Source organism: Nicotiana tabacum, chromosome 10, assembly GCF_000715075.1.
Source record: "Nicotiana tabacum cultivar K326 chromosome 10, ASM71507v2, whole genome shotgun sequence".
Lineage (NCBI taxonomy): Eukaryota > Viridiplantae > Streptophyta > Magnoliopsida > Solanales > Solanaceae > Nicotiana > Nicotiana tabacum.
Genome location: NC_134089.1, coordinates 96,497,196 through 96,569,284, shown reverse-complemented (window position 1 = coordinate 96,569,284; position 72,089 = coordinate 96,497,196). Strand labels below are relative to the sequence as shown.

At 38.5% G+C, this 72,089-nt stretch overlaps 3 protein-coding genes and 1 long non-coding RNA gene across 6 annotated transcripts in view; 1 reads left to right on the top strand and 3 right to left on the bottom strand.

The window, feature by feature from the left end:
- Window positions 1-36,710: 36,710 nt before the first annotated feature.
- LOC142164712 (uncharacterized) lies at window positions 36,711-37,719 on the bottom strand. The gene is made up of 2 exons (XR_012695651.1): window positions 37,683-37,719; window positions 36,711-37,549 (listed from the first exon to the last, which is right to left on the bottom strand). It is a non-coding gene; the product is annotated as an uncharacterized LOC142164712 (long non-coding RNA).
- On the top strand, window positions 36,955-38,936 carry LOC107789806 (cytochrome P450 716B1-like). The gene is made up of 4 exons (XM_016611677.2): window positions 36,955-37,574; window positions 37,657-38,098; window positions 38,175-38,362; window positions 38,482-38,936. The coding sequence occupies exons 1-4, from the start codon at window positions 37,083-37,085 to the stop codon at window positions 38,785-38,787; spliced, it is 1,428 nt and encodes a 475-aa protein (XP_016467163.2). The 5' UTR covers window positions 36,955-37,082; the 3' UTR covers window positions 38,788-38,936.
- A 9,266-nt stretch (window positions 38,937-48,202) lies between these two features.
- On the bottom strand, window positions 48,203-56,462 carry LOC107796190 (uncharacterized). The gene is made up of 7 exons (XM_075223143.1): window positions 55,924-56,462; window positions 53,002-53,142; window positions 52,564-52,929; window positions 51,039-51,284; window positions 50,023-50,115; window positions 49,523-49,723; window positions 48,203-48,744 (listed from the first exon to the last, which is right to left on the bottom strand). Exons 1-7 carry the CDS (start codon window positions 56,236-56,238, stop codon window positions 48,529-48,531), a joined length of 1,578 nt encoding a protein of 525 aa, XP_075079244.1. The 5' UTR covers window positions 56,239-56,462; the 3' UTR covers window positions 48,203-48,528.
- A 14,104-nt stretch (window positions 56,463-70,566) lies between these two features.
- The window catches only part of LOC107796200 (uncharacterized), a 5,506-nt gene continuing 3,983 nt past the window's right edge, over window positions 70,567-72,089 (bottom strand). Inside the window, exons 6-7 of one of the 3 annotated variants that reach the window (XM_016618948.2) lie at window positions 71,775-71,975; window positions 70,567-71,193 (exon numbers count right to left, since the gene is read on the bottom strand). In XM_016618948.2, the coding sequence (XP_016474434.1) occupies window positions 70,978-71,193; window positions 71,775-71,975 (417 nt within the window). In that variant the 3' untranslated portion in view covers window positions 70,567-70,977. The remainder of the gene's footprint in view (window positions 71,194-71,774; window positions 71,976-72,089) is intronic. The other 2 variants (XM_016618959.2, XM_016618955.2) reach the window with 2 other exon arrangements.

Here is a 72,089-nt window from a genome sequence, read left to right as displayed (position 1 = left end):
CGAAGTTGCGCGAACGCATACTCCGATTTGATTTTTAGAATTGTAATTATGTCACGCGAACGTGTACACAACCATAATTGTGGATTAATTGAGACCACAATTTCATAGAATCATTTTGAAATGTTTATACCTACTCAAGCTAACAAAGACAAACTTGCATACATAAAGATCCAAGCCTCACACTACTGTTTATGAAGATATGGGGATTATATCATACAAAAATTCTATTCAGAATTTCTTAGCATGAGAGAGCTATTCCAGACATGGTAATTTGGGAGAAACAAACAAACATCATAAAATGCATACTAACGCTGAATACCTCAAGCAGAATCAGGGAGAAATTCTAAATCTAACATTGTAAACCAAATGTCTAAACAGAACATTGCCTTTAAAAGAAAATATCACTAAATAAATCCATATATATATATATATATATATATATATATATATATATATATATATATATATATATATATATACATATGATCACTAAGATTATGGTCAGCACAAAAATCTTTTCTGAAACACAAACTTTTTTTTTACGTTGAATTGCATAACACAGTGGTATTCATCTGGTTGAAAAGAACATATGAAGATATGGGGATTATATCATACAAAAATTGCATTCAGAATTTCTTAGCATGAGGGAGCTATTCCAGACATGGTAATTTGGGAGAAACAAACAAACATCATAAAATGCATACTAACGCTGAATACCTCAAGCAGAATCAGGGAGAACAACATAAAAATCTTTTTAAACACAAACTTTTTTTACGTTGAATTGCATAACACAGTGGCATTCATCTCGAAAATCAAAAGTGTGACACGCCTTGGATGATCATATGAATAACATGTGGCTAACAATAAGTAGCATCAAAAGACCAGGCAGAAACTCATTTGAATTCTTGCCAATTCCATTTCATTCAAACTTTGGAAACCAATTGTATAACAGTGCTAACATTTCACGTGAAGACCAGATTATACATAAACCAGCTCATGCATTTCCATAAACTTCAACATAGTCAAGAACATGAATTGAACAAACTAAGGAATAACAAATAAATTTCAGAAAAAGACGGATTCGAATATGTTCCTTTCAACCAGACATATAAAGTACCGCTTCGAACTACAATTGAAGTGTATTGCTAAGTCACAATTCACATAATAAACCAATTTTAGTCACAAACATGTAACCAACATATTTGAACTCAAATAGTTTAGAATACTCTAAGAAGCCTATATTCGATTCAATCACTAACGAATCTTCAATGAAGTGCTGCTTTCAAATTTATTCGACCATTAAAATCAGACAAACGGACTCGCAACAAATATTTTCTTCTAAGTCAAACAATATCTTAGCTAAAAAATCATTTAAACCCCCAGATCTTACCATATTTCAATCAGAACCAGGAGAGCAACATCGCAAACAACAAAGAAAAGGAGGAAAAAGGGACCTGAATCGTTTTCAAACGTATTTGAATCTCCGAGGATCACAACTTAGTGAGATTGAACTCGATTGAAAAATAAGCACAGCAACAGAACCTCAATTTAAGCTACACTTCTGAAATTAGGACCCCAAAACAGAGAACCGATCGACCAATACAGATTCAATTTCTTTGAGAATATTATGTCAAAAAATTGATTCAACCGGCTTGAGCAATGTACAAATTGAAGAGGAAAATCGCAACCCAAACCAAAACAGAGAACCGGAACTGGGCAGTCGGCCCCAAGTTCAGCGAATCGAACCAACAACTGAATCAAATCGACCCTCGACTAAACCTCAGATGCAATCCATAGTTGAAAACTGGGTTAAGAAACTAATGATATTTTTAATGTATTTTCTGTTTAGAAATCGGAAGAAACAAACTCACAGAACTATAATTCTTCTTTGGGATTCTTTGAGAGAAGGGTTGGGGTTCGATGATGAAGAAGAAAAGAACGGGTGGTTCTTTAGGTGTTAAGCGCAACTTTTGTCTCTTAGGGATCATAGAGTCTTAGACATTTTTTGTACCCTTTTTGGCTGATTTTCTTCTTGTTCTTAGGTCTTGTATTTTAAATGAGGAAGAAGAAGGGTGATCATGATTTGGGGAGTTCAAGAAACTAGAGGGGTGACACTCTTTAGGTCCGTTCGCCGCTAGTTCTTGGATTGGGGGGGGGGGAGGGTCACGAAGGAGAAGAACTTCAGGGGGGGTCTCTGTTTTGTGGCGCCTGATCTCTCAAAATCAGAGAATGAAAGCCATTAAAAAATATGAGGGGTCGGCGGATTTTTGTTTCTAGCTTCTAGGTCTTTTGGTTGTATTTTTGTGTGTATCAGCTCCTTAGGCGTTAGGTCTATATGTAGAGTCTAAGTTCTAGGGTTGGGTATTGGGTATTGGGTGTTGGGATTAGGTTATCTGGGCCTTAAAATTGGGTCCAAGACATCCATCACCTTAATTGACTCCCTTTAATATAAGATAGAAATACTACACAATGCCAAAGTTAATCCTAATTAATTAAACTAAACATGAAGCTATTTTTGTGTTTTCGAAATTATATAAAGATAAAAATAATGTACTATTTTTGTATTTTATTAAAATTTATGAAAAATACATAAACTAAAATATTTTTGTAATTTTCATTTTTGTGGTAATAAAATAAAGTAAAAAAGTCAAGATGAGTTGAAATAGCTATATTAGGCCTAAACTAAATATTTACGTGCTAAAATACAAAAAATCTTGGGGAGGGTCAAAAATCACATGTCTACAGGAATGAAAGAAAATAAATAAGGCTCAAAGGGGGTGACAAGGGATGAAGTGTTTAGATAGTAGAACAAAATGCCTTCGTCATTTCAATATTCAAAACATGCCAAATACAAACAAATACAATCAAACAAAGAAAATCATACATAGTATCTCTTGACAACATCAGAGTTTATAGCCATTTCTACACATTTTCCTTCTACATCTGTCAAATACAATGCACCATTGGACAACACTCTGGTTACAACGAACGGCCCCTACCAGTTTGGGGCAAACTTGCATTTTGCTTCAACCTGATGTGGAAGAACGCGTTTCAATACTAATTGACCCACTCCAAACTTTCGTGGACACACCTTCTTGTTATATGCTCTTGCCATTCTTTGTTGATACAATTGGCCATGACACACTGCTGCCAGTCTTTTCTCGTCGATCAAACTCAATTGTTCCAAGCGAGTTTTGACCCACTCATCATCATCGATCTCAGCCTCCACGACAATTCGAAGTGATGGAATTTCCACTTCTGCGGGTATCACTACTTCGGTGCCATACACCAACAAATAGGGAGTCGCCCCCGCTAAAGTACAGACAGTAGTGCGATAACCCAGCAATGCAAACGACAGCTTTTCATGCCACTGCCTAGAACCCTCTACCATTTTTCGAAGTATTTTCTTTATGTTCTTGTTAGCTACCTCGACTGCTCCATTCGCCTTGGGACGATATGGGGTGGAATTGCAATGCACAATCTTAAACTGTTGACACACGTCTTTCATCAGGTAACTATTGAGATTAACACTGTTATCTGTGATGATTACCTTCGGTATCCCGAACCGGCAAATGATATTTGAGTGCACAAAATTAACCACCGCCTTCTTGATTACAGACTTGAATGTTTTAGCCTCAACCCACTTGGTGAAATAATCAATGGCCACTAGAATGAACCTGTGCCCATTGGATGCTGCTGGCTCAATTGGTCCAATGACATCCATGCCCCAAGCAACAAAGGGCCACGGTGCAGACATCGTGTGTAATTCAGACGGTGGAGATGAATCAAATCTCCATGCACTTGGCACTGATGATATTTACTCACGAAACTGATATAATCTCGCTCCATAGTGAGCCAATAATAACCTGCCCGGAAAATCTTCTTTGCCAGCACATACCCACTCATGTGCGGTCCACAGACTCCAGAATGTACTTCGGTCATAATAGTTCTGGCCTGCCTAGCATCTATGCATCTCAGCAATCCAAGATCTGGAGTCCTTTTGTACAAAACCCCTCCGCTGAAGAAAAAGCCGCTTGCCAATCGCTTAATTGTTCTCTTTTGATAGCCTGTAGCTTGTACTGGATACACCCCCATCCTAATATATTCCTTGATATCATGAAACCAAGGCTCACCGTCAAGTTCTTCTTCCACAACATTACAATAAGCATGCTGGTCATGGATCTGAATATGCAACGGATAAACATAAGCCTTTTCCGGATCATGTAACATTGACGCCAGAGTAGCCAAGGCATCAGCGACCTCATTATGAATCCTCGGAATATGCCTGAACTCTATTGATTGGAATCGCTGACAAAGATTATGTAAACATTGTCAATACGGTATGAGTTTTAAATCCCGTGTTTCCCATTCTCCCTGAATCTGGTGCACCAGAAGGTTCGAGTCACCCAAGACCAAGACCTCCTGGACACCCATATCCACAGCCATCCTCAAACCCAAAGTGCATGCCTCGTACTCAGCCATGTTGTTAGTACAGTAGAACCGAAGCTGAGCCGTAATAGGGTAATGATGCCCTATTTTAGAAATAAGTACCGCTCCTATCCCAACGCCTTTCATGTTAGTAGCCCCATTAAAGAAAAGTTTCCATCCTAGCCTTTCAACCTGTTCCAACTCATCAATGTGCATTACCTCTTCATCAGGGAAATAAGTCTTCAAAGGTTCGTATTCCTCATCCACAGGATTCTCAGCCAAATGGTCGGCCAATGCTTGTGCTTTCATCGCAGTCCGAGTCACGTAGACAATGTCAAATTCTGTGAGCAAAATCTGCCACTTTGCGAGCCTTCCCGTGGGCATAGGCTTCTGGAAGATATACTTCAACGGATCCAAGCGAGAGATGAGGTAAGTAGTATAAGATGACAGATAATGTATCAATTTCTGGGCTACCCAAGTTAGGGCGCAACACGTCCTCTCAAGATGAGTGTACTTAACCTCATAAGATATGAACTTCTTGCTGAGATAATAAATGGCTTGCTCCTTCCTGCCAGTGATGTCATGTTGTCCCAACACACACCCAAATGAATTGTCCAAGACCATCAAATACAGAATCAAAGGTCTCCCTAGTTCTAGCGAGACCAACACAAGTGGGTTTGACAAGTACCCTTTTATCCTATCAAATGCTTCCTAAGATTCATCTGTCCACTTAACCGCTGCATCTTTCTTTAACAGCTTGAAGATGGGCTCACAAGTTGTCGTGAGCTAAGCATTAAACCTACTGATGTAATTCAATCTCCCCAACAGACTCATCACCTCAGTCTTGTTCTTTGGGGGTGGCAATTCTTGGATAGCTTTGATCTTTGACAGGTTTAATTCAATACCTCGGCGGCTGACTATGAATCCCAACAACTTTCCCGACGGAACACAGAATGCGCATTTTGTAGGATTGAGTTTGAGATTGTACCTGCGAAGCCTTTGGAATAATTTTCTCAGATCTCTGACATGATCAGACTACTTTCTAGACTTGACAATTACATCATCCACATAAACCTCGATCTCCCTATGTATCATGTCATGGAATATGGTCGGCATTGCCCTCATGTAGGTTGCCCCGGCGTTTTTCAAACCAAATGGCATGACCCGATAGCAGCACGTTCCCCATGGCGTGATGACTGCCGTCTTTTCTGCATCTTCTTCATCCATTAAGATCTAGTGGTAGCCCGCATAGCAATCCACAAAAGAACCAATCTCATGTTTGGCATAATTATCGATTAATATATGGATGTTCGGAAATAGGAAGTTATCCTTGGGACTTGACCTGTTAAGGTCTCGATAATCAACACACACCCTAGTCTTGCCATCCTTCTTCGGCACATGCACAACATTGGCTAACCAGGTAGGATACCGGGTGACCTGAATGACTTTGACCTCAAACTGTTTGGTGACCTCTTCCTTAATCTTCACACTCATATCAGTTTTAAATTTCCTCAGCTTCTGCTTGACAGGGGGATATGCCAGATCAGTGGGCAATCTGTGAACCACCAAGCCAGTGCTTAGACTTGGCATGTCGTCATAAGACCATGCAAAAATATCTTTATACTCGAACAATGCTTTAATTATCTCCTCTATGAGTTGTGGTCCAAGATGGACACTTATTTTAGTTTTCCGGACATTATCTTGATCTCCTAAATTGATTGCTTCTGTATCACTCAAGTTAATCTTGGGTTTTTCTTCAAAATGGCTTAATTCTCTACTAATCTCTTCAAAGGCTTCATCCTCGTCATATTCCGATTCAACATCACACTCTATTTCTTGAATTACTATTTCGGAATTAGATTGGCTTTTAAGACTGGGCTGGAGATTCCGCATGCATATCATATCATTGAAGCCAGCATAAAAAGAACTGTACAAGGAAGAAAAGAAAAACAAAAATAAAACTATCAGGAAGGGAGAAAAAGGGAAATTGCATTTCATTGAAATTAGAGATAACAAGGCTTATACATCCAAACAGACGGAACATAGAATCTGAACTACAACCCTGGGATAATCCAGATAAACTGAAAGAAAATCAAAGAAAACTACCAAAACTCCTTCCTGGTGGGGAGAGGAGTAGCTTCCCAATTGTTAATCTTTGCACTGGGCCCAACAAATTGCAAATCCGCCTTGATAGAACCCTCTCCAGCTTCCACCGTGTTCACTTCGTCGAATATTCTCTCGAACCTTTCCATCAAATCTCCATCCATATCAACCACCGAACTGGGAACAGTCGTCACTGGGCGCTTTCTGGTACCAGGCCTGACAAATGATCTGGAAAGACGCGAGACTGGCTTTGAAAGGGCCCATGCTCTCTGTTTCATTTTTCTAGCTCTTCTCACGTCTGCGACTGTGGGCTTGAACCCCAGACCAAATGTATCCAAGTTTTTAGGAAGAGAAACCGGATGTACGATACCTTGCATAGATGCACCCAAACCCTTGCCCAGTAAAAACCATTTTTCAACATTTCAACGGCTACCATGACTGATGCAATAGCTACCCTTGGAGTCGGCCCGCATTTCCCTTCAGGAATTTTCTCTACCGATACCGTGTCAAAAACTTGATAAACCCATGGCCCCTTATTGTCTTCAAACTCTATGAACGGAACAATGGCATCACTGGGAACACATAAATTATCTTCGCCATGCACAACAATTTCCTGTCTATCCCATTCAAACTTAACCATTTGATGCATAGTGGACGGGACCGCTTTGGCAACATGAATCCAGGGTCGACCTAACAACAGATTGTAAGAAACAGCCATATCGAGCACCTGGATTCCATAGTAAATTCAACTGGCCCTATTGTAAGCTCGAGCACTATGTCCCCGACTAAATCTTTCCCTCCTCCGTCGAATCCCCGATCGCAGATACTGTTCTTGTGAATTATTTCATCATCCACCTTCAACTTGTTCAGAGTGGAAAGAGAGCAAATATTTGCACTGGAACCATTGTCAACCAGTACCCGAGTAACTACGGAATCTTCACATTTCACCGTCAGATAGAGGGCTCTATTGTGCTCAGTACCCTCCACGGGCAACTCATCATCAGAAAAAGTGACTCTGTTTACCTCAAATATCTTGTTAGTTATCTTTTCCAAGTGGTTTACTGAGATTTTGTCAGGAACGTGGGCTTCATTCAAGATCTTCATCAAAGGCCGACGGTGCTCATCTAAATGGATCAATAATGACAATAGCGAGATCTGAGCCGGTGTCTTCCTTAACTGCTCCATAATGGAATAGTCCTGCACTTTCATCTTTCTCAGAAATTCCTCTGCTTCTTCCTCGGTCACAGCTTTCTTCACCAATACTGGGTTATCTTTGGAGGTCTTAGCTTTTCTCAACTCTTCGGGGGCAAAGCATCTCCCCGATCGAGTCAAACCATGGGTCTCACACACTTCTTCTTTAACCTCTTTCCCCTTATAAGTCACTGTCACTCGTTCATAATTCCATGGGACTGCCTTGCTGTTGACTATCGGTAATTGAGTTACCGGTTTGATAATGACAGGATCTGTGCGGGCGCCCTTCACAATTAACACAGGCTTGTTCGTCACTCCTATCACAACCACTTTTGCTCTTTCATGTTTTCCTGCAACGTCACTTGAAGACCCCTTTTTGACCTCCAGAGATGGTTCATTATTTGCCCCATTCAACTTGATCACAGACTTCTCACTTGTTGACTTTTCAAACGGCTTGGCTTCACTAGCCCGAATCATCATGATGGTTTGCGAAGGCTTCTTAGGCTCCCCTCCCTTATGCATTATCTCAATCATATTTGTCTCATGATGGGCCGGCAACGGGTTCTGGTTGATATTGGGTGCCTCCGAGTCTTGGTCCTCAATCGTATTAGTATCAATGAGCTCTTGAATAACTGTTTTCAATTTCCAGCATTTTTTTGTGTCATGATCCGGGACCCCTGAACAATACTCACAACTCATCAAGCGGTCAAGATTTTTGGGAGGGGGATTTGGCAGTTTAGCCTCGATCGGATTCAACATACCCAACTGTCTCAATTTGTGGAATATGCTAGTATATGATTCCCCCAATGGAGTGAAAGTCTTCTTTTTCTGCAACCTCTCATTCTTAAAGGCTTGATTTGGCCGAAAACCTATTCCAGGGGGATTTCTATAGGCTCTTGGGGTGGATGGGCATTTTGTGGGGCTGGGTATGGATTTTGTGGAGCTAGCGCATGCCATTGTGCGTGATTAGGAGGTTGGGTATAGGTTTGTACGTGATGGACGGAAAAATGGGGATCTAGCGGTGGGTAGTAGTGTTGTGGTGGGCTATATGGAGTGTGGGGGTAAGTTTGGTGATAGGGTCGAGGCAGGTTGTAGTAACACGGAAGGTTCCTGGATCCGACCCAAGCTCCCGACTCAATTGTAGCAACGTCCTCTTTCTTCTTCTTCCCGAGTACAACCCCAGTACCGTTTTGAATGGCTTGGGTGGTCGCTTTGATTGCTGAATAACTCATGATCTTGTTGGACTTGATTCCCTCCTCAACCATGCCTCCCATTTTTACAACCTCATTAAAGGACTTGCCCACTGCTGACACCAAATGACCAAAATAAGTGGGCTCCAAAGCCTGCAAGAAATAATCAACCATCTCACTTTCTTTCATTGAAGGGTCAACCCTTGCTGCTTGTTCCCTCCAACGGAATCCATACTCTCTGAAACTCTCACCGGGCTTTTTCTCAATCTTTGTTAATGACAGACGGTCTGGGATAATTTCAAGATTGTATTGAAAATGGAAGGCGAAGGCTTGGGACAAATCGTCCCATGTGTACCACCTACTGTGATCTTGTCTGGTATACCATTCTAATGCCGATCCACTCAAACTTTGGCTGAAATATTCCATCAACAATTCATCTCTTTCGCCTGCTCCTCTCATCCCGACGTATAGATCAAACTTGGGCATTTTGAACCCTGCTGGTAACTGAACATCTGGGAACAAACATAAATCTTTATAGGCCACACTTACTTGACCTCCCAACCCCCTCATATCTCTGAACGATTGTTCTAAGCTTTTGACCTTTCTGATCATTTCTTCAAGCTCGGGATTTTTGGGTGGCTTCTCGTTCTCCGCCGGGAGATCAAGATGAGGGGCATAAGAATGTAGTTCCGGAACTTTGAAGGTGGGTTCAGGGGGATAATATTGGTTGTCGTGAGTTTGGAACAGAGGTTCACTGGAAAATCGGTGTAATGTAGCAGGTGGAGGTGCCACAAAAACATGTGTGATTGGTGGAGGAGGGTGCGGGACTTGTCTGGGTGGAGGAGCTTGTGATGTATGGGAAGTGGTGCCGTGGCATTGTTGGTAGAGGAGAAAGACTGGAGATGAGTTCACAGTGGGAGGTTCCTGAGGTTGAGCCAATGGTGGGATATAAGCAGGGTTGGCGGGATAAACCGGTGGTGGATGACCCTTTGCCCAGGCCTGGTACGTTTCAGCCATTTGCTGCTTTAACTTATACATCTCTTCCTTCATCACATTAACATCCAATTCTTCCACCTCTTTTGACGGGTCAACAATACTTGCCTCCAATTCTTGGTTGGCCATGTTCAGCTTGTCTTTTGATCGGGTATTGTATGAGTGAGTTGCCAGAATGCCAATCAACTAACCACCTACCTGAACTCAGTACAGCAACAATAACCTTGTTAGCGATTAGGATTTTAACAGATTGGTAACTGCACATTTTGGGGAATGAATGAACCTAAGCAGTTAACCGTTTCTATTATGCATTTGATCGGCTGCTTGCGTCATCCCGGCTTTTCCGTTTGCAACTTCCTTCTCTTTCTTCTCTTTTTTCATTCTAGACTTTGCCTTTCTTTGTTTTTATCCTTTCATTTCCTCTTGTTTTTCCATTGCTTCTTTCTCTTATTTTCTCTCTTTTCTTTTCTTTTTCTTTCTTTTTTTTTCTTCTTTTTTTTTCTTCTTTTTTTTTCTTTTGGTTATGGTCGAATCCTATGGAGATTGCCTACGTATCATGACCCCGCATGAATTAGACCGAGCGTAGTTCTGGGAAATGAGTACGAAAGTAAATAATAAAATAATTTTTGGGATTTTCAATTTCATAAAAAGCAAACGCTTTGATTACAAAGACTCGACACTAACAGACGCTGATAAAAAGATGAAATACAGACTCCAAAAATAAACTATCATACTAGACAGAAGAAAATGCAGACTCGACAACAAATGACAGACTCCAGCAGAAAGAAAATACAGACTCAACACAACTGATAGACTCTAACGAAAAAGAAAAAACAGACTCAAATGAAAAATCATGAATACATCAATGCTCCTGGTGCCCACGGGACATCATTCGGTCTCGCCGCGGGCCTATATGCAAGATCCCTTTGAAGTCGGTCCAAGTCACTCATTATCTACTTAACGAATGCCATCACTGCCGCGAAGAAGGTAGTCTTGGCACTTCATAACGATGTAATCGGCGATGTTTCTAATTCTCTCTCTTTTGACACCTTTTTCTTGTAGCAACCGCCCGATTTGCTGGGCCCTGGCTTCCAAAGTTTGCTCGGCCACAAGATTCTGCTCCTGAAGTTGTTGCAAATCTATTTCTAATTGTTCCAATGATGTATAACAATGTTCTCTTTCAACCTTGAAGTCCTTCGCCTATTTGATCATTTTGTTTTCCGTGGCGATAACCCTTTTCTTTAATCCCGCGACCTCATCGTCGTACTTTTCTTTCAACTGTTTAACCAGGCGTGCTCGTTCATCTGCATTTTTAGCCAACTGTTTTTGAGCCTTAGCTAGTTCACTTTCTGCTTTGTTTAAATCAAAACTATAGTCACTCACTTTTTGCCTCAAGTTAGCTATGAGTTTCTCATCTTTGGCACTTCGGGCTGGGTTTTCTGCCGCTATTTTCATTTTCTGAATCTGGGCTCGAAGGGACTCATTTTCTATGGCTAACCTTTTCTTTTCTCCTTCGTCCGCCGCGGCTTGCAAGCTATTTTCAAACTGAAGGTCCCTAACTTGTTTTTCCAATTTGCTTATGGTAGCCCTGTACTCGTTTTCTTTGGCCAACCATTGCACTTGTGCTCCGTCGGTGAACTGTTGGACATGGGGTCTCTTTGCGGGCCTTTCAGGCTCATGTTGAACTCGGGATCTTTTACCATACCAAGAAATATAACTGGGCTCCACCTCGCCTCTGGAAAGATCTCGTACTTGAGTATTAGGCCCTAAGAATCTACATTGATGCCAAATCCGACGCACTTTTTCTTCTGGGAAAGCAGCTTTTGGATCTAACTCAATGACCTGCCAACTCAAATCTTCATCGTGTAGAATGGTCTGGTATCGGTCTAACTAACGTAGGATTCTGTGCGGAGCGTAAGGCTGGATACTCCGAAGGCCCATCAACAGCAAAAACACGCCTCAGCCGACATATAGATTACTTCACTAATCGAGAGCCACCCGATCGTCCATTCGATCTTGTTTGCAGTCAAAGATCTCAAATGAGCGTGCCATGCTTCTTTACCCTCCGGGAACTCATAACCCTCTACTTGCTTTTCGTGTTTTTCGATGCATTCAAGGCCAGTCATACCATAATTCTAGTATTCGGGACGGTGGCAAAGGTGTTCCTCCATCCATAGTTGTAACAACACATTGCACCCTTCAAAGAACTTCCCTCCTTCTCGACAATGGGTCAGAGCTCGGTAAATTTTTGCCAAAATCAGCGGCACTATAGTCCCATTTGCCTTTTCATCATAAAGTCGTCTATCCCTACAAGTGCCAACTCTATGTTCCCGTCTTTTCTAGGGCAAACCAAAATACCCAGGAACATTGCCTTGAAAGCTAATCCTCTCTAAGCTTCCCACTTGTCTTGGTTTCCCGTATGAGTAAGACCGGTATCTGGCATTTCGAAGTCACGGGGATTCCCGTAACGTCGATACAAAAAGTAGAAGGTACAAAATCATTTGGCCAAATTTTCGTTTCGGATGTCACAACTGATGCTTAACAAGTCCAAAAATTTATGAGGGGTTACTGTTCCCGGCGCCACCGGGTATTGAGTTCTAAGATTCCCTTCGAAACCGGCATAGCCTGCTATCTCTTCCAGTGTAGGAGTTAACTCGAAATCAGCATAGTGAAATACATTATGCGTTGGGTCCCAGAATGGTATCAAGGCCTCAATCACGTCTTTTCTTGGCTTAACCTTCAAGAGCCTAATAAGACCACCCAATACTTTTGTCACAACCTTCCTGCTATCTTCCCCCAAATAATGCCACCACATATGTAGCTCCAAAGGGATCTCTTCACGGACTGAGAAAGGTTCATTTTGAATTGTGCTCATCCTGCACATTTATTAAGGTGATTTTAATTAAAAGGAAACTATGACTCGTTTTGACTTAAAAAAAATGACCAACTTTTTTCCAAAATTTTCACACAAATATCCGGCTTTGCTAATACGGCCTTTCAACACTTCGAAAATGAAGATTTTAAGACTGTGTCGGCTAACCAGCCAAAACCTTTAAAAGTGACTAAAAGTAGCTGTTCTTGCAAAAACATCCTTCAGGCGCCCTTTTAGGGACATTCGGCTATATCACCCTAATTATTTTCAAATTAAAGTAAATTTTTTGTTCTTTTGGGTTATTTTTGCAAAAAGGAAGTTGGACCCAATGAGGGTTGTCTACATATCTCACACCATGTGAGAATCAACTGGCGTAGTTCGGGCAAATAAAAGAAACAATTTTTGAAAACAAAACTCTTTTTTTCATTTTTCACTTTGTTTTTCTCAAAAATTCGGCAGAGTTTCAGCGCTATTGGGACATTGGTTTTTCTCAAAACAGGTGATTAACTCTCTTAACCCTCTACACTGCTATTTCTCTTTTCTCGACTTTTCCCAATATTCATAAGCCGGTCAACATGCAAGTCCGAAGCAAATAAATGCACAAGTAGCAAGTAAGATGCATCGGGATGGTCTTTTTCATTTTTGGTATACCTGTCCTAGACAGACCCAACCCCTGTGTTGAGTCTCGAAAGTTAAATTCACATGATGCAAGCAAACGTTCCTACTAGGGATCCGGCATGAGGTCTTGTTATACTAGGTTCAAAACCTGGGTTTATTGTTCTAGACCTGGCTTACCCGAGCAGACAGCTCGAGCCGGGGGGGGCAGCGTACCGGGAATACAGAAGCTTCACTGGCTTTGCAACTTGTCCGAACCTCGTTTTAAATTTGGGATATGAATGGTATCAAGGCCTCAATCACGTCTTTTCTTGGCTTAACCTTCAAGAGCCTAATAAGACCACCCAATACTTTTGTCACAACCTTCCTGCTATCTTCCCCCAAATAATGCCACCACATATGTAGCTCCAAAGGGATCTCTTCACGGACTGAGAAAGGTTCATTTTGAATTGTGCTCATCCTGCACATTTATTAAGGTGATTTTAATTAAAAGGAAACTATGACTCGTTTTGACTTAAAAAAAATGACCAACTTTTTTCCAAAATTTTCACACAAATATCCGGCTTTGCTAATACGGCCTTTCAACACTTCGAAAATGAAGATTTTAAGACTGTGTCGGCTAACCAGCCAAAACCTTTAAAAGTGACTAAAAGTAGCTGTTCTTGCAAAAACATCCTTCAGGCGCCCTTTTAGGGACATTCGGCTATATCACCCTAATTATTTTCAAATTAAAGTAAATTTTTTGTTCTTTTGGGTTATTTTTGCAAAAAGGAAGTTGGACCCAATGGGGGTTGTCTACATATCTCACACCATGTGAGAATCAACTGGCGTAGTTCGGGCAAATAAAAGAAACAATTTTTGAAAACAAAACTCTTTTTTTCATTTTTCACTTTGTTTTTCTCAAAAATTCGGCAGAGTTTCAGCGCTATTGGGACATTGGTTTTTCTCAAAACAGGTGATTAACTCTCTTAACCCTCTACACTGCTATTTCTCTTTTCTCGACTTTTCCCAATATTCATAAGCCGGTCAACATGCAAGTCCGAAGCAAATAAATGCACAAGTAGCAAGTAAGATGCATCGGGATGGTCTTTTTCATTTTTGGTATACCTGTCCTAGACAGACCCAACCCCTGTGTTGAGTCTCGAAAGTTAAATTCACATGATGCAAGCAAACGTTCCTACTAGGGATCCGGCATGAGGTCTTGTTATACTAGGTTCAAAACCTGGGTTTATTGTTCTAGACCTGGCTTACCCGAGCAGACAGCTCGAGCCGGGGGGGGCAGCGTACCGGGAATACAGAAGCTTCACTGGCTTTGCAACTTGTCCGAACCTCGTTTTAAATTTGGGATATGACTCTAACAGAAAAGAAGTCACACGAAGTGCACACTTCTTCATGATTTAGAGGACTCAGAGAGAGGAGGGATTTCGCAATAGTTTATATATAGTTCACGGAATATCAAAGCGGTAAAAGCAATCAATTAGCACATTAAACCCAAATCATGTAACAAAATCAGATAATGGATAAAGCCAACTATAACAATTATTCTAAGCTCGAATTCTTGAACCCTGATATATAGGGAGTTTTTCCAATTAAAGGACAATCGAAATGGGATTTACTGTTAAAATACTCAGAGTCACCACTTGGGAGATTTATGGTGTCCCAAGTCACCGGTTGAATCCCGAATCGAGAAAAAAGCTTGACTCTGTATTATAGTCCGCGAACCATAAATCCGGGCAAGGAATTCTGTTAACCCGGGAGAAGGTGTTAGGCATTCCCGAGTTCCGTGGTTCTAGCATGGTCGCTCACCTATTATTTTTAGCTTAATCATCTGATTTTAAATAATTATGAACCTATGCGCAAATTTTAACTTTTAACCGCTTTTATTCAATTTTTAAAGAAGATTAAACGTCGTTTAAAACACGTCTTTGGATCGCGCCACATGAAATGCACCCACAATCCTAAACTTATTTTATTCAACGTTTTAAGATATGATTTGGGTCACATGAAATGCACACCTGAGTTTAAGAAGGTAAATTATTAGAATAACGCGCCTAAAGCAACTACGCGTTTTTAACTTTGCGAGGGCCATGGAAAATTCGCTAAATGGCACACCGTGATTTCTAAAGAGGAAACACACTAAATAAATGAGGGCCATGCATTTAAAGTTTATTTGGCACGGCGCACCTCAACCCCAATTTAAAAGGATGTTCAAACTAGATGTTTGAGGGCCAAAAGCTCTTTCCGTTATCTAATATTGGCTCACCTCCAGTAACTAAAATAATGAAATAAGGCTTAAAGAAATTATAATTATTCCTAAACTGATGCTCAAATTCAGCTTATTAATCACAACGTCAGCATTAGGCGAAACTTAATCCGTCCTTATTTCCTCAAAGCTTGGGCCTGGCTTGAGGCCCAATGCCCAATTACAAAGAAATTTCAACACCCAATGGAAAGCTAGGCATATGCGGTCCTAGGGAGAACCACATTGATGCCAGATTGACGCAACAGGGATTCATTCATACAACTTCTGACTTTTAAACAAATATCAAATTATATTCAAAGGTCAAGACATATTTTAAACACTTCAATTATGTTACTAAAATATGTGTATAAGTTGCCCACCATTTAATAAGACTACACGGCCTTAAGCTTTCTAAAGAAAATGAGTGCAAGTATTAAAACCAAACTCACAGGTTTTCAAATATGATTTTAAACTTAAGTCCTGCTTACAACCCTTTTAAAACATTTAAGAACTTATGTGTGAATATGGACAACACTAAACTAATGTACCCCTGAAATCAGTAAACCAAGTCCCGGGTTTGTGCATAAATGAATTTGAAGATGTGAGGCATAAAAGTCGGACCCAATCTAGATTTAAGAGCCCAAATACTGTCCAGGCCCAAATCAGGGAGTCAGACTCGAGTTCGAGTCCATACCAGCAGCAAACCTGCTACACTTTAACATGATCAATCTCCCCATTCTCACTTCACATGCATGCTCAATTTAACTATAACAACTTTACAATTAACAACATATTCTTGTAATTTGAACTCACAAATACATCATGGATCTAAAATCAATTGACACTTCTATCAATAACAAAACCTAGAGAACTGAACAAATGGAAATCAATAACTCTAACAGTAGCCCTGTTACAATTCCAACATAAGACTCAAAGTCCTCAAGCATAACTTCACGTTAAACATGCTGAGATAAGAAATTGACACTACAAGCTGAGAAAGAAACTAAAGAAGAAGAACATCTGATAACAGGAAAACATAATCTCCATCTCCCTTCAACAAAACACTTCATAAACTATTCTTTACATGCTTAAATCAGGGACATGTACCTGAAGATGGAAGGAAACAGGGATTAAGGATTAGCGGCAATAGCAAAGATCAACAGCAGGAAGCAACCAGTGAACCAATTTTAAACCAAAACGATGCTTAGCCAATCCATAAAACAGTTTTAATCGAATAGTAACTCAGCTGGTTTCAGTCCAAACTTAAAACAGCTAAATTCAATCCATCTTAACACCAGATGAATCGGAAATGGCTTCAACAAATTAAAAAATCAGAGAAGGAGTTCAATAGAACAGTAGTTTTCTGAAATTCTTAGCCGTGTTTTTAATTTTCTGGATCTTTTCTCCTAGGTCTCTTGGGTTTTCCTTGAAAGGCAAGAAATGATGTCTTTATAGGCAAGAGAGTAGAACAGCCTCAGCTTGCACTTTGCCCCTTTTCTAATTTTTATTTTAGCTAAAATGTCCTTAGTTAAGAATCAGTATTGCAACCAAATCCCCTCCCCAGCTTCATAGAAGCTTCCCCAGGCAGTTACAAAGAGATTCCCAAGCCTAGACTGCCCAAACTACCCTCCACAGACCCTGAAATTACCCTTACATCTAATCCAGATCAAGTTGACCCAGGACCCAAACCCTGGCTTGCCAGTTGGGCTAACCCTTCTTCTTTGGGCCTTTGACCTTTCAAGACCCATCAATAAACCCAACCCTTACCAAAACAATTTGGCAAACCAAAATTGCCTTGGCGTCCAAAACTAAAATTTCAACTAAATAGCAAATAAAGGATTCGGGAGTGGGAGGGTCCAAGGGTGTTGATTTGGGAGTGATTGATAGCGCCGCCGAAAAAAATGTTGAGTTTGAAGGGCGGCGTTAGGGTTCATTCTGTGATTTAAAATTCGAGAAGATCGGGCAACATTCGAGGGAAACTGACCCGGGATTTGGAAAGAGCGGGTCGTGGAGGTCCCAGGGTGTAACTTTGGTGAGGATTGTAACCGGCGCCGCCACCGAATGGTGGTGTGATTTCAGGGTGGCGGGCTATTAGGGTTTGAAGTTTCTGAGGGGTGAGGAAGACGAGTGAGGGGTAGGGAGCTGTTTGGACAGTTATATACCAGGTTTCCCCCACTTCTGAGTCGTTAGATTGGTTAACCTCGACGGCTCAGATCTATCCTGACTAAATGGTGTCGTTTTGGTTTAAGGGGGAGTGGAAACCGGGTAATGGGGCGAGTTTGGGCCGGATTGGGGCAGGTTTGGATGGGTTTTACATTGGGCCTGGAAAGATTAATTACTTAGCCCAAAATTCCAATCCTCTTTCTTCTTTTCCTTTTCTTTTCATTTCTTTTTTTTCTAACTTCTTTTAAAATAAATCTAAATTAATTCCTAATCAAATTATCCTATCCAATTAAATTAACTAGCTCTAAATAATAATTACCACAACTAATTAAATACCAAGTTAAAGAAAACCCACCAAAATTCAAAACTAAAACTAAAGAATGCAAGATAAACTATTTTTGTAATTTTTTCATTTTTATAAAACAACTAAATTACTTAATTAATGCAAAATTAGATCCTAAATGCAAATGCAGAGTATTTTTGTATTTTCATGAATTAAATAAAATAAACATGCATATACAAATGCAGACAATTATCAGGAAATGCCACGAAATCCACAAGAATTGCAAATAATGAAAGAAGTTATTTTGTTTTGAATTTATGGGAGTAATTCATATAGGGCAAAAATCACGTGATCACACTTATAAGTGAGTGAAACGATTCAGACTTGATTAAGAGCTCCTATAGGCATGCTTTCTACGCGTTGTTGACTTTAAACCCCTTTTAACAAACATGATAAAATGCGAAAACCCTATAAACATGATATCTAGGTGCTGAATTTCATTTAAGGCCTATGAACATGATATCTGATTACAATTGATTGATTAAGACCTATAAACATGATTGCTTAATGAAGAATGCATATGCAAGATTCAGAAAGACCTATAGGCATTATTTTCTATATGCATATGCAGGATTCAAATTTCCAGGTAATTTTAGACATGGTGTCTATATGAGAGAACGCATAATTCCTATAGACATTGTATCTATATGAAAAATGCAGAATTCGAGAAGTAATCTATAGGCAGGATATCTATATGAGAGTGCAGAAATTCAGAAATAACCTATAGGCAGGATATCTATATGAGAGTGCAAAAATTCAGAAATACACCTATATACAGGATATCTGCCCTTCACATAGTTATCCCTCCCTTTTCACTAGCCATCCCCAAGAGTTTATTACAAAATTATTACAGCCCAGAAAAAAGAAAAGTACATCAGAAATTAAAAGGTACAACCAAGAAGAGCCTGATTCAAACTTCTTGTCTAAAATATGAAGTAAACCAACTCCAAGAGATCATATTTTAAAGCCTTTCTCCCATTTGGATGTGTCAGAGTTCCCTAAGAATTTCATAAGAACTTCGGGCAGTGCTTACACCCAAATGTATCACCAAATTAGGACATAGTGCAGTGTGGAAGGGCAAGACCTCAGGTATCCAAGTCCATAGGGAACTCAAGGTCCCAAGTCAAGGCTTACCAGAGGGGGGCAAAACTTATGAACTAAGAGAAAGTGCAAATGCAAAAGTAGAATTCTGAAAGGGGAAAGGGAAAAAGGGAATAACTTAAAATCAGTACACATAAGGGTGTAGGGGAATGAGGGAATTTGCAATAGCAAAAGAAAAGTAGGCCGATGGGCACACCCAGCAATGGGAGATGCTGGCACACCCCCCAACCTGTTTACTTAGAGGTTGAGACCCCATTGGTTCAAACTTAATTCATGGGCAACAACTCACATTGACATGCCTTAAGTCATAACTCTCAAACACATAGGGGTAATGGGGGTAGAGAGAAAGGATTCACTTCAGAAAAAAGCAGAAAGATATGAGCATACTAGCTTAAATATTGAACTTTACAGAAACAGTACAGTAGACATGGATATAAAAGTTGTAAATGAACACATTGTGATGATGCTAAGAATTAAACCTGGACATACCAGTTTTCAGGGAAACAAGTAAAGAAAAGCAGCAGGTCTTGTAAAACAGGCCACAGTGTAGACAAGAAGAGAATATTATTATGAGAGAGTATGAGTTCAGAAGGATTCTGAAAGTGTATTTTGTCTGTGAAGAGGGTCGTGCCTCTTATAGTGCAAAATCAGGCAGAAATAAGGTAAGAAAATAGTTGAGGAACTGATTGTCAATTAAGAATCAATTACACAAGACTTCCCTTAATTAAGGGATTCAGATTTAAATGGGTAAAAACCATTTAAGGAAAGAAATTGAGTAAGCACTTTGTGCACAACATGCAATTAGGGGCAAATACATAAAAAAAGTTATTTTAAGGACAGGGTTATGAAGTACACGTTGTACAAATAAGGTAAGAAAATCAATCAGTAGCCAGTAAATCAAATGGTCAGGGATCTTGTAATTACTGATCCATGAATGAACCAAATCATAAAAAGCTGAGAAGGGTTTTGAAATTAAGTCAAGTCATGAGGAAAATCAGCAAACAAGGAAGGAAAATCAATTAGTCCTATTCAAAAGGAAGTCTGAACTAATCATAAATTTGAAAACCCCTTTAGGGGGGTTCATCACATATAAAGAGCATACAAACATGTTGAGTTGAAAAAAGATGTTGTGCCATTGTAAATCAGTAGGAAAATCTAGTGTAGAAGAGTTTAGTAAGAAGCAAGAATTGTATGAAAACAAAGATGTCCAAACTCAGTTCAGAGACTGGAAGTTAGTCTGAACGAATTAAGGTTTTTTTGAAATAAACCCTAGTTCAAGCAAACCACAAAGCAGAGACGAGAGGGCAAGCGATTGAATCAAAATATGTTAGAGGTTTCAGAAAAGAACTGAAACTTCCAACATGCCTCTTTCAGCAACAGAACTCCTAAGTAATATACAAACACAGTAGAAGGGTTCAAAGCAAATAGAGTGAAGAAACTAATTCGACGCATAATAAGAAAAGACTAATAAGAACAGTAGAAGAAACATGCTTAAGAAGATCTCTTAGAAGAAACTTAAACAAAGCTCAGTAGAAAGAACTTAATAAGGAGACTTAAGAACTAAAAAATACAGTAGAAGTAACACAAGAACACATGAGAAAAGAAATATAGTAGAAAAGCATGCGAGAATATAGTATAGGAAAACACAGTAGGAGAAGCATACAAGAACATGGTAAAAAAATACAAGATCACAGTAGATGCAAATACACACAAAGGAAAAAGAAAGAAAGTCAGAGAAACATTTAAATATTTTCAGAAAGCCCTAGATCGGAGAAGAAATGGTTTTGAAAGTAATTTTTGAAAGAAAAGCTAGAGAAATCGTTTGAAAACTCAGGGAAGGCATAGATACACAATATATATAAAAGAATCGAAGAAAACCTCGAAGGGTTAGGGTTTCAGAAGAACCCTAGAAATGAGAAATGCTTTGAAAAGTCACCGATCCGAGTCGGAGAGGTCAGAATCAGGCTCAAACAACCATGGTACGCCGGAGCAAAGGCGAAGATGACCATGAAACTTCAAATCTACAGAGGTCTGGATACGACCCTTCATGGTCAGCCTTGAATCTTCAGAAATCAGGCGCATGGGAGCCATAGGAGGCCGGTGTATGGTTTCCATAGCCTTGGAAGCCATGGATTCCGGTGGTTTCTAGGGTGGAAGTGGTGGGATGTGGCTAAGGTTTGAGAAGATTCGAGAGAGTTTGAGAGAATGGTGGGGTTCAGAGGCAGCTTGGTAGGTAGAAAATGATTTAGGTTTAGGGGGGTTGGTAAATTAAAAAAGGAAGGGGAGAACGTGAGCCGTTGATCTAACAAATCAACGGCTGGGATTTAAAGAGAGGCCGGGTGGGTTATTTTAATTGGGTTAGGGGCAGGTAATTTTAGAAATTAGGCTGAGGTTCAATTGGGTTTAATTGGTGTAGAATTTAGGCTAAAATTGAAATAAGTAGGGCTAGTATTTAAATAGCCACTTTTCCCTTATTTATTTTATAAACAATAGTTAAATAATTTCTGGAAACAAATTAAAGGTAATAAATTAATTAATAATATATAAATATTAAATTAAAAATACTGGAATAAATTTTGTAATTATAAACACAGTTAAATCTAAAATAAGCTAATATTGCAATTATATGTAATTTAGCTTTAAAATACTAAATAAATTTGTAAACAAATGTGCAAAAATTACCTTAGCTATATTTAAGTATAAATATGAGAATTCAATAAATTAATACCAAAATGCCAATTTTGGGAACACTTATTGGGGTTTTCTTGATAAAATAAGGCAATAAAATTGATTTTAAAAGCCTTTAAAATTAAGGAAAAATAATAAAAATATTTGTAAATACTTATATATGCATACATGTGCTATTTTGAAAGTATTGTGCATATAAAAAATATATAGGAAAAAATTGGGTATCAACAGTTGCCTCTCTTTACCCGGAAAGGATAAAAGAGATGTTAGGTAAAGATATGATGGCCAATTTTGACCGAACGAAATGGTTTGAAGAGGTTGACCATGATCTGGTTCCTGAGCTGCCTACATATCCCTGGTCTTACAGGAATCAGGCCATATGTAGTTCAGGATCCGTCGGTGAGATATGCCGATGGAGGTTTTTCAAGAACAGACGCAATGGGATGAGCGGTTAAGGTCTAATAGGGCTTGCGGGAATTGGAGCAGGATTGATCCTGTTGAGACGGTCGTTGCTCGCCGATTTACCTGCAAATAAGCAATACAAGTGTATATTGTGCGGAAATTTAAACATGACGCAAATTCCCGTCGGACCATGAATGTTGTCTTTGGACGGTTAGGATGAGGTCCTCAGACCATGACATTTCTGGGCCATAAAGCGTATGATAAGGGATTTACAAGCCATAAAATGATGCCCTCGGGCTATGAGAATGATGCCTCCGAACTATGACGCCTTTGAATAATGATATGCAAAACATAAAAGGGGTCCTCAGGTCATGGCATGGCGTTCTCGGGCTATGAAAATGGTGCCTCCGAACAATGATGCCTTTGGATAGATTGGCGATATTTCAGTCCATGAGATGCAGAGGGTGGCGATCTTTCAGCCGATGCAAGATGTAAATAAGGTGGCGATCTTTCAGCCAATGAGATGCAGAAGGTGGCGGTCTTTCAGCCATGCAAGATGTAATGGTGGCGATCTTTCAGCCATGCAAATGTAAATAAGGTGGCGATCTTTCAGCCAATGCAAATGTAAAGATGGCGATCTTTCATCCATATAGATGGAGGTAGAGCTTAACCTCGGAAGGCATAATGGTAGCCTTATGCGATGCAGATATGCAGATGGAGACAGTGCTTAGTCTCGGAAGGCAGAATGGTAGCCTTATGTAATGCAGAGAATGCAAATGGAGACAGAGGTTAGTCTTGGAAGGCAGAATGGTAGCCTTATGCAATGCAGAAATGCAGGTGGAGACAGTGCTTAGTCTCGAAAGGCAGAATGGTAGTCGTATGCAATGCAGAGATGCAGATGGAGATAGTGCTTAGTCTCGAAAGGCAGAATGGTAGCCTTATGCAATGCAGAGAATGTAGATAGAGATAGAGCTTAGTCTCGGAAGGCAGAATGGTAGCCTTATGCAATGCAGAGATGTAGATGGAGACAGTGCTTAGTCTCGGAAGGCAAAATGGTAGCCTTATGCAATGCAGAGAATGCAGATGGAGACAGAGCTTAGTCTCGGAAGGCAGAATGGTAGCCTTATACAAGAAGTAAAAAGGGCAAACGACAATAGACTTTTCTTAGATGATAGCGGATTGCGGTATCGTGATTACTGGGGATATCGTGCCTACTGGGGACACTATTGTGTGCGGATAACAGTCGCGAGCAAGTGCAACGGTTCGGAGAGTTGTATTCCTGAACTTTATGAGCGAGCGTATGGTATATTTGATTATTTTGCAACTCAAGTGCCTGCATCCAAAGAAAATCGTGAGTTTTGTAAAGGGGGGAGGGGAGGTTAGTTCGTGTCCCCGCTGACTTTGCTTGACCTGCCCAGTGATATTGCGCGTATCACTGGGGTAGCGTTGCTAAACAGAGCGATTTCAGAAATAAACATGCATGATTTTAGTAAAGAAAAATGTAACATAAATACATAATTGAGAATAGTTTTCTTTAGATAAACCAACGACTGCGACGTGGTTCAAGACATTGCAACTTATCTTGCTCCGAAATTTTGAGGGTCCTCCTCAAAATTCTGCCCCAGTTTACTAGGCTGCTACTTGTTGACGGCTGCTTGCGACGAATGGCTGAAATCACTTCGGAATTTTGAGGATCCTCCTCAAAATTCTGCCCCAGTTTCCAATTACGGGAGGAAATGAAAATTTTATTGAATTGTGACTAAACCCATATGGCTACCTACGTATCCCCTCTTAAACGGGAATCAGGTCAGGCATAGTTCAAATTACATCATGAAAGAAAGCATAAAGGTTACACATAGTATCGCTTGACTGCATCTAAATTGATCGGCTTTGGCCAAACTTCCCCGTCCATTTCTGCAAGTATGAGGGCTCCTCCTGTTAGAACCCGATGAACTATGTACGGACCCAGCCAGTTGGGAGAGAATTTCCCTTTGGCTTCATCTTGATGCGGGAAAATCTTCTTTAATACCAGCTACCCTGGTGTGAATTGTCTTGGCTTGACTCTTTTGTTGAAGGCTCTGGACATTTTGTTATGATAAAGATGACCATGGCAAACTGTATTCATTCTCTTTCCGTCTATAAGAGCTAGCTGCTCGTAATGACTTTTCACCCATTCTGCATCGTCGAGCTCTGCTTCCTGTATGATCCTTAAGGAAGGAATTTCCACCAAGGCGGGAATGACTACCTCTGTACCGTAAACCAGCATATAGAGGGTTGCCCCAATTGATGTGAGGACTGTGGTGCGGTACCCCAATAAAGCAAATGATAACTTCTCGTGCCACTGTTTATGCTTCTCTATCATTTTCCTCAATATCTTCTTGATATTCTTATTGGCAGATTCTACGGCTCCATTCATCTGAGGTATATAGGCTGTAGAATTCCTGTTTTGATCTTGAAGGTTTCACACATGGCTTTCATTAGGTCACTGTTGAGGTTGGAACCATTATCAGTGACAATTGACTCCGGGATCCCGAATCGACAAACGATATGATCGCAGACGAAGTCTGCCACGACTTTCTTAGTCACTGCTCTGTAAGATGCTGCTTCAACCCATTTGGTGTAATAATCAATTGCTACTAGGATGAACCTGTGCCCGTTTGATGCGGCGAGTTCGATTGGTCCAATAACATCCATTCCACATGCGGCGAATGGCCACAACGAGCTTGTCGCATTAAGCTCATTTGGAGGCACCTTTATCATGTTTGTGTGTATTTGGCAGCGGTGACACTTTCGAACATACTGGATGCAGTCTGTTTCCATACTCATCCAAAAGTAACCAACTCAGAGTATTTTCTTTGCTAAGACAAAACCATTCATACGTGGACCGCATGTCCCTGCCTGAATTTCCTCTAATAGCTTGGATGCTTCCTTTGCGTCGACACACCTTAGTAATCCCAAATCAGGAGTCCTCCTGTACAGGATTCCTCCGCTGTGAAAGAAATTGTTGGATAACCTCCGAAGCATGCGCTTCTGAGTAGCGTTCGCGAGTTCTGGGTATTCTCCTTTTGCCAAGTATTCCTTGATATCATGAAACCAAGGCTTTCCGTCTGCTTCTTCTTCGACATGAGCACAGTAAGCTGGTTGATCATGGATCTTTACCGGAATGGGATCAATGAAATTCTTGTCTAGATGTTGTATCATGGATGATAGGGTAGCCAGTGCATCGGCGAATTCATTCTGGACTCTGGGAATATGCTGGAACTCTATCCTTGTGAACCTCTTTCTCAATTCCTGTACGTGATGCAGATAAGGGAGTATTTTGGAGTTCTTGGTTTCCCATTCTTCTCGGACCTGCTGTATAAACAAATCTGAATCCTCAATCACTAGCAACTCTTGAATGTACATGTCAATAGCCATCTTGAGCCCTAAGATGCAGGCTTCGTATTCGGTCATGTTGTTGGTACACAGGAATCTAGTTTGGCATAGACCGGATAATGCTGACCAGTTTCTGATACCAGGACCGCTCCTATGCCAACTCCTTTGAAATTCGCTTCTCCATCGAAAAATATTCTCCAACCGTCATAGGATTCTGCAATATCTTCTCCTATGAACGATACTTTTTCGTTGGGAAAATACGTTTTCAGGGGTTCGTATTCTCCGTCTGTGGGATTTTCAGCGAGGCGATCTACTAGTGCCTATCCCTTGATTGTCTTCTGAGTTACGTAGACAATGTCAAATTCACTCAACAGGATTTGCCACTTGGCTAGATTGCCAGTGGGCATGGGCTTCTGAAAGATGTACTTCAAAGGATCCATCCTTGATATGAGATATGTAGTATAGGCACAGAAATAGTGCCTCAGCTTCTGTGCCACCTAAGTCAAAGCATAATAGGTGTGTTCTAGCAAAGAATACCAAGCCTCGTACGGGGTGAACTTCTTACTGAGGTAATAGATGGCCTGCTCCTTCCTCCCTATTTCATCATGCTGACCCAGAACACAATCGAACGCTCCATCCAATACTGCGAGGTAGAGTAATAGAGGTCTACCTGGCTCGGGCAAGACCAAAACTGGTGGTGTTGATAGGTACTCCTTGATTCTTTTGAAGGCCTTTTGGTAGTCTTCGGTCCATTTGGCAGCGGCATCCTTCTTCAACATCTTAAAGATGGGCTCACAGATAATGTAGATTGTGCTACGAACCGGCTGATGTAGTTGAGTCTCCCCAAGAAACTCATTACGTCCTTCTTGGTGTTTGGCGGTGGCAATTCTTGAATAGCTTTGACCTTTGATGGATCCAGTTCTATCCCTCGGCGACTCAAAATGAACCCAAGTCGGATATTCTACTACCCTGAGAACCTTAGCTTTGACCTGCTTAGTGACTTCTTCTTTGATCTTCAGACTCATATCAGGCTTGAACTTTCTGAGCTTCTGCTTTACCAATGGACATGTCGGATCAGTTGGCAGTTCGTGGGCCACAATAGATGTGCTCAGACCAGTCATGTCATCATATGACCAAGCGAATATGTCCTCGTATTCTCTTATAAATTCTGTGTACCCTTCTTTTTCTAACTGTGATAAGTGAACGTTGATTCGTGTTTCCTTAACATTTTCTGTATCTCCCAAGTTAACAATCTCAGTCTCGTCCAAGTTGGACTTCGGCCTATTCTCAAAATTATCAACCTCTTTAACAATTTCTTCCGGTATGTTATCTTCCTCTGAATCTATGTTCGTTTGTTACGTTGTCTCATTGCATGTCACAGTCATTGGTTCATCAAGATAGGTAATAGTAATGTTGTATAAATAAAGTAATGAGAGAAAATAATAAGAGTAAGATTTGTAAGGAAACCGAAATGCTTTGATAAATTTCATGACTGTTTTGAACATTGGAAGATCTTATTGCGAAGATTCAAAATGCGAAAGGAAAATCAACTAGTAAAAATAAAAGATAGTGCATGATGCTTTGTTCAGCCTTGCTACCCCGAGGCTTTCCAGACTTTGGTGGTTCTGATAGTCCAATTGTTGAGGCATGCTCCTCAGCTTACGGCCTGTATGGAAGGGCCTTCCTCCCCCTCCTCCTTGAAGATGACACAACAATCCATATCATCGTCTTCCAGGAACAAATTCCTCACTACTGCCAGTGCTTCCTCTTTTTCTGACCCATAGATAACATCAACCGGCTGGAAAGTCTGCTTAAATGTTGTATTGGCTGCTCCAGTGGATAGTAAGGACCGCGCCATGGTGGTGACTAGTTGTTGAATTCTTCCCAAGTGTACTCATATCCCACGTAGATAATAGTGTTATGGTGGCCTGGTGTGTGGAAACGGTCATTTGTGGAATTCAAAGGTTCAGGGCTGAGCAGTGGAGTATTGTTGGATGTGTGGCAAGTATTGCAGTGGTGGTGAGGAGCGGTATGGTTTTGTGGTTTTGGGATATTTTGTGGAGGTGTGGGGTTGATATCTGGGGTAGTGAGGGAAAATGAAAGATTTGCCAAGTTCCAAACTTGGTCAAGTTCCTCTTGAAATTTCAACAACTTTTGCTCGAGTTAGGACACACTTTCTTTAGAGACCTGAGTACCATGAGTGACCACTACCCGTTCAGTTGAGTTTTTCATTCTAGTGTTGTTCAAATCTTCCATCTTTCCTTTGTTCCTATTTCTGACGGGGCTAGGAGGGGGAGTGGGTGGAGGGCCCTTTGATGATGATGCCAGATGTACGAACTAACCTTTGGGGAGGGGAATAAATAAAACAAATTTAAAAACAAAAAAAGGTAACAAGTCAATGCGAATTATAAGAAACAATATTGTGATATTTAAACACATAGTGCAAGAATGTAAATCGTGTCCTAATCTGGGGAACCTCTTGTGCCCGAGGTAGGCCTAGCGACAAGTTGATTTGGAGAACTTAGAATGCTAAATACCTTATTTTATTGATAAAAAGTAGACGAATCCCAAAACAACGCTAAATAATAGGAAATAAAATGTCACTATGGGCCATTGGACTTATTACATTCACAAAGCGAAAAAACAAATTCCTATCTATTTGGTCCCAGCATGACCTTCCTAAGGTTAATGCTCTCGTTAATCAAATCCTCCAGCTCACGTAGGTTCACCAGTAGAAATGCCTTTGCCATGTGTTCTCCTTCGTTTCCTTCAGCGTTCTGGCAGTCGGTGACTCTTTTCCTCACTTTTCCTTCCAATTCCAGCAGATTGTACTCTAGATATTCCAACTTTTCGCTAGCTTTGGCGGCCCTCTCTTTACACTTGTTGATTTGGTCATTAGATGGAAGACTCCTCCACCAGTCTAAGCAAGAGTGAGGGTGTGCTAATCATACCGAAACTAGGGACTTCGTGCCTCATATTTCTGCAAGACAAAAGGGTTAGGCCCTTACCCACACCAGACTCGACTATTAAATACCAACAATTCGCATAAAAACATTTAGTTCTCCAAATAACTGCACAAAACGTGGTAGTTTCCATTTGCGTTTTGGAAAAACCCAGTGGACTTGAGACAAGGCTATCTTAAAGAGTCATTATGCGGACAACATAACTGACTCGGCTAGGTTTAAACATGATGCATGCACAATTAAACAGAGTAAGGTTTTTATGAGGTTTTAAACTGGTACCCTTGAGCGGACAACTCAAGGGGGAAAGGCGTGGAACCGTCGACTACACCGTTGATCGACTGGTTTTACCACAAATACGCCTTTTCGGATTTAGGGGGTGATAATATTGGAAGAGCGCAACCACTCATTATAAGCGTTGCTATGGTATTTTGTTTGGCACGAGTGGAATATAATGTTGAAAACATGTTTATGCAATAACTAAAGTAGGTTGTCACGTATTTGCACGTTGAGAAAGCAGTAAATACAACAGTTCTTCATAATTTAAAGCAACAATAAAGGAAAGCAGTAAAAGAAATAAAGAAAAGAAACAAAAAGACAAGTCAATTTTGTAGTTGAAAAGGGAGAATTGAATGCTTAAAGGTATTAAACAAATAAAGGCATATAAAGAAAATGTCAAGCCACAATAATAGTCTGAAATGGTAAAAGCCTAAAAGATCCCCAGCAGAGTCGCCACGCTGTCGCGCCCCCTTTTTTCGCGAAATCGGGTTTATGACATTTGGGAGGACAACTTGTTCCTTTCGGGAATTGGGTTTGAAGAGTCGTCACCTAATGATTAAAGTGCATTAGGACACTAGGAGGGGTTTGTTATGAGTAACCAGAGATTGGGTAAGGGCTTAAAATTATCCCAAGGGGAAGGTGTTAGGCACCCCTCAGGATCCACTAGTGTGGTTCCCGGCCAAACTATTGTTGTGACTTAAATGCACATATGCAAATAAAGGCTTCATATAAGAGGGGATTTTCACGTAATGGTTACAAATAAACAAAAGTAAGAAAAAGGAACTAAAAAGAGTTAATGTTCTTGAAGGAAACAGTTTAAAAAGATTTAAAAGAAAACAAAGGAAAGGGGGGTCCTAGGTTTATTAATAATATGAATCACCCCACACAACATCCGGTAATCACTCTTCAGTGAGGGGCTACACGTGATGTTATTGCGTGGTCATCATATCCATATCTACCCTTTCCCACCTCGTTAAGGTATTAAAGCATGGAAGGGTCTCGTTTACTTATTGCATGCTATTACCCGCCCCAATCCTATCAGCCCCGGAGGTACTTGGGACTACTAATCTTAGAGGAAGGAGGTATTGGTCTTATTTGTGGTTTTAAAAGGTAAAATACTAAGGCGACAAACAAAAACACATATAGCAAGTTTGGGGGAAGCATATAAACAAATAAAAGGGTTCAAACAGACCTCCTTTAAACCAAAGAAAGCACATAATGAAGCATGACTTGCACGTACTGTTTACGGTCTGATTAAAACTTAAAGGGTCGAGGCAAACTGATTTATTACATAGTTTAGATAAGAAGCCCAAATCAGGCCTGCCTGCTAGTTGTAGCTAATAAAAAGTCTGATTCAGTTTATAAGTTTACCCTATGGCTTGCCTAAGTGCTGGACGAAGACCTATAGGCATGATATCTACTGATTCCAGAAACAATGAAGTAAACATGAATACATACTGATTTAAGGAAAATCGTCTGTTATTAAAGAAAGGCGAGTTTTAGCGAAAGAGCATGTGTCACTGTTATTGGTTTTAGACTTATAAGCGAGTGAAACGATTCAGACTTGATTAATAGCTCCTATAGGCATGCTTTCTACACGTTGTTGATTTTAAACCCCTTTTAACAGACATGATAAAATGCGAAAACCCTATAAACATGTCTCTAGGTGCTGAATTTCATTTAAGGCCTATGAACATGATATCTAATTGTGGTTGATTGATTAAGACCTATAAACATGATTGCCTAATGAAGAATGTATATGCAAGATTCAGAAAGACCTATAGGCATTATTTTCTATATGCATATGCAGGATTCAGATTTCCAGATAATTATAGACATGGTATCTATATGAGAGAATGCAGAATTCTTACAGACATGGTATCTATATAAGAAATGCAGAATTCAAGAAGTAACCTATATGCAGGATATCTATATGAGAGTGCAGAAATTCAGAAATAACCTATAGGCAGGATATCTATATGAGAGTGCAGAAATTCAGAAATACACCTATAGACAGGATACCTACCCTTCACATAGTTATCCCTCCCTTTTCACTAGTCATCCCTAAGAGTTTATTACAAAATTATTACAGCCCAGAAAAAAAGAAAAATACATCAGAAATTAAAAGGTACAACCAAGGAGAGCCTGATTCAGACTCCTTGTCTGAAATATGAAGTAAACCAACTCCTTTCATCCCATGAATAATTGAAGAGAGTTATCTCCAGTCACCAACATTATCATAAAAAAAGTAGGAATGAATAAATAACACATAAATCGAGGGTCCAAGAGATCATATTTTAAAGCTTTTCTCCCATTTGGATGTGTCAGAGTTCCCTAAGAATTTCATAAGAACTCCGGGCAGTGCTTACACCCAAATGTATCACCAGATTAGGACATAGTGCAGTGTGGAAGGGCCAACCCTCAGGTGTCCAAGTTCCGAGGGAACTCAAGGTCACAAGGCAAGGCTTACCAGAGGGGGCCAGAACTTATGAACTAAGAGAGAGTACAAGTGCAAAAGTAGAATTCTGAAAGGGGAAAGGGAAAGGGGGAATAACTTAAAATCAGTACACATAAGGGTGTAGGGGAATGGAGGAATTTGCATGAGCAAAAGAAAAGCAGGCCGATGGGCATACCCAGCAATGAGAGATGCTGGCACACCCTCCAGCCTGTTTACTTATTGGTTGAGACCCCATTAGTTCAAACTTAATTCATGGGCAACAACTCACATTGCCATGCCTTAAGTCACAACTCTCAAACATATAGGGGTAACGGGGGTAGGGAGCAAGGATTCATAGCAGAAACAAGCAGAAATATATGAGCATACTAACTTAAATATTGAACTTTACAGAAACAGTACAGTAGACATGGATATAAAAGCTGTAAATGAACACATTGTGATGATACTAAGAATTAAACCCGGACATACTAGTTTTCATGGAAACAAGTAAAGAAAAGCATTAGGTCTTGTAAAACAGGCCACAGTGCAGACAAGAATAGAATATTATTATGAGAGAGTATGAGTTCAGAAGGATTCTGAAAGTGTGTTCTGTCTATGAAGAGGGTCGTGCCTCTTATAGTGCAAAATCAGGCATAAATAAGGTAAGCAAATAGTTGAGGAACTGATTGTCAATTAAGAATCAATTACACAAGACTTCCCTTAATTAAGGGATTCAGATTCAAACGGGTAAGAACCATTTAAGGAAAGAAATTGAGTAAGCATTTTGTGCACAACATGCAATTAGAGATAAATACATAAAAGGTTATTTTAAGGATAGGGTTTTGAAGTACACGGTTGTACAAATAAGGTAAGAAAATCAATCAGTAGCCAGTAAATCAAATGGTCAGGGATCTTGTAATTACTGATCCATGAATGAACCAAGTCATAAAAGCTGAGAAGGGTTTTGAAATTAAGTCGAGTCATGAGGAAAATCAGCAAACAAGGAAGGAAAATCAATTAGTCTTATTCAAAAGAAAGTCTGAACTAATCATAAATTTGAAAACCCCTTTAGAGGGGGGGTTCATCACATATAAAGAGCATACAAACATGCTGAGTTGAAAGAAGATGTTGTGCCATTGCAAAATCAGTAGGAAAATCTAGTTTAGAAGAGTTTAGTAAAAAGCCAGATTGTATGAAAACAAAGATGTCCAAACTCAGTTCAGAGACTCGAAGTTAGTCTGAAAGAATTAAGGTTTTTTTTTTAAAATAAACTCTAGTTCAAGCAAACCACAAAGCAGAGACGAGAGGGTAAGCAATTGAATCAAAACATGTTTAGATGTTTCAGAAAAGAACTGAAACTTCCAACATGCCTCTTTCAGCAACAGAACTCGTGAGTAACATGCAAACACAGTAGAAGGGTTCAAAGCAAACAGAGTGAAGAAACTAATTCGAAGCATAATGAGAAAAGACTGATAAGAACAGTAGAAGAAGCATGCTTAAGAAGATCTCTTAGAAGAAACTTAAACAGAGCTCAGTAGAAAGAACTTAATAAAGAGACTTAAGAACTAAAAAATACAGTAGAAAAGCATGCGAGAACATAGTATAAGAAAACACAGTAAGAGAAGCATACAAGAACATGGTAAAAGAAAAATACAAGATCACAGTAGACGCAAATACACACAAAGGAAAAAAGAAAGGAAGTCAGAGAAACATTTAAATATTTTCAGAAAGCCCTAGATCGGAGAAGAAATGGTTTTGAAAGTAATTTTTTAAAGAAAAGCCAGAGAAATCGTTTGAAAACTCAGGGAAAGCATAGATACACAACAGATCTAAAGGAATCGGAGAAAACCTCGAAGGGTTAGAGTTTTAGAAGAACCCTAGAAATGAGAAAGGGTTTGAAAAGTCACTGATCTGAGTTGGAGAGGTTAGAATCAGGCTCAAACAACCATGGTACGCCGGAGCAAAGCCGGAGATGACCATGAAACTTCGAATCGACAAAGGTCTGGATACAACCCTTCATGGCCAGGCATTGAATCTTCAGAAACCAGGCACGTGGGAGCCATAGGAGGCCGGGGTAGGGTTTCCGTAGCCTTGGAAGCCATGGATTCTGGTGGTTTCCGAGGTGGAAGTGGTGGGAGGTGGCAAAGGTTTGAGAAGGTTCGAGAGAGTTTGCGAGAATGGGGGGAGGGTTCAGAGGCGTCTTGGTAGGTGGAAAATGATTTAGGTTTAGGGGGTTTAGTAAATTAAAAAGGAAAGGGAGAACGTGAGACGTTGATCTGTTAGATCAACGGCTCGGATTTAAGGGGGGCCAGGTGGGTTATTTTAATTGGATCAGGGGCGGGTAATTTTAGGAATTGGACTGGGGTTCAATTGGGTTTAATTGGGGTAGAATTTAGCTAAAATTGAAATAAGTAGGGCTAGTATTTAAATAGCCACTTTTTCCTTATTTATTTTATAAAAAATAGTAAAATAATTTCTGGAAATAAATTAAAGGTACTAAATTAATTAATAATATCTAAATATTAAATTAAAAATACTGGAATCAATTTTGTAATTACAAATTCAATTAAATCTAAAATAGGCTAATATTGCAATTATATGCAATTTAGCTTTAAAATACTAAATAAATTTGTAAAAAATGTGCGAAATTTACCTTAGCTATATTTTAGTATAAATATAAGAATTCAATAAATGAATTACCAAATGTCAATTTTGGGAATAACTTATTGGGGTTTTCTTGATAAAATAAGGTAATAAAATTAATTTTAAAAGCCTTTAAAATTAAGGAAAAATAATAAAAATATTTGTAAATACTTATATATGCATACATGTGCTATTTTGAAAGTATTTTGTATATAAAAAATATATAGGGAATCTGTAGCATTGAAACAACTACAACTTTTAAATTATTTTTAGCGTAAAATCCATTGTGAATTCTACTGCTTTTCCTTCTTCTTTTCAAAGCTTTTTTCGATCTCAGATTTTTGAGCTTATTTGTTTTCTTTTCAGATGTATATGATAGAGTGTTTTTTAGAAAAATGAAGAAGAAGGAGAACAGAAGGGGGGTCTGTTTGTGTGCGATTTGAAGGGGCGGCTTCTGTTATGGTGTGGAAAATCAGAGAAGTGAGAGAGTGTGAAGAGAAATTTGATCGGTGGAGAAGAAGAGGGGGGGTCAGATCCGCCGTCCTCTTTTTTGTTCAGAGAGGGGAGCGTATATGCTTTTTTTTAGGTCTAGTATGTGATGTGTGTTTTTTCTTTTAGCTCTAACGTGTTTTTATATGTAGGAGGTAGGGTAAAGGGTAATGGGTATTTAGGTAGTGGTATTGGAATTGGGTTGGGGTTTAAAATTAATTTGAGCCTTTAGGAATTGGCCCAATTTTAAAAGAAACAAGACCAAAAATATGTTCTTCCTATTTTTCTTTTCTTTGTTTTCCCCCCTTTTTTTAATCAATTAAAATCCTAAATCAATATATTTTTGTAGAAAATAAAATTCTTTATTTATTTTAAAAATTAAAACAACTAATTAACTTAAAACTAAGGAAAATGTTAATTTTAAAGGCTAAAATTTAAATATGTAAAAATGACCATTTTGTGATTTTTTGCTTAATAAAATTAATTCCTACATGCAAACTGAGCCTACGATGACATGAAATTAAAACGTGATAATTTTTTATGATTTTAAAATATTAAAAAATGCATGAAATGCAACTAAATAAAGAAAAACTCCTAAAAATCAATTAAAATTATTTTTTGCCTATTTTTAGGAGTTATTTTCATGTAGAGCAATAATTGGGTGCTCACAATACTAATCATTTTATCAAGCATGCAGTCCATGATGTTCTTACAAATTATGTACTTTTAGTTTTTATAATTGATTAAAGTAAAAGCTTATTAATTTGAAATATATATATATATATCAATTATTTTTATAATATTAGTTACAAATATATGATTAGTAATTAATATATTTTCAAAACACAATATCTATCTTAAATATCAAATATAATATTATTTATAAAGGCATATATTTGTTAAATCTTAATTTTTATTTTTTTTAATTAAATTTATATCTATAATTTAATCTAACTGTGTAATTACACTTGTGCAACCAAACAATACACTTGTAATTACATTATGACGAACAAACATGTTGTTTAATTACAATACAATACTGTGTAATTACTAGGCTGTGTAATTACTATCCTAGTAATTACACTAATTCCAATCAGTGTTTTAAAAGGCGTTTTCGGGGGAGCCCTGGGGCGATGCGCACCAAAAATGTCCCAAGGCGATGGTGTGAGGTGAAAGTCTCAAGAGGCGTATGCCCAGCAATTCGGGGCGTATACCCGGATATTCGGGGTGTACGTCAGGGTGTTTGAGGCGCATTTTTGTAGTGAGCCGTAAGCCCCAGAGACTTTTCAAATTAAAATAAAATTTGTTGAATAAGTCCTTCATATAATACCCAAATTCTCAAAAGTCAACTTGTAATTACTCAAAAATTTTAAAAAAGAGCTGAAATATATTAAATTTAAAAGACAAAGACTTTTTTTATTGATTGAAGCATTACCAATTACGCGATGGCTTTCTAAACAACCCTCAAACAACTCACCAAGAGGTGGTTGCTATTTATTATGACGAAGAACAAAATGCAGAGTGAAATTAGACCAAAATCTTCTCAGTATTTGTTCGTTTGTCTGACTGCATTTATGGGGGAGAGCTTGCTAACAGAATAGAAGTCCTCTGGTTGTTAAGTCTATTTTACGAAATTGAACGAGAAACTGGGACTACCGCTACTTAAATTACATTTTTTTTGAAAACCAAAATATGAAGAAAAATGATGTAGAAGAAGTCTGTTTAGCTAAATATAGCTCAAAACAAGCAGAAATGCTTTCGCTTGCTTGGTGAAAGTGGATTCCCATTGAGTAGAAATATATAAATGGTAGTTTGCATAATGGCCCTGGAAAGGGAGGCGTGGAGGTCGAGCATTAGGGTTATAGGTTAGGGGGTAGTTTAGCGTTTTTTCTCGTTGTTCTAGCTAGTCTGCTAGTGATTTGTCTAAGATTGCTAGCGATTTTTGTTCATCACACTATTTTTATTTTTCTCAATGTTATTTTTAGCATAATTATTGTCCTTCCACTTATTTGTTGTCTCTTACGATGCTGATACTATTTGTCTGATTTATGTTGTTGTTACAGATCTTTTGTCTCTGAGCCGAGGGTCTCCCGCAAACGGCCTCTCTACCCCTCCGGTATAGGGGTAAGGTCTGCGTACACTCTACCCTCCCCATACCCCACCAGTGGAACGAGTACTAGGTTGATGTTGTAGTTTGCATAATGGAAAGATTCCTCATTTAATAAGAACGACAGGCAATGAGCACAAGCAGATCCTTCCAGCCACGCAACTTAAGATCATCGCCATTTTTGTCACATTATTGATTTGGACTGCTTGTTTTTAATAGAAAACAAAACACAAACAGTTAATGTTTATGAACACTATTCCTTTTGGACATGTCGCTCGAGTTAGACACCACAATGCACAATCATATAGGAGAGTATAACTTGGTATCTCCAGATGGGGGCATATTTTTGTATCAGGATACCAGTATGGAGCTAAGATACCTTACCAGTAACCAACAAAGTCAATAACACAAGAACATATAAAATCCTCCTACCTCTAAGCTCATTCCTTTATACCTCAATCATGAACATTATCTTAACTATTTTCCTATTTCTTCTTCCATTCTTCCTCCTCTTGGTTCACAGGAGAAGGCCATCAAAAAGGGTTCCACCAGGATCCCTTGGATTACCGATCATCGGCCAAAGCCTTGGCATGCTAAGGGCAATGAGAACCAACACAGCAGAGAAATGGCTTGAGGAAAGAGTTCAAAAATATGGTCCTATCTCAAAGCTAAACCTCTTCGGCAAACCTACTGTGTTTATTTATGGACAGGCTGCTAACAAGTTTATATTTACCAGTGATGGCTCTGTCCTCAGTAACCAGCAGACACGATCAGTCAAGATGATTCTGGGCGAGCGTTGCCTTTTGGAACTCAATGGTGAAGATCATAAACGGGTTAGAGATGCTCTGGTATCATTCTTGAAGCCAGATTTTTTGAAGCGTTATGTTGGAAAGATGGAAGAAGAAGTCAGAATCCACCTTGAGACTTACTGGAAAGGCAAGCAAATAGTTAAGGTTTGTCAAGTATACCTGTAATATTCTTGCATACAAAAATAGACATTTACAACTAATTTTCGTGTATGGTATTTGATGGTAGGTATTGCCTCTAATGAAGACACTCACCTTCGACATTATTTGCTCTCTCCTTTTCGGGCTTGAACGTGGAGCGCGAAGAGACCAAATGGTTCAATATTTCCAGCGGATGATAGAAGGGATGTGGTCAATCCCCATAAACTTGCCCTTTACGCGCTTCAACCGCAGCCTCAAGGCAAGCAAAGATGGCCAGAAAATGCTGAAACAACTTATTCGCGAGAAACAGTATGAGTTTGAGAATAACTTAGCTTCATCCCACCAGGACCTCATCACCTGCTTGCTCAGTATCCGCGGAGAGAACAACCAACAACTTATATCTGAAAATGAGATCATTCACAATGTCATGCTTATCATGGTTGCTGGACATGACACTTCATCCGTCCTGATAACTTTCATAGTAAGACTTTTAGCAAAGAATCCCAACATTCATGTAGCTGTCCTTAAAGGTAAGAACCCCTCTGAATGTCATGTGAGTCATTCTACCTTTCGAGTTTCTTCTAAAGTAGCTTGGTGGAAGTACAGAACAAGAAGAGATTGCACAGAGTAAGTCACCTGAGGAGTCCTTAACTTGGGAAGACCTTGGCAAGATGAAGTATACCTGGAGAGTGGCAATGGAGACGATGAGAATATTCCCTCCCATTTTTGGAGGCTTCAGGCAAACTGTAAAAGACATTGAGTACGGAGGCTACCTCATTCCTAAAGGATGGCAAGTAAGATCAGAATCCCCATCTTTGATCTTCCATTCTTCAACCTGTTAATTTTGATAGTACTCTATTTTTTTCTGATTGGCATAATCCTAAGTTAACCACTGCATACTGGATGCACATAGATATTCTGGGTAACGGCTAAAACACACCTGGACAGCAGCATTTTCCAAGAACCAGAGAAATTTGATCCAGCACGCTTTGAGAACCCCGGATCCTTGCCTCCTTACAACTTTGTTCCATTTGGAGGGGGAGCCCGTATATGTCCTGGATACGAGTTTGCGAAGATTGAAACTTTGGTCACAATCCATTATCTAGTAACACATTTCGCATGGAAGTTATGCTGTACAGATGATTTCTTCAGCAGGGACCCAATGCCAGCACCAACTCAAGGACTTCCCATTCAAATAATTCCCAGGAAACCTATCTAATTTCAATAAATTTGATCCTACATGCTTCTCCAAGAGGCAGCAGACTTTGTAAACCTCACACTTCTAAGGGGAATACTCTCTATATTATGATGTATTCATGTTAAAAGATGTACACTTTAAGGTCTGACCATCATAATTACCCTTCGAAATAACCTATAAAATCATTTAGATAATTTGCCAAAGGATGCAAAATGGTTCAAATTAAAAGTTACACATGTGCCATTTCGATTATTAGCCAAAGGATACCACTATACTGTTGCGGAAGCCAAATGTATATAGTGTGAATAAGTCACAACTACTATACCAAAAATTATGACAGCCACCAAATAATAAATAAGACAATAAAGCAACACCAGAATTTACGAGGTTCGGCTAATTTTGCCTACTCCTCGGACACAACCAATATTTTATTCCACTCCAAAAATACAAGTGAAATAATACTAAAGAGAGAAGATACAAATACCTTAAGAAGATAAGAAGGCAAATGAGAGGTGTGTTTAAATCCTAAACATTAAGCCTTATTTTATAGGGGGAAAATCCTCCCAACTCTTCTTTTCCCACCGACGTGGGACAAAATTTCTGCCAAACTTAACAAATCTCCACCTTGGCAAAATTCCACATCTTCAATTTTCTCTCTATAACGAATTTTGATTGTGTCTTCATCTTCAATCTTCAGTTTTCAACAATGTTGATCAAATCCAAACAATGTTGAAACTTGACCGCAGTCACCACCTTTGTCAGCATATCAGCAGGATTCTCCGTAGTATGAATTTTCTTCACCGTGACTCCACCTTCTTCTATGATTTCTCGTACGAAATGATACCGAACATCAATGTGCTTCGTCCTTGCATGATAAATTTGGTTCTTCGCTAATTGAATAGCACTCTGACTATCACAAAAAATTGTGATACCTTTTTGTTCAACACCAAGCTCTTTTGGCAATCCTTGAAGCCAAATTGCCTCTTTCACAGCCTCTGTAATAGCCATGTACTCTGCCTCTGTTGTAGACAAAGCAACTGTTGACTGCAAAGTAGACTTCTAACTAACTGGTGCCTTTGCAAAAGTAAACACATAACCAGTAGTTGATTTTCGTTTGTCCAGATCACCCGCGAAATCTGAGTCACAATATCCAACTACAGACTGATTGTCTTCCTGCTTAAAAACTAACCCGATATCTACAGTATTATGAATATACCGTAGAATCCACTTCACAGCTTGCCAATGCTCATTTCCTGGATTGTGCATATATCTGTTAATAACTCCAACAGCTTGTGAAATGTCAGGCCTTGTGCAAACTATTGCATACATCAAGCTACCAACAGCATTTGCGTATGGTACCTTTGACATATACTCTCGTTCAACTTCATCCATTGGCGACATAGTAGTACTTAGTTTAAAATGGGAAGCAAGTGGAGTACTAACTGGCTTAGTCTTGTCATCTATGCCAAAACGTTGAAGTACTCTCTTCAAATATTCCTTTTGAGATAAACAGAGTTTCTTTGAACGTCTATCTCTAATTATCTCCATGCCAAGAATTTTCTTTGCCTCACCCAAATCCTTCATCTCGAACTCCTTCTTCAGTTGAATCTTCAACTTATCAATTTCTTCCGAATTCTTGGAAGCTATAAACATATCATCAACATATAGGAGAAGATATACAAAGGAACCATCTTTAAGCTTGTGCAAATACACACAATGATCGTATTTGCTTCTCTTGTACCCTTGCCGCAACATAAACTCGTCAAATCGCTTGTACCATTGTCTAGAAGATTGTTTCAATCCGTACAAAAAATTTTCAAGTTTGCACACCATATTTTCTTTTCCAGTAACTTTGAATCCTCCTGGCTGAGTCATGTAGATTTCCTCCTCCAAGTTTCCATGTAAAAACGCAGTTTTTACATCCATCTGAACTAGTTCCAAATTCAATTGTGCTACCAAAGCCAACATAATTCTAATAGAGGAATGTTTTACAACTGGAGAAAACACTTCATTGTAATCAATTCCCTCCTTTTGAGCATATCATTTGGCCACCAATCTTGCTTTGTAGCGAACATCTACTTGGTTAGGAAATCCTTCTTTCTTTGCAAATACCCATTTGCACCCAATTGTTTTCTTTCCCTTCGGGAGATTGGCCAATCTCCATGTATGATTCTAATGAAGGGACTGTATTTCATCATTCATGGCAATCCTCCACTTATCTTCTTCTGAACTTTGGACATCATCTTTATAAGTGGTAGGAACATCATCAGCTACAATTGAGGTTGCACAAACAACCGTCTCTATGAGACGAACAAGTTTCGTTATTGTTCTTTTTGGCCTGCTGGTTGCTATTGATTCAAGTTGTTGTTGAGGTTCCTGAGTTGGAATCTCCTTTACTGGCTCTCCTTCCAGAGGGTAATCTTCATTTGTTTCCTCATCTGCTTCTTGTGTAGGAAAAATAAATTTTCCCTCAAACTCCACCTGCTTAGAAGCACCTTCATTTTGTTTGGTATCTTCCGTTACCTTATTTACCATAGCAGATTCATCAAAGGTAACATCCCTGCTGAATATTACTTTCTTTGTCATAGGACACCATAAGCAATATCCTTTGACTCCAAAAGTAATTCCCATAAAAATAGCCTTCTTTGCCATTGGATCCAATTTTGACTCTGTCATATGATAATATGCAGTTGAGTCAAACACGTGCAAAGAGTCATAATCTACAGCAGGCTTTCCATACCATTTTTCAAATGGTGTCTTGCCATCAATAGCAGCAGATGGTAGACGATTAATAAGGTGGCATGCATATGTAATTGCCTCAGCCCAAAATTCTTTGCCCAAGCCAGCATTGGACAACATACACCGTACCTTCTCCAGCAAGGTCCGGTTCATACGTTCTGCCACTTCATTCTGTTCTGGTGTATGTCTAATAGTGAAGTGTCGTACGATGCCATCATTTTCACAGACCTTATTGAAATGATCATTTTTGTATTCACCTCCATTGTCTGTGCGAATACACTTGATCCTCCTGCCTGTTTGATTCTCCACCATCGTCTTCGATTTGAGAAAAATTCCCAGCACTTCATCTTTGCTTTTCATTGTATACACCCACACTCTTCGGGAAAAATCATCAACAAAGGTTACAAAATAGTGCTTCCCACCCAATGAAGGTGTTTTAGAAGGACCCGAGTGTACATAATCCAAAATGCCTTTAGTATTATGGATCGTTGTACCAAATTTAACCCTTGTCTGTTTCCCTTTGACACAATGCTCACAAAACTCCAAGTTGCAAGCCTTTACTCCTTTTAACAATCCTTGATCTGATAGAGTTTTCAAGGATTTTCCTCCAGCATGTCCCAAGCGCATGTGCCATAGCTTGGTTGCTTCTGCCTCTTTGTCGTCACTGGATGTCACTGTTGTTGTCCCAATAACTGTACTGTCACGATAGCGGTACATATTATTATTCTTCCGATTAGCCTTTATTACCACTAGTGCACCGGAGCATACTCTCATCACTCCATTTTCTGCAATGATTTTGAACCCTTTTGATTCTAGGGCTCCTACAGAGATGAGATTCTTCTTCAAATCCGGTACAAATCGAACATCTGTTAATGTTCTGATCATTCCATCATGGTTCCTTAATCATATTGAACCAATGCCATATGATGTAAGAGGGCTGTTGTCCATTGTGTGGATGACTCCATATTTTCCATCTTGAAAATCCATGAACCAGTCCATGTTGGGACACATATGATAGCTACAAGCCGAGTCCATCAACCATATGTCTGATGATGTTGATGACTCTGTTGTAACTAATGAGAAGTCTGAATCATCACAATCAGCTACATTTGAATCCATAATGGCCTTTCCATTGTTATGTTTGGCCTTATTCTTCAACTTCGGACAGTTTTTCTTCCAGTGCCCTTTTTCTCGACAAAAGGCACATTCATCTTTGCTGGGTCTGGATCTTGACTTAGATCTTCCTTTCTTTGTCCTCGTTTGATTTTGAGGTCGACCCCTCACAAATAGTGCTTCTCCTTCTCCGTCCTTCTATTTTTCTCGCTTTCTTTGTTCATAGCTGTACAAAGCCGAACAAACTTCTCTGAGAGAAACTTCGTCATTTCCATGGAGTAGAGTAGTTTCAAGGTGCTCGTACTCATCAGGAAGTGACGCCAACAACATCAAGGCCAAGTCACCATCATCATAAGTTGTATCCATATTTTGCAAATCTGTGACTAACTTATTGAAACTGGTGATATGTTCATTCATCGTGGTACCAGGAACATAGGTGAAGTGAAATAGTCTCTTCTTCATGTACAATTTACTTTAACTATTTTTCTTCAAAAATTTATCCTCCAGTGCTTTCCATAATTTACTTGCAGAAGTTTCCTTTGTGTATGGATATTTCTGCTCTCTAGCAAGGAAGGATCGAATGGTACCGCAAGCAACACGGTTGATAATTTTCCAATCTTCTTCTCCAATAACATCTGGTCTCTTTTCTTCAATGGCAAGATCTAGCCCTTGTTGAAAAAGGACATCTAGAACCTCGCCTTGCCACATCCCAAAATGCCCGGACCCGTCAAATATTTCTACCGCAAATTTCGTATTTGACACAATTCTTGTCATAAGCGAAGATGTCAATGATGACGTATTGTTGACACTTGATGTAGATTCTTCTTGTTTATTATCTCCCGTATTTGACACAAATATTATTTAATAGCTGACGACACAAATCAAGATTATTTCCTTTCTGATGTAGAAGATCAGACTAAGCTGCAACCACAGAGCATACTCAGACAGAACCTTGACTCAGTTACCAAGATAAATCTTTTCTGATGTGGAAGATCAGACTATGTTGCAACCACAGAGCATACTTAGACAGTACCTTGGCTCTGATACCAATTGTTGTGGAAGCCAAATGTATATAGTGTGAATAAGTCACAACTACTATACCAAAAATTATGACAGCCACCAAATAATAAATAAGACAATAAAGCAACACCAAAATTTACGAGGTTCGGCTAATTTTGCTTACTCCTCGGACACAACCAATATTTTATTCCACTCCAAAAATACAAGTGAAATAATACTAAAGAGAGAAGATACAAATGCCTTAAGAAGATAAGAAGGCAAATGAGAGGTGTGTTTAAATCCTAAACATTAAGCCTTCTTTTATAGGGAGAAAATCCCCCCAACTCTTCTTTTCCCACCGGTGTGGGACAAAATTTCTGCCAAACTTAACATATACATGATATCAAAAATGGTCATCATCTGCTTTAGAGTCTAGACATACAGAAGTGTCACTCTTTGCGTTCACTTTTTCTATTAGTATGAATTTTACATTGCGAAGCAAAATAATCCTAATAAGTAGAACAGAACATTGTACATGACTTTGCCATATAAAAATAAATTCATACACCAAATCGCTATTTCAGTACCGAACTTTATACAGGAGGCGTCCAATAATTTACCAAGGTACAAACGCTCCAAAGGGAAATTGGCTCCCTCCAGATTGATTCAAATGATACGGGTGATCATCCTAAAATGATTTTGCTGTTGTAACGACCCGGTCGGTCGTTTCATGAGTTACCACTCCATTTCCCCCATTTCTGCTTCTTATTGCCTTATTTAGTTGTATTTGTGTTACCGGGTTAGTTGGCTCGGGTTCAGAGAGGTTTTGGTAATTTTTGGGACACTTAGTCTCTTTTGAGTAAGCTTAAGTTGGAAAAGTCAACCGAATGTTGACTTATGTGTTAAAGGGCTCAGATGTGAGTTCTGATGGTTCGGATAGCTTCGGGTGGTGATTTGGGACTTAGGGGTGTGATCAGAACGTATTTTGGAGGCCGGGAGTAGATTTAGGCTTGAATTTGCGAAATTGGAATTTTGACGTTTTTCGGTTGATAGGTGAGATTTTGATATAGGGGTCAGAATGGAATTCCGGAAGTTGCAGTAGGTCCATTGTGTCATTTGGGATGTGTGTGCAAAATTTCAGGTCATTCGGACGTGGTTTGATTGACTTTTTGATCGAAAGCAGAATTTAGAAGATTTTGGAATTTTTAGGCTTGAATCCGATGCGAATTTGGTGTTTTGATGTTTTGAGCGCTCCGAAGGTTGGAACAAGTTTGAATGATATTATGGGATATGTTGACATATTTGGTTGAGGTCCCGAGGGCCTCGGGTGAGTTTTGGGTGGTTAAACGGATCATTTAAAGTTGTGGAAAATTGCAGAAATCTGTTGTTGGGTGTTGCAGACAATTGGCCTTTGCGTTCACGAGTAGGCCCTCGCGTTCGCGAAGGGGTAGGCTGTAAAGTTGGCCTTTGCGTTCGCGAAGGAGGTCCCACGATCACGGAGAGTTGAGCTTGTTGGTCATGGCGTTCGCGAGGGTGATGCCGCATCCGCGAAGGGTTGAGTGCTGAGGCATCGCGTTCACGAGGGTGTCGTCGCGTTCGCGTAAGAGGAAATTCTGGTCAATCTATGTTTGTGCTTCGCGAATGCGAGGGGTTGATTGCGTTCGCGATGAAGGATTGAAATGTCTGGGCAGAATGTTTTAAAAGCTCATTTCCGCGATTTTGAGCATAAGTTCCTCCATTTTTGGGCGATTTTGAAGCTTTTTGAAGGGGATTGAAGAGAGAACACTTGGAGATAAGATTTATGGACTTTATACTCAATCCTAATGTGTTTTCTACCTAATTAATCATGGAATTTAAGTCTAATATTGAAGAACTAGGGCTTGTAATTGGAAACCTAAAATTAGGGATTTGAGGGATCATTTGTGGTTGGATTTTGGTGATTTTGATATGAATGAACTGGGGGAGTGATAAGGAGTCTATTGATGTAATTTTTATCGGAATTTGAGTCGTGGGCCCGAGGGTCGAGTTTGGCTAATTTCGGGATTTGTGTTGTAATTTGATTTCTTTCGAGTGGGCCTTGTTCCCTAGCATATTTTGATGGTTTTACATTGATTTTGGTTAGATTTGGAGTATCCGGAGGCCGATTCGAGAGGCAAAGGCATTGCGGGCTAGAGTTCGGACCGGATAGAGGTGAGTAATGATTGTAAATATTGTACTGAGGGTATGAAACCCCAAATTTCACATTGTTGTGCTATATTGAGGTGACACACACGCTAAATGACGAGCGTGGGGTCGTGCACCGTTGGGGATTGTGAATTAGTCCATCCCGAATAACTGTTTTACTGCGTATTTGATTGAAAACTGTTTGCTATCATCATGTTTTGGGTTGCATGCCATATTTGGGCCTCGTGCTAACTATTTGGACCCTTAGGGAAGTTTTACTGCTATTTCATCACTGTTTTGATTTTATATCTATACTTAGTCATGCTATATTATACTGTTTTCATAACTCAGCCATGTTTACTCTGTTTTTAACACTTTAAATGATATTTTGGGCTAAGCATCATATTTTACTGTGCCCAAGTGGCTTTTAGAGATTTCTGACTGAGTAGGGCCGAGGGCCTGTGTTGTGAGGATTATTATGGGAACGGGATGCACGTCGCAGCAGTGTTGTACTGATTATGATTATGAGGCCGGGGGCCTAAGTTTTACGCCACAAGGTGGCTTGGTATGAGGCCGAGAGCCTATTGATTATGCCATGAGATGACTTGATATTGCGCTTGGGCCGTAAGGGACCCCTCCCAAAGTCTGTACACCCCTAATGAGCGTGGGTACCCATTGTGATGTGACATATAGCCCGACGGGCTGGTGTTATTCCATGTTATTGCCCGAGGGGCTGATTCTATTGACATTGTGCCCGCGAGGTGGATTTTATGTGTTTATCTTTTCTAGCTGCTTTTCATTTACATGTTTAACTGTTGAAAAGGTGTTTTAAAGAAGCTTATTCTGAACCAAGGTGTTTTATAATATTTCACTATTTTATTGTGTTTATTGGTTTTACTCTGCTTCTTTATAGCATGTTGTTGTGTTTTTACGTGATTTCTTATCGCTCAGTCTTCATTTATTATTATTATTCACTGAGTTGGAGTACTCATTTTACTCCCTGCACCTTGTGTGCAGATTCAGGAGCTTCAGGTCCCGCGAGTGAGGTTTGATTGCTCAGCAAGCTATTCGGAGTCCATTAGGTAGCGTTTTAAGGATAAACAAATAAAATACTTAACATAAAATTTAATCAAAGTTTGAAACTTGAAGAATCAAATCAACATAAAGGCACATGACTTAACCAAAGGTCCACAAGCTCGCCATGATTTTTTTTGTGTTTTCCCGTGTAACTCAGCTTTTCAAAAAATAGAAACGAACTCATTTACACTTAAAAACTTCAAAAAGACAATTTTAAAAAAAAATAGAATTCGTTAGATAATCTAGTTTTTTTTTTTCTCCTTCATTTTTTTAATCTCCAATTCAATGCATGTCATATATGCATAAACATGTTAAACTCTCTTTGAGATGGAAAAAGAAACAAATCAAAGATGATGTAATCTAAGGTATAGGTAAGTGATCATTCTAAAATTAATAAATAATGAAAATAAAATTATTAAAGTGTTTTTGTCCTTTGATAGCTATTTTAAACAAAAAAAAAAGCAAAGATTAGAAGAATGATAGAGATTTCTAGAGGCACAACAATAAAGCAAACTTATACAAACAGAGACATATATACACCTAGTTGCAACCTACCTCAACCCATCAATGTAGTTTTTGATCGGTCTCTTCATTTTCTCACAAATTCAAATAACTTGAGCAGTTGCAAAGATTATATTTATTTTAAAGAGCAAAATAATTGCAAGGAATTGAAGAGACCATTGATCATTATCCTAATAAATGTTATTTATTATATTGAATTATTCATTTCCTTGATTGCTAGCTTCACATTATAAGAGAAGAGAAGAAAAGTTTGTTTAACGCACCAGATCTATACGGAATAATGGGGTGATACATGTATTAATTAAAAGAAATTAACTTTGTATAAATTCAATACCTGAGATACATGTATCTACAGAATTTTAAAATTTCATAACTAACCTTATAACTAACGTATATTGTGTACTAAATTTAAGGTATTATTTAGTTTTATAAGGATCTAAAGTCTATTAATTTTTAGTGGGCATTTAGGTAATTCTATCTTCTACTTAGGATCTTCCCATTTCACTATGATATGATATTCGAAAATTGAGGCTAAAGTTGGATATGAAAAATTGAAACTTTAAACATGCATAAGCAAGATTCTCCATCTTTGTAATTGGAATATTTTTCTAGATTCAGAGTTTACAGCTAAATTTATACAACCTTTTCTTTTAAACTTGAAGGCTAAAAATTGGATGTGAAAGATGAAAATTTTCATGGTCATATTTCAGCACTTATTAGTCCTTTTAAACTATGTAATTTGATTCTCGGGCAACTTTTCGAAATATGGGGTTTAGCGTTAAGATAACTTTACAATGGAAAGTTAGAGTGAAGATCTCTAAGGTTTTTAAGGTAGAAAGCAACAACTAATATTCACTTAGAATACCAGCTCTTTTCCATATGTACAAGTTCTTTTGGGATTCATTTTCCCAAGATCGTTAGTATATGTCTAAATAAAAACGAGGAACTTAACAAGCTAGCATTCTGGCCTGTGCAACTTTCAAGAAGCACTGAAAGACCAAACTCTGTACAAACTCTTATATAAGAGCAACATATATGTCCATCAGCAACCTTTGTACCTAGGGAATTGTACAACAACCTGAGAACTGATGAGTGAAGAATTATATGCAACAAGCTAACCTCAGATAATTACAAGATGGGAAACTCTTGTCAACAACCTTGAGGTCTGTAATATTTCGGAGGCATCGATGGACATCTTTCATTCATATAGGGGTATATATCCATACTATTGTATCCAGGTAGTTCCATCCGGTACTTCCCTCGAATTTGACAGAAAGGAAGCTTCACACTGTCATCTGCATTGCACCACTTCGGTAACCGACTTGAATTGGTCTCGAAAAACTTGAGAGAGTAAGCATCTTTTATCTGCATTCCCAGCAATAAATACGTTACTTTTCAAACTCTAGAAGTTGAATCCAGCATGAGACTTCCATGTGTTTTTCAATGAGATGAACCACCAGGCCCCAACGTCCAACAGAAAACAAGTAATATAAGAATTGTAGTTTTCTTTTTTCCAGATGATCAAAAATTGATGCAATAGTTTCACAAACATAAGAAATTTGAACATAGATCATATAAGATTGGATAACTTCCCGAGAATTGAAATACTTCAGGTTTAAAATTTGGTTCCTAACTGATAAAAAAAAAGGGGGGCAGCCCGGTGCACTAAATCTCCCGCTATGTGCGGGGTCCGGGGAAGGGCCGGACCACAAGGGTCTATTGTACGCAGCCTTACCCTGCATTTCTGCAAGAGGCTGGTTCCTAACTTATACATTTTTGGAATTAAGATACTGAAAGGTATGCAAGAGTATAGTAAAAAGTTTTCTATTTTAGGGAACTGGAAAATGGATACAACGTTTAGACAATCCCAAACAATTAAGTACAACCAGTTTATTTGGAGCTTAATTGGAGCAAGGATTGACGAAAATATATATTTAGTAGGGATGTAAAGAATAATAGGAATAACGAGCGAAAGATGCCTCGCTGAAGACACAGACATGTGATCCCCCCCCCCCCAACCCACCCCCCAAAAAAAAAACCATCACCCCACAAAAGAAAAGCAGCTTCAGATTCATCTAAGTACATACCATGCAAATGCCCTGGAAACCAACTGAAAAGTGGAAAATAAGGAATACAAACTCACCGTGAATTCTGTAACCTGAATTGAGCTTGCAAGTTCACCAAATAATCCTGCTTCCTTGTACATTTCAAGAATGAAAGCAACACATGACGTTGACTTTCCATCACTATAAACCCAATCATCCTGCTCAGGAATAGTCAACAATTCGGCAAAAGAGGATCCACGCTTTTCAACTTCCACAAGAACGTCAGGAAGACTAAGGTTCTGCATGGACAAAATGGATCAGCATGTAGTACTATATTTTATCAAGTCCATGATAGAGGTCTGCACTAACTTATCGATTTTGCTTGAGATATCAGAGAGTTAACAAAGCAGAGTACATTTTCAGTGTAACAATGGTTTTATGTCAACAACATTTGTATATACAGTATTCTGATCTGCTTTAAATTAGTTAATAATGGAGAAAGATAGTATCCAATCAGCTGCATTAATAGTGTTTTGTCCACTATTTTGTTCTCAACAAACAGAAGCATTTCATGAATGTCATCATTAAAAAAAATTACCTGAGTTCCGAGTCGCTTGTTCAAGGCTTCATTCCACATGTTAGAAGCATACGCAGGCTGTAATTGGTTCCAAACAGTCATGACAGAAGCAACCTGCACCACACATCACTAAAACATCAGCAACAATTACACAAAATAACAGGTTAAGTTTCAATTTGCAGGAACTTTTTTATTAAGCTTTTCTAAAAAAATTTAAATACAAATAGGAGTGACAAAGAGCTGAATCTAAGTGGATCGTGGTAGCAAGGCCACTCTGCCACTTTCAACTTCAATTTGCAGGAATACAGTAGCAGTTATTCAGCACACAAAACCAAGTGCCACGATGACCCACTTTATCTATAAATGCCGGCCATTTTTACTTGCTTAATGCCATTATCCTCTCTTCCCATTCCTCACCCTTCATCCTCCTAAATTTCTGACTTCAATTGTCTTTCTCATATTAATAGGATATCATATAGAGTGATTTCAAGCTCATTCATGACTCTATGGTGCTTCAAGGTTCTTACAACAAAACAAATACCATTCAGCTCTCACGAGATACTTACCTATCATTTATTCACTGCTTAAGCACATATGCATACTTCATGGAGTTTTATGAAACACTAGACTCATACTAGAATGTTATAGCAGTCAAATGAAGCTCCAAGAAGAAATTGATGATAACATCAAGTTAAAATTCAAATGGATATTACCCATATGCAAATCTAGATACTGTTCGATACATGAAACCTGCAGCTGAATGGTCTGTGTGTGAAATGCCTGCCTTACCCAAATTCACTTCATTTGCCAACATTATTATTTGGCTAGCTGAGCAACTACATACGATGAGGTCTATGTTACCCACTCTTTGTACTTATTTTATTTATTTGTAAGGAGATAATTCAGCAAAAGAACAGCTGACTATTTCGCAAACAAGAGGAATCAGGAAGTAAAGGACCGTATGAAAGAAAAAAGCTTCAAAATAATACTTCAAACACAAAATTGTGAAGACTGTAATATGAAATAACATGCATTACCAGATGAGCATCCAAGGGTGAGGGGTAATTTCCATCAATTGTGTCTATCCAGCTAAATATTAAGTTGTGGTAACCATAAGGTTGGCCATCCATGCTTTTTGCATATTCCCAAGCAGCAGTTTCATTAAACTTTGCACGGAGATCAGGGTGCAAAGGGAGCAATGCAATATGTGGATTGGAATCATCTTTTGTCAGCTCAAACTCCCACCACTCTTCCCATGGCAATAAAGCAATAACGTCTTCTCCCTGGAAGGAAATGTGAAGAATAAAATTGGTGCAAATATGGTATAGAGATTACGTTACTAAGTAAATGGCCATTCATGCTTAAGGTTTTTCTTATATCTTCAACCTGTCCACCTCCCCCAATTCCCAATGTGTCTGGGCCAAGATGAATAACCAGAACTACAGCGTACACACTCAAGTTGTTAACCATGCGCCTTTGAATATTGTGTTGTGCCTATTGCATGCCCACAAGTTGCTACCTAGTTAGTGGTGCTTAAAGTTTGTGCAAATGTTGAATAGGGATCATACCTTTTAATGTGATACTCATACAACGTGATATTTGAAGTCAACGGTGTAATAGTCATACTAATATCTAAAGCTGTACACTCACGAACTTAGATGCTTTTTCCCCCTAAGTTTGCTGATTTGAATATCACTCTAATACTTTAATCAATTGTTCCAACATGTCGCACTTTTATCTCTTTCTTTTTTCATTTATTAGGAAAACAACTTTTTATTCCCTAAAAGTTAACTTTTCTATCAATTCTCGTTATTAGTTCGGTAAAAATTCAGAATTCCCTGAACATAAGTTCTGAAGTTTTTAATAAACATGAACGAGAAAGTATGAAAACAGATAGCGAATAATAGTAGCAAAGTATGATAAAGACACCACAAAATAGTACACAAGTAAATAATCATTTAAAACAAAAAAATGGATCTATAAGGATTGCCAAAAATTAAAATAATTCTGGCTAAAGTAATCGCATTCCCTCAAAATAAGGATGTAAATGTTTTATTAACATGGAAGAAGAAAAGAAGAAAAAAGATAGTGGAAAAGTAATAGTTTTCTATACAGTAAATACAGAAGAAAGTAATATAAAACTACATAATTCCCATAAACAACAACTGAATGTCTAAGGATTTTCAAATAAGAAAATTCTAGCAACAATAAGTCATGGAACAATTATATTACTTTGAATCTTGAAATTGAATTGTCAAAGTTGTGATTGCTATATTTGGAGAATGTTAAACGACGATAGGAGATAAGCAAATGAGAAGCTAATCAATAACATTTCTATCACTATAAAAAGACTAGAGAAGATCATAAAACAATGCTAGCAGCCTCGTACAACGAGAAACAAAAGCAAATTTGCACAGTATGAGATAATTTTCTCGATCTCCATTCTCCTTCTATTCTTCCAGTTCTTTACTCTGTAACAGACTTTGCCCTTGCTCCCGAAGAAAGAAAGAGTAAATACCAAAGAATAACATAACGTGAAAACAAAATATTTTAGAACACTACCTTATCATTCTCATTTCCAGATTCGCCAACCCATAGTTTTCCTTCGGAGTCTCTCAAGCAAACAGCAGAATGGCCAGCATAAGCTCCTGATACCCATTTCTCTAAAGTCTCAAAACCACCCCAGCGACCTCTAATTTTTGATAATGCAAGAAAATCCCCAGAATGTATGTCATCGGTAGTAAAGTTGGTGACCCATGGCTGTGGACGTTTTTCAAATGAAGTGCCCATATGTTTCTTTAGAAAACCAATATTTGAGTTCTCACCCCATCCAGTGTTCGTGAACAAAGGGAGAACATCCCAGAGTGCTGAAAGGGTTCCTAACATTCCTGCTTGCATTAGGAAAACTGAGATACCTTTATGTTTGACCTGTTTCAAATCTATTCCATTAGTCTCATAAATAATTCTTTTAGCTTCATTTAAGTAATGATTGGTACTCACATATTCTAACTCAGCTTGAGACTCCCATTCTTCAATTTCAAGAGTATGCTCACGAGACAATAAGTAGTAGTCCCATGTCACGCGATATGGGGTTGCAAAGATGTAAAGATCCATACACGTCCAACTGTGTGCATTGCTCACCTGCATAATATTTTAATAGGATTACAATCATTAATATTAGGATAAGTACAAGAATCCCACAGATCAAGCATTGGCATTAAATTGAGAATTCTTTCCATCCAAGCATTAAAAAGAAGGCACAAAGAGAAGTAAAAGGCAGGTAAAATTACAATCCATGAGTTGCTTTATCAATAACCTATATCATATATATACTTATGCAGATAACAAATACTCATCATTAATAATAATGTATACAGATCATGCTTTCCAAATTGTTTTTGTTCTCCATAAACACCAATAACATTGGCATTTGCAACATCGCTAAGCACAGTTTCCACTAAATTTTACCAACATAGAATCAATACAAAGACTAAGATTCTATAAAAGATATGTCGCATCCACAGCCTGCGGCAAAGTTACAATGAATAACATTAGGCAGATATAAGCCAACTTTCAGAGATTCACATGAAGAGGGTAGAGCAAATAATCAAGATTAACTTTACTTCCACATGATCTTTTCTATCTATTTGGCAACCAAATCGACAGATATTTAATATAAAAAAAACAGACATTTAATAGCAAAGGATAATTAGGACCAGCTGCAAGGACTTATCTTAGTCAACTAAATCGGGGAATCACCTAGATCAGAATTCACAGTAAATACCAACTCAAGAAATACTTAACAGAATCAATGAATCAATCGACTATGCCTCCATCCCAGCTAGTTGTGTTCAGCAGTAGGAATATATCAATTCCACTCCATTTGGGCCCATTTCTTTTCAATGCAAGTATATAATTTGTATTGTAAGGCAAGTTATGGGTTCTATTCTCTTAACCTAGAGGATCTCATATTCAAACAAGTCTTTGACCAGACAAAACAACAGCAACAAGCCCAGTAATTTCCCACAAGTGGGGTATGGGGAGGGTAAAATGTATGCAGCCTTACCCCTACCCTAGAAGGATAGAGAGACCATTTCAGATAGACCCTCGGTTGGAAAACAGATGAAAAAAGTAACGGCAACAAGTAGGAATAACAACAAGATAAAAAGACCGAAGCTAAGAAAACAGTTAAACTCTAGGAAGTAATAGCAATCTATAATAAAATGATATCATACTAACACTAATGCTAGCGAGCTAGGTAAGACAAAGAGATACACTCGACTACCTACTAGCCTTTTACCCTGCTCCTCGACCTTCACACCCTCCTATCTAGGGCCATGTCTTCAGTCAGCTCTAGCTGCACCATGTCCCACCTAATAAAATCTCCCCAAGACTTCTTAGGCGTACCTCTATCCTTCCTGATACTCAGGCTAACCTCTTGCATCTTCTGACTGGGGCTTCTATACTTCTCCTCTTAACATGCCCGAACCATCTCAACCTCGCCTCCAGCATCTTTTCCTCTACATGAGTCACTCCCACCTTATCCTGAATAACATCATTCCTAATCTTATCCAACCTGGTATGCTCACAAATCCACCTTAATATCCTCATCTCAGCTACTTTTATCTTCGGGACATGAGGGTTCTTGAGAGGCCAACACTCTGCTCCATAGAGCATAGTCGGTCTAACTACAACCTTGTCACCTTTAAGTCTCAATGGCACATTCTTATCACACAAGACACCAGAAGCGAGCCTCCACTTCATCCATCCTACTCCGATACGGTGCGTGACATCCTCATCAATCTCCCCGTTACCATTTATTATATATCCAAGGTACTTGAAACTACCTCTCTTGGGGATGACTTGTGTATCAAGCCTCATCTCCATGTCCGCTTCCAGGATAACGTTGTTGAACTTGCACTCCAAGTATTCCGTCTTGGTCCTGCTCAACTTAAAATCCTTAGACTCTAGGGTCTGCCTCCAAACCTCTAGTCTCTCGTTAACACCACCCTGTGTATCGTCAATCACAACTATGTCATTAGCAAATAACATACACATGGCAGCTCTCCTTAAATGTGTCGCGTCAATGCGTCCATCGCCAAGGAAAATAGAAATAGGCTAAGAGATGATTCCTGGTGCAACCCTATCACAACCGGAAAGTGTCCGAGTCTCTTCCCGCTGTCCTGACCTGAGTCTTAACTTCATTATACATGTCCTTAATTACCCTAATATAGGCTACTGGGACGCCTTTAGCTTCCAAGCATCTCCAAAGCACCTCTCGGGATCTTGTCATAAGCTTTTTCTAAGTCAATGAATACCAAAAAGTCCTTCTTCATCTCCCTATACCGCTCCACCAATCTCCTCACAAGATGAATGGCTTCTATAGTCGAACGCTCCGGCATGAAACCGAACTGGTTCTCAGAAATGGACACATTGTTCCCTCACTCTCACCTTCTCCCAAACTTTCATCGTGTGGCTAAGCAGCTTAATCCCCTTATAATTATTGCAACTTTGGATATCGCCCTTGTTCTTATACAACGAGATCATCGTACTCCACCTCCATTCCTCGGGCATCTTCTTCGTCCTGAAAATGACGTCGAACAGCATAGTGAGCCACTCCAAACATGCCCTACCCGCATTCTTCCAAAATTACACAGGGATTTTGTCTGGCCCGGTTGCTCTACCCTTGTGCATATTACGCATAGCCCTCTCGACCTCTCTACTCTTATGCGCCTACAATACCCGAAATCCCAGTGAATCTCGGAGTGCTCCAAATAAAAACATTACTATTAAACACCACACCTAATGTAAGTATAACAATAGCAACTAATCCTTATTCAAAAATACAAAGCACAAGGAAACAACTTTTTATAATTCAGACCCATTTCACAAAAGCAAAAAGAAAAATAGATAGAGTGAGACCTTAATATGAAGGGTGCCTCCACCAAATTGACTTTGGGACTTATTATGAAGCTCCAACCAAGCAATATTCTTGTAAAAGCAAGCACCTTTCCACTCCAGTATATTATTTGAAGCAACCCCAACAAAAGTGGGCATGAGGTTCACAGCACTGTGGAGAGAGTTGAGGATGGGCCATGAGACCTGTCTTGGTAAAAATGGCAGAATATCCTTTGGATGAAATGGTACTTTGAACCCATCTATCTGCCGCCATGGCAATAAACAGCAGAGGAATAAGAAAGTGATTAATAGGCTGTGATTCTTCAAAATAACAGCCATGGCTTTCTTCTGTGGGAGATTCTTTGTTCAATACTATGTTTATTAGGAAAATGGTTGTTCCACATGCTTCTAACTTTATTTCATTCATTTACTTACAAAAAGATATTTTCTTTCCAATTTCATTTATTTCGAGTTTCTGACCCATTTCATTATTCAGTTTCCTTAATTCTTAATCGATAGATATTACTTTAAAATATTTATATTGTCGTCACTACAATCACAAAATAAGTTTTCATAGTTCAGACAAAATGGGTTTTCGTCAACACTACGTAATAGTGACCGGAAAGACAATTCTGTGAATATTCTTGGATTTGTTGCTTCTTCCTCCGAGCTTTCTAGATGTTTGGTTTAACTGGAAAAAAAATACAATTTTTATATATATGAAAAGTATTTTTAAAACTAGTAATTTTAAATACTTCATTGACATTTTTATGGAACACATCACCTAAATAAGTAAAAGCTTGAAAATATAAAAAAGTACATTTTTTTAAGAACTAATAAAAACGAAAATATCATATAAAATAAAACAAATGGAATAAGAGAGTTTTCAAAAAAAATTAGACGCGCTATAATTCGAGTCAGTGACTTGCACATTTTGGTAAGAAATGCTTCTGTAATTTCCAATTAGCTGTTTTTTTTTTCCCTGTGAACGAATAAGCAAATTGCTTATAATCAAAAATCGTATCTAAATACACACTACTCTCCCTAGACCCCATTATATGGAATTATACCGAATATATTATTGTTGTATATCAGAAAGAAAGTTACCGATTTTTTCGTCATGGGATAGGGATTAGCCTATAGTTTTGTAATTTTGTTGTTTACATTCCCCATTATGTTCTGACAAAGTTTATCCCCTATATCTCCAATTAACTACTCACTGTATCTAGGGGCGAACCTATATATTCGTTGACCGCCCTTCATCGAAAAATTAAACTGTGTATATAGATAAAATATTAGGTTTTAGAGGTATATAACATATATTATTGAACATTATTTGTCAGAGAATTTTTATTTACTACCTTCAAATTTGAACACCCTTAAAGAAATTTCTAACTTCGCCACAGACGGTATCGGTTTGATACTTCAATACCACTTGCTCAAATCTAAATGTTTGCTCGATCTATTTTGCTAGATAAATTTGTCCTCAATAAATACTGCTGGACATCTTTTAGATTTTATTAACGATCTTGTCCTAGATTGAAACTTTGTTTTGGGGCAAACAATGATCTCTTATATTATTTGTTTCTTTTGTAGTTATGCTTCTTGTAAATTTGCTTCTTCTTGCGTTTTATAATGAACACATTACTTTATCAACAAAAAAAAAGTCAAAATGTTGAAAGAACTGGGAAAATAGAGAGATAAAGAAATATACCAAGTTGATTTGATGACGAAAATAATGTCAAATGGAGCAACATTTGAATCCTTGTACATCTTAGAAACATAAAGGACCTAAAATGAAAATATTAGATCACGATCATGGTGCACAAAGACAAAGGTTCTGTTTCAAGTCTCAGTGGCACTCATTATTAAAAATAAATTTTCACGTACATTGCCAATAAATAAAATATACTCGCAAAGGGGCGTGTTGAAGAGATAACTAAATAAAGGAATCTTTACGTTCCTATGCCATATAGAAAACTATATTACCCTCAATGTTTAAGGTTTGATATAATTACATTTAAGATATCTAATTACCAATTATATACCATTAGTGGGTTTTAAGGGTATTAATTACCCTCCTAATTTAATGGTACCGTGTATTCCTTCTAATACCACTCCCCCACGTTTCTCTCTCCATTTCGCACGCCTTCACCCACGTTTCCCTCCCACACCCATAATTTCTGTATCAAAATCTCATTATTTCTTCCATAGTCAAAGCACTGTCGGCACCTCTGCAATCTTGTCCCAATGTTTTTGTGCCCGGGGAAGATGAGCACAAGCCTCATCGATTTGATGGTTATGATTTCGGGTTCCTTCAGTAATATAAGAGGAAAGGAAAAAAGAGCAGCAATTCCACCATTGACAGCCATCAAAAAGCTTTGAAGCTTTGAATTCAAATTTGAGTTTTCAAAAATCATTATTTTTTTTGGATTGGGTGTTGTTGTAAATAATTGGGAATATGGTTTGGAGTTTATATCTCAATTTTGAAGGGTTTTGTTGAAGATTAGACTTGCTTTTGGCTGAATTTCAGATTGAAACTCGAAGAAGAAGAGAAGAAGAAGAAGACATGACATACATTATATTGCAGCAATTGTAGATAAATTGTAGACTGTTGTTTATTTATTTTTGAGCTTTTGTGTTTTTATGTTAAAAGTTTTGATGGGAGCTTGTTATTCCACTTCGTCTGTTTTGGAGCTAACTTGTGCAGAGGAGAAGATATTTTTTAAATTATATATATCGCTATACCTTTAAATTCAAGAAAGTATGGTTGTATTGTATTTAAAGAGGCGTGAATTTGTAGAATAGGTTGAATGTGAGGAATGAGTCAAATAAGACTCACAATGGCTTGTTTTCTACATTTAATCTACAACAAAACTACATATCATTTGAAAAATTAATATGAAAATACAGAATTTCAATGTTTTTACAAATTATCTACAAACTGTTCATAACAGAATTTATCTTTATTTTCATGCATGTTCGTCTGGAACACTAAAGTTACTTGATATGCCAATATCTCCTGTTATAGAGGAATACAACTTATCTACAATTTTCTACAACTTTCACACATTATTTCCACCTAGTTAAATATACTACAATAACATAAAATTTGAGCTTTGCGTTTTTGTATTAAAAGTTTTGATGGGAGTTTGTTATTCCACTTCGTCTGTTTTGGAGCTAACTTGTGCAGAGGAGAAGATGTTTTGATGTTATATATATTGCTAACCTTTAAATTCAAGAAAGTATGATTGTATTGTATTTAAAGAGACGTGAATTTGTAGAATAGGTTGAATGTGAGGAATGAGTCCAATAAGACTCACAATGGCTTGTTTTCTACATTTATTCTACAATAAAAATGCATATCATTTGAAAAATTAATATGAAAATACAGAATTTCAATGTTTCTACAAATTATCTACAAACTATTCATAACAGAATTTATCTTTATTTTCATGCGTGTTCGTCTGGAATACTAAAGTTACTTGATATGCCAATATCTCCCGTTATAGAAGAATACAACTTATCTACAATTTTCTACAACTTTCACACATTATTTCCACCCAGTAAAATACAACTACAATAACATAAAACTTACATACAAATTTTATACAAAATTTATACAATATGTCTTTTGTATATGATTTATACATAGTAAAAATAATTTTCATACAACTAATTATATATTATACAACTTATCTACAATTTTCGTACATTATTTCTACTAAGTTATATACAACTACAATATAATACCACTTAAATATAATTTTTGTGCAATATTGTTCAACTTTCATACAATAGTTAAATAAATAAAAGAAAAATAAATAAACAACAGAATACAATTTTTTCACAATTTCTGCAATATAATATATATCATGTCTTCTTCTTCTTCTTCGAGTTTCAATCCGAAATTCAGCCAAAACTACGTCTAATCTTCACCAAAACCCCTCAAAATTGAGATATAAACTCCAAATCATATTCCCAATTATTTGCAACAACACCTAATCCAAACAAATAATGATTTTTGAAAACCCAAATATTAATTCAAAGCTTCAAAGTTTTTAATGGCTGTCAATGGTGGAATTGTTGCTCTCTTTTCCTTTTCTTTGTATTACTGAAATTTGGACATAATTGCATTTGATGTAGAAGAATTGTAGAATATTTAGTCGTTTTTGATTTGTGAAATCAGAAAAAAGTTTGAAACACAGTGTATAGAAAAAGCAGAGACGCTAAATTTGAAACGAAACTGACGAAGAAGATTAATATGCGTAATTTGCGTTGTGGAAGATCTGGAAGAATATTTAATCCCCCAATTTTAGCGCGCCTAAATAAGGAAGCCTACAGCTACAATATTTCCTTATTTAATGCATTGTATTTTTTGTAGAAATATTATTAGCATGAAGAATAATATGCAAATTATGAACATATTTGGTAATATAGTTACCAATATGGTATAAGAACGAAATTTTCCCTTAAATAAATAAAAGTATGCGCTGATACCATGTTTTACATCATACGGAAGAAGCATGTGTCTACTTAAAAAATAGCTACAGTCCAATAAGGGATTAGATCATTATTTTGATATGCGATTATTATTTTTATTTGTTGATTTGTGTTTTATATAGAAGTACAGAATTAAAGATAAGTAGAGGTAAAACTTCATCCCGATGCTTACAAAGCTTAAAAATAATTTCACGGAACGTTATCAAAAAAAGATGAGGAGAAAAATATTTTTACCGAAAATAAAGTCAAAGAAAGAAAGGATGAGGAGAAAACGCATTTGCTAAAAATAAAGACAATGAAAGAAATAATGAGGAAAAAAATATGTCCGCCGAAAATATAGCCAATGAAAATAAGGATAACGAGAAAAACGCATCTGCCCGAAATAAGGCCAAAGAAAGAACCAAAAAAATTAGCGATAAAAAATGTATTGAGCGTTATTCTCCACACATAGTTACTTTGCAAGAGGTAAGTGAAGCTCAATCATAGAAAGAAAATATTATAGCGGAGCACATCAATACAAGGGTCGCCATCGTTTTGATGTGGGAGGAAGACTATGTCAGGTCTCTCGGCAAGGTAAGAATTTACGTTTATTATTAGAATTTGAGTTAGTTGGTGATATAAGAATCAAATTCACATTTCATGGAGTGCATGGAGATACAAAAGACGGTCTTGACATTTTTAAAATAATTTCAAGCACGCATGATAAAAGCGACCCATGGATTATAATGGGCATATAGTATTACATGATATTCTTTCGCCGGCTAAACTTTCTTACCTGTTTCAACCAAAAACCCGGTGGCATTTCAAAACATCCTAAATGGAACATGTTATAAATATGGAGTTTCTGAGTAAGCATACACTGAGAGATAACTGGGATGTAGAAAGATTATCCAAGTTAGATAGCGTTATTTACGATCAAACTTTTATGAGTTTGTTTAAAAAGCATGAGACATGCACCCTTATGAGTAGTCTTTCTGACCATGTGCCGATACATACAAGATGGATGTTTGAAAGTTAATAAATATAATGCAAAAAAAAAAAAAAAAAAAATGGAAAGCCAAAAGTGGGAAGAAAACAAAATTTGTTGGGCTGTGAATGGTAAATTTTTTAACGAACCTAAGTTCTTATATTATTTTGGCGCTAAACACTTCTTTAGGGTATAATCTTGATATTTTAACTTTTGTTTCACTTTTTAGTAGATCTGATTTGATAAATTAAAAAGTAACAAACACGTCATGAAACATCACTTATCATGACTCATCAGCACTCAATTCACTCACTATTTTTATAATTTTTTATCGACGTTTCACTTTGAATTATTCAAATACTTTCTTGGAAATTATTCGATGACAATCACGTACTGGCACCTAGCATTTTCATCCATGTAATAACCTTTATGAGATTTCATGGAAGGGTGACGTTAGGCTAAATAACTGATGTCACTGCAGTTACTATCCGCCAATTGAGGTCCCCTCCGTACGCTAGACGAGATTGTCAGTACCGTACGGGAAAATCAATGTCAAGAGCAATTGAGAGAACATAAATGAGAATTGAGAATGAAAGAAAGCTTGATTGCATTAATTAAAGCTATAGAAAAGTAACATGGTGTCGAGGGGGAGAGACACCAGTACAGAGAATTGTTTGCTTGCTAGAAAGTTTGATTGCTTGATCCCCCTAATAGTGCTTAAAAAAATAAACCAAAGTTATAAGACTAGACCTAACTAAGCTAGAGGAACATAATGGAAGTACATGAAATAAAACTATTCTATATTTACAATAAAAAGGACTTAGTTTTCTCCGAGGTAGAAACAGGCCCGTTGTCAGCAACCTTGTCTTTGGCATCACGGTCTGCACGCGCGGCGCTGTTGGCATCTGCCTATGGCTGGGCGCTGGCGAGGGATATCCGGGGGCGATAGAGGCATACGTGCGCTTGTCACTTGGCGCAGCCAAGACCATGGTGCCATCTGTGGCGCTAGGCGTTGGGAGACTTGCTAGGACGTCACAGGGCGAGTACAAAAGGTTATGGGGCATGGCTGGAAAGCCGCCTATGATATTCTCCCCCACCTAAGTTGGCAACGTCCTCGGTGCCTTACTTGCAAGATAATCATCAATTAGGCTCTTGTAGTCTTTGAGGTTTGTTCCCCCTTCCCAACTATTCTCCTCTGCATCACAGTCCTTCCATTTCACCAAGAACTCTTGGTGATCTTTCCTTGAGGTGTGAATCACTCTATCATCAAGAATAGCTTCAACACGCCTTCTCCACGTTGAATTGGGGCCTCGAATACTTGGTATTTTGAGTTGGTTCCGTGAAGGATCATCATGTCTTCCCGAAAAGGTTTCAGAAGACTGACATGGACGACGGGATGGTTTGTCCACCAAGCTGGGGTATCCACCCGGTATGCAACTTTCCCAATGTGCCTTTAAATGGACAAGGGTCCAATGTATTTTTGCAATAGGAAAGGATCATGGACCCCTGCAAATAAGTATCGCTTTGGAATTTTGACCATCACTTTGTCTCCTACTTGGTATTCAACAAGACGGCGATTTTGATCAGCATGACTCTTCATCCGCTTTTGGGCTTTGACAAGATAGCTCCGCACTATCTCCATATTTCGCTTCCATTCTTTTGAGAAGCTAGCAGCTCGAGGAGATTTTGACATGTTTGGTGCATTCACGGTGTGTGGGAGTAGCGGTTGTTGTTTGGTAATAATTTCAAAGGTGCTTTTGTTTGTACTAGAGCTCTTTTGTGAATTGAAACACAGTTGAGCATCATCCAGAAGCTTCACCCAGTTCTTCTGCGATACAGTTAAAAAGTGGAGGAGATATTCCTCTAGCATGCCATTGAACCGCTCCGTCTGGTCATCAAATAGCGGATGAAAACTTGAGTTGTGACTCAGTTTTTACCCGAGGCACTTAAAGAGTTGGGTTCAAAAGTTGCTAGTGAAGTGTGAGTCGCGATCACTAACAATGTCTTTAGGCAGACCCCAATATTTGACGACATGAGAGAAGAAGAGTCGAGTTGTATCCTTTGCTGAGATGTATTGGAAAATCGATCCACCACAACCAAGATAGTTGTGAGATCTCCGACCTTGGGCAATCCGGTGATAAAGTCTTGGGAAACACTTTCCCAAGGTCTCTTTGGGACGGGTTCCAAGAGTCCCGCTTCTGTCAAGCGGTCCGACTTGTCCTTCTAGCATACTAGACAAGTCTTCACATATTGAGCGACGTCATCGGCCATTTGAGGCCAATAATATGCACAGAAAAGTAATGTCGTGGTGCGGTCTTGTCCTGTCCTACCAAATCAACCAAATACTGTACAACAGGATCCTTGATGAGTAGATCCTATATCTGGCCTTTGATGGTGGTGGCTATTTTGCTCCCCCTTAGGGTGGTAAGTAGGCACACCGATGCTAGATCAACTCTCCGACTGAGCGTATCAGCAACATGATTGGTCTTCCCACTTCGGTACTCCAGGTTGAAGTGGAATTTCGCTAGGAGTTCCTGCCACTTGGCCTGTCGACCATTCAGCTTCGGTTGGGTCATGAAATGGCTAACAATCAGATAGGGCTTCCAAAGGCATAAGAAATGAACGACAGTCAATAGTTCTTTCTTGTGGGCGGCATAGCACCGCTCTGCATCCTTCAGCTTTCGGCTCTCATACGCTACATGATGCCTTTCTTGTAGCAAGACTCTGCCAAGGTCATAGTCGGAGGCATCCGTTTGTACCTCGAATGGCTTGGCCAAATCATGGAGGGCCAAGACGGGGCTACTAGACATAGCCGCTTTCAATGCGTTGAAGGCCTCTGCTTGCCTGGGTCCCCAATTCCAAGGCGTGGCCTTCTTGAGGAGTTCTGGCAATGGCACTACGATGAAGGAGTAATTTTTCACAAATCGCCGATAGAAATTGCATAGGCCAAGGAACGCCCTCAAGGCATGGATATCCTTAGGCGACGGACAATGTGTGATAGCCTGAATCTTTTATTGGTCCATCTTGATCCGCCCTTCCTCAATGACATGTTCGAGGAAGTCAATCTGTTTTTGAGCAAAGGGGCACTAGGACAGCTTCACATATAGTTCGTGCTCCTGCAATTGGGTTAGGACCTTTCGCAAGTGCTCCAGGTGTTCTTCAAGTGTTTGGCTATATACTACAATGTCATCCAAGTAGACCATCACAAATTCTTCAATGTACTATCGGAAGACTTGTTTCATCAGGGTGCAAAATGTGGCATTAATTAAGCCGAACGACATAACCAGGAAGTCATACGACCCATAACTTGTCACACAAGTTGTCTTATGCTCATCACCCTCTACAATTTGAACTTGCCAATAACCTGTCTTCAGGTCTATCTTGGTAAACATCGTCGCACCACCCAGTCTAACGAACAAGTCTGCCATTAGCGGAATAGGGTACTTCTTCTTTACGGTGATTTTGTTTAGAGCCCGATAATCCACACAGAGTCGCAGGTTGCCGTAATGTTTCTTTTGGAATAGCATAGGGGACTCGTATGGGGACTTTGAGGGCACAATGATCCTTGTGTATAGCATTTTCGTCAATTGTCTCTGAAGCTCGGTGAGTTTGGGTTGTGACATTCTGTAAGGCGCCGAGGCGGGTGGCTTCGTGCCCGACACCAACTCAATTTCATGGTCCATAGTGTGCCTAAGTGGGAGTCACTTTGGCATGTCTTGTGGCATGACATCTTAAAACTCTAGTAGCAGCTCCTTCACGGGTGCAGGAATAGGACCCAAGGAGTGTTCTATATCTTCAATACAGAGGGTTGCCAGGAACGTAGGTTCATGTCTTTTGACTCCCTTCTTCAACTGCAAGGTCGAGATGTTCTCAGAGGCCATCTTCATGGTCATGCACGGGATAATGCAGGGCTTGGCCCCGTTTGTTCCCATCATCAGTAGTATATCTGTATACGGTAGGGGCATGGTGTTGGTTTGCCTTAGGAATTCCAACCCAACTATCAACTCGAAGTCATCTATGATCATCACTCCCAGGTTGAATTTTCCTTCGTAAGGGCCAAACTTTACTGGTAGCTCTTTCGCTATTCCACCCACTAGTTGAGGAGGTGAGTTGATAGCCTTGACATGACTTTTACCCTTTCCTACAACTAGACCAGGGCGCTCCACCTGAGTCGAGGCTAAGTAGTTGTGGGTAGCACCCATGTCTATCATCGCCGGAATGGGCTTGCCATTTACCTTTCATCTAGACGAAAATTAAGGTTCTCTCTTGTTTAAGAGGAGTCCCCTCATCTGCCTTCTTTTTTCCTTTCTTGGTGATTGGACCGATGTCCTTCTTCTTACAAATACCAGCACTGGTTTCCGCTAAGGCCTAAAAAATAGAGCCAACAATTACGTTAAAGGCACCTACTGGTTCGGTATGGTCCGCATCATCTATGTCATCATCGGTCTCATCATCAAAAGCTTGACGGGCGTTTATCTATGCATGTGGGCATTCATTATTCCAATGTGGTCCGCCGCAATGACGGCATCCTGAAGGGGGCTTTCTCCCCCGATTATTGTTTTTTGACGCGACACTATTGCTGCCTGAGGATGGAGCCTTAGATTTGGTTGCAATCCGATCTCACTCACTTCTGCTAGGGCCACCATTGCTAGGATGACCCCCTTTGTATCCCCCTCGGGCAGGCTGTTGAGGCCTATCCTTCCGAGCTTCCACTTGATAGTCCCCAAGGCATTCAACTGCTTGGGTCGCCTTAGGTAGGGTATCTACCCTTTGTCTTTGCATCTTCATACGGGCATAATGTTTCAACCCTTCTAAGAAGATGAAGAGTTTGTCTTTTTCCCCCATGTCACGTATGTTCAGCATGAGCGCAGAGAATTCCCGCTCGTAGTCCCACACTGATTTGGTCTGGCGGAGCTCCCGTAGCTTTCTCCTTGCGTTGTATTCAATATTTTCGGGGAAGAACTGTAGGCATATGACTGCCTTTAGTTCTGCCCATGTCTCGAGAGAATCTTCACTGGACCTGTTGGCTTCGTACTTCACCCGCCACCAGAGTTTAGCATCACCCTGAAGATACATGGTAGCAATTTCTACCTTCTTAGCTTCTTCTAGCCCCCCCACGGCATCGAAGTACTGTTCGATGTCAAAGATAAAGTTTTCCACTTCCTTGGCATTCTGAGCTCCACTATATGGCTTTGGCTCAGAAATTTTTAATTTTTGTATCGCGGGGCGAGGTTCACAGCACCCCCGATTTGGTTTCCACCTCCTCGAAGCAGACCTTGTAAAGCAACATTGACAACATTGAGCTGGCCTGTCAAGTTGTCTATAGTTTGTTGCATAGCAGTCACCCTGTCTGCCTCTTGTGCCATTTAGCTAAATCCTCGGCACGCTCATGTTGGGAGGCCCTCGAATTAGCCAAAAATTTTGGCTGCCTCTGTGGATGTTGTTTGCTGGTCTCCCTCAGAGTCGCGACTGATGTTTTCTATGTCAACTTCGGCCTGGAGCATTCTGCGGTCCAGGTCGTCCAACTTTTGCACTAGGCTGGTTCTTAGTTCAGGCACCGTATCCACGATGGGCCGTAATACATCAACCGTCTCTTCAAGGGCCGCAATGCGGTCCCTGTGATTCACCATGGTTAGAAATGGTGGTAATGGCAATGTGTTCCCTCGTCCGATGTTGAACCTAGGCACTGATACCAACTGTTACACGGCGCCTTCCTGAGATTCCTTGGAATGGCGGCGTAAGGCTAAGCAACTGATGTCATTGCAGTTACTATCCGCCAACTGAGATCTCCTTTGTACGCTAGACAAGATTGTCAGTGTCATATGGGAAAATCAATGTCAAAAGCAATTGAGAGAACAGAAATGAGAATTGAGAATGAAAGAAAGCTTGATTGCATTAATGAAAGCTATTATAGAAAAGCAACACAGTATCGAGGGGGAGAGACACTGGTACAGAAAATTGTTTGCTTGCTAGAAAATTTGATTACTTGATCCCCACCTAATAGTGCTTAAAAAAACCAAAGTTACAAGACTAGACCTAACTAAGCTAGAGGAACATAATGGAAGTACATGAAATAAAACTACTCTATATTTACAATGAAAAAGACTTAGTTTTCTCCAAGGTAGAAACAGGTCCGTTGTCAGCAATCTTGTCTTTGGCATCACGGTCTGCGCGCGCGACGCTGTTGGCATCTGCCTGCGACTGGGCGTTGGCGAGGGATATCGGTGGGGAGACAGAGGCACATGCGCGCTTGTCACTTGGCGCAACCAAGACCATAGGGCTGTCTGTGGCGCTAGGCATTGGGAGGCTTGCTAGGACGCCACGGGGCACATCCAAGGGGGTCATGGGACATGTCTGAAAAGCCGCTCATGACAATTCTCACGTGCATGCCCAACATGGTTTCATGTGAAGAGACAACATGGTTTCATCCCAATGCTTACAAAGTTGGAAAAATAATTTCATTGAGCGTTGAACAAAATTCAAAAAAAATTGAGGATAAAAACGTGTTTTCTAAAAATAGAGCCAAATAAAGAAAAAATGAAAAGAAAAACATGTCTGCCGGAAATAAGCCAAAGAAAGAAAGCAAAAAAATTTAGCGATAATAAATATGTTTAGCGATTGTTCTCCACGCATAGTTACTTTGCAAGAGGTTAGCAAAGCTCAACCATGAAAAGAAAATATTATACCAGAGCACATCAATACAAGCGTCGATATCATTTTGATGTGGGATAAAGACTATATTAGGTCTCTCAAGTGTACCCGTATTATCAAGATAAAAAATTGTCTACAGTCAAAATTTTAATTAGTTAATGATCCAAGAATTAAATTTACATTTCATGTAATATATGGAGATATGGAGGATGATCTTGATATTGTTAAAATAATTCCAAGTGCGCATAATTAAAGCGACGCATGGATTATAATGGGGGATATCAATGTTACCTAATATCCTTTTATTACAAGAACCTTCTTATCTTTTTCGGGCCAGAAAACAAAGAAAAATCTAGTGACATTTCGAAACTTTCTGAATATGTAACATATTGTAGATGTGCAGTTTCTTCATAAGCGTACACTGAGAGATAACTGGGATGTAGAAAGATTATCCAAGTTAGATAGCGTTATTTACGATCAAACTTTTATGAGTTTGTTTAAAAAGCATGAGACATGCACCCTTAAAACTAGAAAGAAAACTAAAGTTGAAGGGGTTGTGAATAGTAAATTTTTAACCGAATCCAAATTCTTATACTATTTTAGCGTTAAATACTTCTTTAGGTCTAATCTTGATATGTTAAACTATTATTTTTATTTTTTAGTAGATCTTATTTGATAAATTATAAAATAACAAAAATACTCACATATTTACTTAGTATTAATTTTATATTTTCATTTGCAAAAGAAAAATAATTCACAAAATATATATATATATATTTCTTTAATTTAGATAAGCTGGTAATTTTATAATTCTTCTTTTGTAGTTGTATATTAGTTAGTTAGAATTATTATCTTACTATTTTAATTTAATAGTAGTAGTATTTTTATCTATACTTTATTTTTTAATAGGAGTAGTATTTGTGTCTATACTTTATTTTCTAAAAGGAAGCAAAAAAAAAAAAAAGATATAAGAGCCAATGAAATTAGGCCACCTCATTTTTGTCTTCTAGCTAAATTCCTTCCTATCTTTTCATTACTAATTCATATGCTCTAGAATATTCACAGTTCACACGACACTTTTCTTGACTCAGATTCACACACTATTTCATAATTTTATTTTAGGGAAAATACATAAGTACCTTCGAACATATAGTCAAATTTTCAATTATTCAATATTTTAAATGGAATTAGCATCACCTAAAATGTCAATACCATATTTGTGTTTGGTGGTAAAATACACGCACCTAACATATATATATTTCTCACTAAAATTATTTTTTCCCATCAACTTCTTTTCCCAACTCAAATTTTATATTTTTTAAAATTCTTTTTCCCTCCCACCTTCTTCCTTCCCCCAACCCATAAGTGAAGCAGCGAAATTTGTTTGGTTGAAGAAACAAATCGAAAAATGGTGAGCTCTTAGAAAACTTTCTGGCAATCAATAAAAACCAAATTCTTCTTCCTTGTTCTCTCTTTTATATAAATTTGATTAATTAAAAAAATAGAACTCCCCTCCCCCCATCTCACTACCTGAAGCAGTGAAAGGCTGAAGGCCATCATCGGGAAACGACGAACATTGAATATTTTTTGCAACTAACAGTCAAAATCCTTCTTCTTGTTCAGTCTTTTGTGGGTTTCTTTTGGATTTAATCATAAATTAATTTTGGGACGAGATTTTTTCATTCCTTTCTGTGAGAAGCAATTACAATTAAAAGTTTAAAGTGGTGAGTGAAGAGATTAGAAATAGCAGTAATCCTCTATAAAGTGTAGTGAAATATGGAGAGGAAAGAATAAAATCTTCAACTCGATCTCGCCAAAAAATATGAAGAATGCCAGAACTAATTCCCGGCCAATCTATAAGTAACAAAACAGGAGGAAAGAAAAGGAAAAGAAAAAGAAAAACAAGAGAAGAAAAAATAGAAAATAGTACTCCTTCCGTTCCAATTTATGTGAACCTGTTTGACTGGGCACGGAGTTTAAGAAAAAATGAAAACTTTTGGAATTTGTGGTCATAAACAAGTCAAAAAGGGACCCAGAGTAGTTGTGTGGTTATGAAAGCTTCTCAATAAGGGTAGAATTGTAAGTTTAAGCTAAATTGTTACCAAATTTAGAAAGGGATTATTCTTTTTGGAACGAACCAAAAAAGAAACAGGTTCACATAAACTGGAATAGAGGGAGTATATTTTATTAAAATGTTACTTATAAAAATAAAATTTCAGCATTATCTCTCTTTCTCACTCTCTCAAGGAGGGTGGCATACACTCTCTTTTGTCACATTCGCATTAAGAGTATACTAATTCCATTTAAAAATAGTTCTGGGGTAATAGGATTTCTGCAAATATAAAATGTGTAGCTGGAAATTCGGCTATAAGTCAAGAGTACCTAAGCAAAATATTAATATCCACTCTCATTTACCCTCGCGCCGAATTAGATTTCTGTTCTTCTGCTATTGTGTGTTTTTGCCCTTCAACACCATTTAGAATATCCGTTACTCTATAAAAATTACGACAATTTTACAGTGCAACGTTCAGTATATATCTCTAGAGTTTTGAAGGCATAGTGAACAATTAATATCCACTTCAAATACCAACATTTTTCTGTATGTACAAGTTCTTTGGGATTGATTTTCGCGACCTCGTCCAGTATAAAACTATATAAAAACAAGGAAATTGACAAGCTAACATTCTGGCTGTGCCACATTGAAGTGGTGCTGGAAGTAAATTTTTTTGTACAAACTCTTAAATAAGAGCAACATGTAGGGCTAATAGCAACCTTGTACATCCTAGGCAATTGTACAACTCCAAGAGAACTGATGAGTGAAAAAATTATACTATGCGACATGCTTGTTGAATTGTGTGACCATCTCATCTAAAAGCTTTAGCTGTTAGAGATAGCACACTTGTATTTACTTGGTTATGTCTTCAACAATAACTACGAGGAAGATGGGGGAAATCTTGTCAACAACCTTGAGGTCTGTAATATTTCGGAGGCATAGATGGACATCTTTCGTTCATATGGGGATACGGATCCATAGTATTGTATCCGGGTAATTCCATCCGATACTTTCCACGAATTTGACAGAAAGGAAGCTTCACAGTGTCATCGGCATTGCACCACTTTGGCAACCGGCTTGAATTGTTCTCAAAAAACTTGAGAGTATAAGCATCTTTTATCTGCACTTCCAACAATATAAGACTAGTTAAAAAAACATTATTTCCTGAAATTCTAGAACTGGAGTCCAACATAGATTGCCATGTGTTTTCCAACGAAATGAACCAAAAGGGTTCAACAGCATACATGTATTCATGCAAGAATCGTAGTTTCTTTTGATGAGCAAATATTGGTGCTACAGTTTTGTATAAACATAGGCAGTTCCAAAATAGAAGATAAAGTAACTTATTCCCATAACTGAAATATTGCTGGTTTAAAAGTGTTCCTAGCTTTACCTTTCCGCAATAGGATACTGAAAATGTATCCTGGATTATAGGAAAAATGTTTATATACTAGGTAGTACACCCCAAACAATTAAATAGAACAGTTTATTTGGAACTGTTCAAATAACTAGAATTAGGGCATGGGTTGACGAAGATGCAAAGATAAAAGGAATGGACAAGTAAAAGATACTTGACTTGAGGTACAGACATGTTAAACAGAACAAAGGAATATGCAGTTTCTGATTCATCAAGTAAATTAGCCAGGCAAAGAGCAACCAACCGAAAAGAGGAAAGCTTAACAATCTATCGGACAAACTCACCGTGAACTCTGTAACCTGAATTGAGCTTGCAAGTTCACCAAATAGTCCTCCTTCCTTATACATTTCCATAATATAAGCAACACATGATGCTGACTTTCCATCACTATAAACCCAATCATCCTGCTCTGGAATAATCAACAATTCAGCAAAAGAGGATCCACGCTTTTCAACTTCAACAAGTATATTGGGAAGACTAAGGTTCTGCATTGAACAGAATGGATCAGCATTTGATATTGAATATAATCAAGTCTATGATTGAGGTTTACCCCGACTTAACAAAGCAAGTTATATGTCGGGCCAAATAATAGTTTATAA

What these genes read in the sequence shown, in the direction of transcription:
- LOC107789806 (XM_016611677.2), top strand. Translation starts at nt 37,083, where the DNA reads ATGAACATTATCTTAACTATTTTCCTATTTCTTCTTCCATTCTTCCTC. An exon ending in TCATGTAGCTGTCCTTAAAG is followed by an intron (nt 38,099 to 38,174) that starts GTAAGAACCCCT and finishes GTGGAAGTACAG; the next exon opens with AACAAGAAGAGATTGCACAG. An exon ending in TCATTCCTAAAGGATGGCAA is followed by an intron (nt 38,363 to 38,481) that starts GTAAGATCAGAA and finishes GGATGCACATAG; the next exon opens with ATATTCTGGGTAACGGCTAA.
- LOC107796190 (XM_075223143.1), bottom strand. Translation starts at nt 56,238, where the DNA reads ATGGCTGTTATTTTGAAGAATCACAGCCTATTAATCACTTTCTTATTC. An exon ending in CTCAAGCTGAGTTAGAATAT is followed by an intron (nt 52,930 to 53,001) that starts GTGAGTACCAAT and finishes GATTTGAAACAG; the next exon opens with GTCAAACATAAAGGTATCTC. An exon ending in CACCCTTGGATGCTCATCTG is followed by an intron (nt 50,116 to 51,038) that starts GTAATGCATGTT and finishes TGTGTGGTGCAG; the next exon opens with GTTGCTTCTGTCATGACTGT.